At 32.7% G+C, this 72,089-nt stretch overlaps 2 protein-coding genes across 2 annotated transcripts; both read left to right on the top strand.

Annotated features, from left to right (window-relative positions):
- Positions 1 to 9,576: 9,576 nt before the first annotated feature.
- On the top strand, positions 9,577 to 30,087 carry LOC124359281. Its single transcript, XM_046811897.1, has 9 exons — positions 9,577 to 9,713; positions 12,004 to 12,253; positions 13,867 to 13,992; positions 14,310 to 14,463; positions 14,971 to 15,085; positions 18,090 to 18,223; positions 23,467 to 23,620; positions 26,948 to 27,459; positions 28,527 to 30,087. The coding sequence occupies exons 2-8, from the start codon at positions 12,028 to 12,030 to the stop codon at positions 27,128 to 27,130; spliced, it is 1,092 nt and encodes a 363-aa protein (XP_046667853.1). The 5' UTR covers positions 9,577 to 9,713; positions 12,004 to 12,027; the 3' UTR covers positions 27,131 to 27,459; positions 28,527 to 30,087.
- A 3,242-nt stretch (positions 30,088 to 33,329) lies between these two features.
- Positions 33,330 to 58,874, top strand: LOC124359280 (cytochrome P450 4C1-like). The gene is made up of 13 exons (XM_046811896.1): positions 33,330 to 34,571; positions 35,990 to 36,168; positions 43,696 to 43,808; positions 45,980 to 46,070; positions 46,695 to 46,880; positions 49,865 to 49,937; positions 50,117 to 50,243; positions 50,540 to 50,612; positions 53,365 to 53,474; positions 53,834 to 53,902; positions 55,481 to 55,649; positions 57,165 to 57,347; positions 58,515 to 58,874. The coding sequence occupies exons 2-13, from the start codon at positions 35,997 to 35,999 to the stop codon at positions 58,670 to 58,672; spliced, it is 1,524 nt and encodes a 507-aa protein (XP_046667852.1). The 5' UTR covers positions 33,330 to 34,571; positions 35,990 to 35,996; the 3' UTR covers positions 58,673 to 58,874.
- The last annotated feature ends 13,215 nt before the right edge of the window (positions 58,875 to 72,089 follow it).

Here is a 72,089-nt window from a genome sequence, read left to right as displayed (position 1 = left end):
CTGCTTGGAAAAAACTATTATACAACTAGATTATAGGTCAGGTTTAATATAGGGTATTGTTTCTACTCCTTGTGCAAAAGAATGCTTAAATTGTCCACACATTCTATAATTCTGACAAAAATTATTATTCCCAACAAGGAAGTCCTTGATTGGAATGTAGTTTCAATAATCCCGTTCAGCACAGGTTAACCATTTAATAACTAATCCACAATGATACACAACAATTAGGCTACATATTAAATTTCTCCCTGAAAATAGCAAAACAAATTATGTTGGCAGTAGGTCCAATTCATGTATTGTGATTTTAATATTGCAATTTCTTCCTCATTTTGATTATTACAAACATTGAATTTACAAAATATTAAAATATAAAATGTATTTTTCCCAGGGGTTCTGAATAGCTAGCAAAGTTTCAAATATGTGGTTGGACTAAACAACAAAAACTTAATATTTCAAAAACAAACAAAATGTATTATAAACGCTAAAATTACAGTTATATGCCTGTTATTAATCTTTATTTAATCACTAATTTTTATTTTTCAAACTATACATTTTAAATTTTAAGGACCATAACCAATAGGGTAAATTTTAAAATCCCTACAGAAACTTTGATATTTTTGTTGAAATAAGTCATTTACTCCAGTAACAAAAAAGTATCTCTTTTTACTGAAACTCTCCAGGATTTTATTACATTAGCATTATGTCAAGATTTAATAAATGTATACTTTGGAGGCCATATTTTGTTTTCATCCCTAACTGCTCTATTTTACAGAACAAGGGATTCTCCTTATTGGCTAATTAATATCTACTATAATATCATTACTATTATAATAACAAAACTTATTTGATTTTAATTGCATTGTTATAATTTATAGTCAGTCTTTTACTGAATTTTCTAAAATGAACATCAATGAACAAGTTTTGTTTCAGAATAAAATTGTCTACAAACGTCCCTCAACAAATTCTACTTAATTTCAAATTTGTTTCAAATGTTTGAACAATTTTAAATACAAAAGTTCTTTTTACTGTCCAATTTTATTGGAAATCTAATACATTTTATTCCCCCAAGTTTAAGAATATAACATACGATCTTAAAACTAACTACTCTTTTACAATTGGGAGGGCACCAGAAAATATTCACTATAATTTAAAACAACAATTCTAACTCTAGCAAGAAAGTATTATGGTAATTAAAACAATATTTGTAGAATTGATATTAACATAATGTAACTTCAATAGAATATTACAAAAATGGTTTCGATATTTCCTCCAAAATCCTTTCCTTTCATATAGGTTGCTTTTTATCCCTCAATGAAGTTTCTATTACTTCTCAATAAGAAGAAGAAAGAGTTATGGTTTCTACCTAGAAATCTTTTCAGTGGAAATATTTCTATACGAGTCGAAAAATGGGTTTTGAAAAGAATGTTCTCTTTTTTGTGTTAGAATCATTCACAGACAAATGAATGAACGACGTTTTCACGAATTTTGACATGCAGGTTTAGTTTGTTAATTGGCTGTTTTTCATATTTTGTAAATTTTTATTTACTTATACTTTGTCACCTTAAAACAAAACTGTAAAACTTTTTTAATTTTCCTTTAATTACTTTTTTGGCAAAACATTTAAACCAGTTTCGTTATGGTACTGCCTGAAATTGTTGTGTCACACAAATTAGCATTCAAATCCGCATACACACTATACAGTAATTCCTTTTGATTTAAGAAACTTATGTTCAAGAATTACTATATTCTCGGGGCCGTAATAATCATAATAATGCCTATTAATATTACTGTTTCTACAGAAAAGGCTCATATAAGAACAATCTATGCCAACCATTACAATACTGATGAAACTCAATAATGTTGAATAGACGGTATTTAACTTTTCTGTTCAGATATATTTTAGTAGATTATAGACAAGGAGGCTTTAGTAAAACTAAATTTTATTTATCTTAAAAATTCTCTGTGCTGAAGATATGGGAATTATTGTTTAGAATTCTACCTTTCTCATTAACGACTGTGTGCAAGACACGTAATTATGAGTAGAGTAATGAAATTTATACAGGTTATTTATTGTCATGTAATGAAATCAATAGATAATGGACAAACTTTTTTATTTACGAGAACATACTCTTTGAGAACAGCAATTGCATCAAAAGTTTTACTTAAATAGTTTTATAAAGTTCAAATATAATTTGAGTCTTGATTTGTAAAAATGTAAAAAAAGTTATAACTAAGTAAGAAAGGACGTAGCAAAAAAGGGGTCTAAGGGGGCCTGGACTCTAAAAATTTCCAGTAAATTACTTTCCTAGTAAATAATTAGTATTATTTAAATAATTCAGTATTACTGACATGTACCACTGGAAGATCATTCCCTACAAAGAAACGGGTCAAGATTTTTTTAGGAACAAAATGGGGACTTACTCTCTGTCCACTATGGGAAAATGTCAGTTGTCTGGACCCCCCAAACTTCTTTCATGGCTACGTTCTTAAAAGTAAGGTTAGTCTGGTTGTTCCTTCAGTTGGCAAATTCTTCCAAGGTGAAGAAAATGTGTTCCAGCAACCACTCCATGAGATGCTTGTTGAAGGTTTTGTCTTCACATATTCTAATTTAAATGTTCAGGTAAAAGTTTGAATAGCCTGACTCCTGCGGTTTATTTTTGTAAAGGGATTTGTGGTGAATCAGCATGGTACAGTTTGTATTGTTCGTAGTGCTGTATTAGTGAGCATTTCCTAGTCCCTGGTGATTCCTATCTACTGCATGTGTGACCACTTCAAGAATGTAAAGTGATGTTACAGTCAGCAGTTTAATATCAATGGTAAATAAATACACATTTTCCAATATTAATGTTATTCTTTCTATTAATATTGGAAAATACATATTCATTTACCAGTGGTATTGAATTAAACTTTTTCCAACGCCCCAAGATTCTTCATTACAGTCAGTAATTTAAGTTCTTGGAATGCACTTTGACAAGAGCCATATTGGTATAGGCCTATTAAAGTTCACACTTCTTTTTTCCGTAGTATCAAGACTCAGCTTACATTCCTGCCAAAGGAGTTTCCCTATACTATAAACCCATGCCGAATATGCGACTCAAATAGCGAATGGTATACTACTTTTGCTGTTTCAAGGTCACAGGAGTGTTTTAATCTTTTGCGCGCATACAGACTGGTATTTATTTTTCCACAGAGGTTGTTTATATATGATGCCCAAGTGAGTATGCTGGCTGTCAATTATAACTGAGATACTTTGCTTCACTTTCTACTTCATGTCTAGTTTTGCCCTGGCAGGTCAGTGGTTCTGTTTCCGAAATTTAACTGTTGATTTTCTTCTCATTAAGTACAAGATGATTTTTATGACAATACTGCTTAGCCATGTTGTATGTAATAAAGGATACAATTTATAATGTTTTTCCTGTTTGTCAGCAATTGTGAATGCAGTGTCGTCCACGTTCATCATTGCTTGCCCACATTGAAGGTATCTTGGCAGGTCGTGGTCAGGATCTTTGGCAGGATGAAAAGGTTATGAGCCTAATTAATTATGAGCCTTGCGGTATATCGTTATTGGTTGGGAGTAAAGGTGACCTTGCTATATGGATAGTGTGGTTTTTGTTGTCTGTTAGTTCAACTATTTTTTGTTCTTGCCAAATAGCTTGAGACCAATTTACAGCTTTGCCTTTTATTACCATGCTCTTCATTTTATTTAGCAGTAGACAGTGGTCTAAAGTTCCAAATGCTTTACTGAAATCTATGACAAACCCAGTAACAGATGCTCCTTCCTCCATCTGATTCATAATGTATTCAACAAAGCTAGTCAGAGCTGTGGTGGTTGACGTTCCCTTTAGGAAACCATGTTGTTGACTACTGAGGATATTGTTATTAATAGGATGACTCATTAATCGATCAAGCAATGCTTTTTCAATTACTTTGGATATTGCAGATAAGAGCAACTTTGGGTCTGAAGTTTTTTATTGAGGTTGTGGATCCATTTATAAATTTTCAAATTATTTTGGATGATTTCAGGCCTTTAAGGGAAATACCTTGCTTAAAGGGTAGGTTGATGATGTGTAATAACGGAGGTGTGATCTCCTCTTTGAAATGTTAAAGCAGTTTTGAGGAGATCTCATCCAATCCAGAAGATGGTTTTGATTTTAGGCTAGAGATAATTTTTGATATTTCAGTTCTTGTGGTTGGGTTTATTATAATTTCAGGCAAATTTTAAAGTTAAAATGGTTCTATTACTAAATTAGGTACTGTATAGTGACTTATAGGATACTGTATAGGATCTTTCTTCAACCTCCTCGTATTATCAACTCTATGAGGGTTGAATGCTCCTTTTTTTCTGCATCACTCATGGTTAATTACATTCCAGACTGATTTTTGTTTGTTTTCTGAATTTTGAATACCGTACAGTATGATATGATTTCCTTCCTTGAATGCTTCAGTCTAAGATTATAATCCTTCATTGCTTAGGCTGTAATCAGCTTGTCAGCCAACTTCTCACTTTGGACCTCGTTTTCCAATGCCTGAAGGTAAATATTTGTAAGCCAACATGTTTCTTGATTGGTCGTATTTATGAAACTAAATGCTGTTTTTGGTCTAGAGCTCTTCCATTTATTTATGACGATGCTTTGGTTGAAGTTTGAATAATATATTTTTTTATCCTTTACTCTATGTTGATTAGCCTGAAAAACAATCTATTGTTTTAAACTAATTTTTATGGGCCAAATTTTAAAGGGGGGTAATACAAAAATAAGGATTGGCAGGCTCAGGAAAGTACAAGTAGGAGCCCCCGCCATACAGGGCCTTGTTGTGGTGGGGGAGAGGAGGTGAGCGGTAGACAGCGGAAGAGAGAATGGTGTCGGGTGAGTTGGTTAAGTGCAAATGGGCCTAGCAATCTGCGCGCTTAGGCCGACCGGTTGCTTGATGGGGAGAAGGCATATTTTCCAAGAACATCGGGCTCTCCCTTAGAGTCTATCCTTTCGATGGTGCCCATGGCGCAAGAGGCAAGAACTGGAATATTTACTGATTTATTCAGTTGTCTACTGTTCATCAGACAGTGCAGTCATGACATTTGTTAGTGATCTAATATTGGATTTACGTTTGCGACGTTATGTTAGTAGTATAGGTACATTACTTTTAGTTTGTTGGTCTTCAGCAATGGATAACGGACTTCAGTTAAAATTAAAATGGCGTATTATTCATAGCCAGAGTCGTGACATTATTTTGAATGTGTACTCATTTATGAAGCACCAAGTTCTTAATAAAGAAATGATCATCCCGATAACAAAAGTACGGAAAGGGACTGCGGAAGCTGTTGGTGTACTGGAACGTGAAACCTAGAAGTGTTATTGTAATAGACTTCAAACACCTCAAAAGGCTAAAAAACAAGACGTTAAAGATGGGCTTGGAAAAGTAACATCCCTTATAGTAATGACATGTTTGTCCCAGAACTTTATACATCAGTGTCCTAACATTAGCCTATATTATACAGCTACTTATTGGATGAGACTGCACAAAAAAGATGGCCATACTAGTTTCAGACTATCCCCTATCATACCGATCTTACTTCTATCGAGCTAATATGGGCTGATATTAAAATCATGTCGCCTTCAAAAACATAAATTACAGCTTTTCTTAAGTTTAGAATATTTTAGAGAAGGAAATATCCATTATGGCAATTCTTGATTGGGTAAACAAATGTGCACATGTTTCACACGATGAAGTTTGAAGACATATATCTTATAATCAACGATCTTATCGAATCATTTCTTATCTTCCTGGATAGTAACTCGGACCTCAATTACGAATCGAAATTGGAAGTGTTCGTTTTTTCATTAGTTCAAATGAAAAAAAAAAACATTTTGATTTGAATATTTCCGTGATTTTGCAGCTCATTACAATAATAGATTATTATCTATTTATGTATTGAGTTTGGTGATAATTTATAGTGTTTTAATTATTGTTAGGAGACAAAACTGGCAAGAAATAACAATAATAATAATAGTCTGTTATAATCAAGTAAAGTTGTGTTCAAACAAAAGGTGTTCAATTTGTGACAATCCAATATTTTTAAATCAATCATAGAATGACAGCACGTAGGTTAGGTCAATTTTTTGTGGATAGCTATAGTGCAGCTTTGGCCTCGCTCACATAAATTTTGACCTATTGGTTCGCACGATTTTGTATTGGGCGTATATTGGCCTCAGAAATTACGATAATAATTTTATCGTACCTTTTAACTTGCCTCTGAATATTAATAGTCGGTATTGCGACTTACATGAACCTTTAGTGAGTTGTCCAAACTTGCGAGACTGTATGAACTATGTATTGTGCTTTGTTTGGGCTTATAATTGCTAAACACGTAATTGTTAGTTTGGTCCGGGTAAAAACTCTATGGGAACTTTAATGGGTATTGGTGAATGTTGGGCAATTTGTATAGTTCTGCCGACCAAGTTTAAACCCCTACCAAAGTTCAAAGTTAAATCACTACCAGGCCATCCATCTTGTAACGTCAACACTGGTAAATTGTAAAAATATAATTAAATAACTTATTCGCATTTGCTTTGATGTCAAAATTCTAATTTGGTAATTACCATTAAGGTTGATTATTTTTATTCTACTTGAATCCAATTATTGCTTAGGCGATTTAAAACCGAGAATCAAAAAGGTAAAGCTAATTGAGTTCTTTTTGTAAATCAAAATTTCCTACCAAGATTTGCTTTGATTTTTTTGTTTTATATTGTACGGTACATTTTACATTAGTAGTTTTAATATAATTATATTTGCTCTTAGTATTTTATTGATGTCTTGCAACTTTTGTGCTATTCAGCTATAGGCGAATCTTCGTTTAGCGAGGCCATGAAAATATTAGGCCTGTTAATTTCAACAAGTGTTAATTTGCGATCCAAGAATATCAGGTCGTTGTAGCCGTAGTCCTAGTAAAACATCTTGTACAAGATTGTATCATGCGGGCCTAATAAAGATAAAAGAGGGCTAGATAACCTATATTACATATCAAAATGTAGTCCTTCTGCAGCCATGAGTTAACTAAGAATAGGTTCATAGCTCTTAAAAGGAAACGCAGATCAGAGACCAAAGAAGCTAAACTTAATTTTAATAACAGTTTTATTGAACAACCAACTAATAAAGTAAACCCAGCCTGCAGTGTAATAAATACAAATATTAGGAAAACTATTATTTGTATTTATTATGTGCTGGCAAAAATGTTTGCCAGTACAGTTACCAAACAACCTAAATGTTGATATTTTAATAATTATTTTGTAAATAGTGTAAATAATAATAATAATAATGCTACACCACGTAGCGTTAAGGGTAAATTTACTCATTATTTAAGTAAGTATGAGAATAGTGGTAAGCCTTATACAAAATTTTAAACTAGAGAGGTTGAAAAAATGAACTGATTGGATATCTTTAAATGAAGATTCTTGGAGCGGAAATATTTTCATTTAATACCACTAGTGAATTACAACACATTTTCCAATATTAATGTGTAAGTTAAATAAAATAACAGTAAGTTAAATAAAGTCTGTTATTTCTAATAATGTAGGTTTTAGGTCTTAGGCGAGAAAAGTTAAAAATAGTGGCCTCCGGATAATACCAAAGTACATATTCTTATTGGTAAATTGCCCTTGAGGAAGGCAATTTAGCCGAGGGGCTTTAGTAGCTAAGCAGTGCAATTTGTAGGTTATATTTAGATGAAAGGCTACAGTGTGTCTATCTGAATGGGTCTTTTTTCTGAACCCCTTAATGTTACACATTGCATACTCCAGGGTTCCATTTTGAACCCAATACTTTGTATTGTTTATATCAACGACCTTCAATGTAGTTTAAGAGCTGAAAGTGTAAAGGCTTATTTATTCGCTGATGATCTGAGTCGTTGAGTGCAAAACAGAACACTGTGAGATGAACGATACCCTTATTTTTCACACCAACATCATAAGTGACTGGTGTGCAGCTAACACACTTTCTCTTAACGCAGATACGTTTCTTAAATTTCCACTTAGTATCACGCAAAAAAAGAGGAACTAAGGTCTTTGAAATTTTGGGGATTGAATATCCAGTCAGATTTGAAGTGGTTAAGCCATTTTAACAGTGTTCCTGCAAGAATTTCAATGGGGTTGTTTACGACACGAACCTTAAAGGATAGTGTGACGATTGACATTCTTCTCGGCATATACTGTGCTTATGTGCATAGCCACCTCACATCTTGGCATCCTAATGTGAGGCAATTCTCATGCTACTAAAAAGCTCTTTGAGTTGCAGAAGAGTGTACTAAGAATAAAGTGGTTCAAATTGGAATACCTACTGTAGGCCATTATTCAAAAGGTTTAATACTGTCAATGCAGTGCCTTTTGTTAAACATAATCTTAGCAACTTTATTTATTTTGCCGATGTACATGATCACCATTTATGAGGAATAGGATTAAGGTAACAAATAATATATAGATGTATTACAATACAACAAATAGTTTGAAATGTCAGGGAGTGAGTCTATTAAATAAAATAACAGTAGATATAAAGCGTGAGATTTACCTTTGCTTTTAAAGACGACAAAGAGAATTTTAATCAATGCATATTTGTATATAGTACAAGAATGTTATGACGTGCACTATGAACTTTTTTTCTTAATATTATATGTTAAACAATCTTGCTATGTCAGGCATGATATAAAATATAAACGACAGTAAATGATAGATTGATTGAAAACGAATTTGCCTACAGACTTAAAATTGAGCATAAAGCTTCATTTCTATAAGAGGAACACTGAGTTCGATAATGACGCATGTCATGCTATGGTGTTTGGCTGGGTGTTAGCGAATATTTTTACATTGGTTTTATGGATAAACATAATGGCAATGAGAACATAGCAGAATAAGTGAATTTGTAAACTGAATACAATTATGTGAGATTTTAAAATGTAAGGTATTTGCATATGTTTCTAACTACTCTAATACGTACAACATAATCTTTTGCTGCCTTTTTGTGTGGCATAGAGTCGAGATAAAAGGGGTTTTAATTTTATTATTCAAATACTGCTTTGTAATCCAACATAATGAACAAAAATGTAAATGTATCATTCGACAAGATATATCAAGAAATATTTCACGTTAAATTTTGCATGCAACCTCAGTGAATCTCATATAATATATTATGCGCACGTTGAGTGGCGTAACCCTACCTTGTATTACTTACACAGGAGATAAAACCATCATAAGAACAAGGTGTGCTGAGATCCGAGTGATTATTTCAGTTAGTCCTGAGGTCCAACGTTAGGGCTGTGCCAAGTATCTTTGGTTATTACCTTTAAAATATTTACAAGTTGGGCCTCTCACTCCTCAGACGATAGTCCGAGCGCTTAATTTTTTCCTTTTTTCCACTTTTATTATTGAATGATTTATCTCTTATGTAACTATTGTATAATAAAAAGTAAAGTAAATAATACAATATATTGTTAGTTGCATCCGGACTCATAGGTTTTCTTTTTTACTCTATGATCAAAACTTTGTTACTAGCTGGATAGAGCAGGTATTTTTCAATAGCCCAGCTGCGAATGACGTGTGACGTCGTTGCGCTCGTTGTCATAGTGAAATTCAATGTTGTTTATGTTTATAGAATTAATTATTTGAATGGTTGAGGTTTGTTAAAATGAAGATGCTGGAACAGTGTCAATAATTGTATACTGAGCCAAGGTAAGTTACCCGTATTCTATTGTATGCTTTTTGGTATATGTACTAAAAAGTTCAGTATAAATAGATCAGAATTCTATGTATATTTAAAAAAATATCTATTTATCTATAGTGCCTCTCAGAGACACTAACATAGGCCTAGTGCACTACATTGTGATATGATCATATATAGAGTCATAATAATATGTGGCAATCTACTTCATGAAGACAATCATATTATAATAATCATATAATCAATTATAATGATAAAATGGCCTATAATTAAGAGAACCCCCCCCCCCCCCCCGTTTATGAATTTTGTTTCCAAACATTACAGCCACATTTGAGAAACAAATGTAACAGAGTTTGAAAGAACTTCAGTTTTAATTTTAGGATCATCATACAAATACTGTCACATACAATAAAGGGCAGAGTACGATAAACAGACCCGGTTTTTATATTGATTAGTATAATCATCTATACTTTTCATGTATCCAATATGCGTCTATCAATTATATCAACATATCTATAGTAAGAAGAACAATCATATTTGAAATTTGAATGATTAATATAATACAAATAGTGGCAATATCATGAATAATAAAGGAGCTATAACAATCAAACAAACAATAGAACTTGAAGTAGAAAAAACTCATAAATTAAAATGAAATAATAACAAAAATCTATAATATGAAATATGCGTAACTCTTTATGTTTTCTCCTGGCAATGATTAAGACAAGAAGTTGTTCAAAGCATTACCTCTAGAAAACTGAACTTCTCTTCTGTACAAATACTCATATATAAATGGTCTTCAAACAGATCGGCTGATATGCTATTTTTTAAACTTTGTTTTACGATCTTCCATGAGCATTCGACTGCGTTATTGTTTATAACAGACAATACGTTTTTTATATGAAAAGTGTTTGAAGTTGACACAAGTTAGTTATTATTAAAAAAATCAGTATCAGTTCATTATATCAAAAGTTATAACTAAGTAATATCGTTTGTTAATATTTATATAAAAATCGGGTCTGTTTATCGTACTCTACCCACAATGAACAGAAGAAAGAAAGCTGAGATTACCAATGTCATTAGTAATTGGTCTCTAACAAATTTCGAGTGAATTGGCGGGTTAGTTTCGAGTGAATTCTTTGAATTAGCTATTCCAAAAATGTACTGTATTCCCCACCCCTCTACCATAGTGTCTGCCTTTGAACCTAGTGTCTCCTTGTTGTCTGCACTGTGTTCAGGTGCCTTAATTTAACTTAGTCATTATGTAAATGAAGTGAAATTAAAAAATGCCTTTATTATAGAGGCAGAGTTAGAACTATCAAGCCCTTTCTACCACTCAACCTCATATCAACATAACAAAATTGCTTAACCTATACAAAATTAAATGAACTTAAAGTAAAAATCTATGTATTGAAATGGATTTCAAACTTAAAGTAAAAAAGAAAAAGCTTTTATATGTATATAAGCAAGAAAAATTTAAAATTAAGAACAAGAAAACACATTCAATTACTCTTAACACACATACTGACCACATGACCGCAACAAATAACACCACCCGTCACCATATTATGTGAGTGTTATTTTAGTAATTTTTACAGCATACTTGTAGTTTACGTTGTGCATCAATTGATCAGTACTTTTAATTTAGGAGTTAGGGCCTACCGAAATTTATGGATTTAATTATTGTATATTTATCATTTGTGCAGTGCCTATTTAAATATATATATTTAGTATTTCACTAAATTTCCTAATTTATGATTACTATTACATGGCGTCCAATTGTTTTGCATTTATGTTTACAATTTCTTTTATTCAAGAAGTTTAAACATGTGAAATAGATTGATAACTACAAAAGTAGCAATACAATTAATAATAATAAACAGTGTTACAGTCGTATTAAAATAATTACAAAAACTAGAACTACTAAGCAATGAAAACTTTTCAGAAGCTGTTTTACTAAGAATATAAGGCTCAATGGTAATCTGCTAGGTTTGAGTCCTTGCTGTTTTCTTTCTGTTCTTATATTTCTTCTTAATTCTTTTTCCCTTAAGAATTGAATTGTATAATTGTCCATTCTGGAATATATTTCCCTACATTCTTAACATTCCCTTCATTATTCTTAAAATGTCTCTTTGATCACCTTCTCCTAATCCTTCAGTGTATTTATCTTTCTTCTACAAGTACAATATTCTCAATGTTACAATATATTTCCTATCCCTTTATATTCCTTCAGTTCATTCTCTACAAAGATCCTTCCATCCTCCTATATAGCTCACTATGTATCTGTTTAATTAATTTTAGGAGACAGATCTTTTGGAATGCAAAATGTCTTCTGATTCTTCTGCACCGTCAAAAAGTGATGGAATTAAAAAAACAAAATTACACTTGAAAAGAAAAACACATGAGAGCTCAGAAGAAAGTGATGATAGACAAGCAAGTCAGGGTTCAAGAGAGTCACAGAAGAGCTTCAGAAGTGTTTCTCGGACAAAACTAACAACATTGGAACAACTTAGCTGCAAGACCTCAGCAGTTGTTGACTTGTTTCAGAATGGTAATTAAAAAACATTTTCATTTCATAAATTACCTTATAAAGTAAAGTAATATGTATGTATTACTTTATATTACTGTGTTTATTTAGATAAGTCTCAGACAAGAATAATGTTAAAGAGAGCATGCTAGTTACCTACCGACCATATATTAGAGATTCCATTTATAACATGGGGCTAAAGTTTAAAGATTTGTTATAAGTAGAAACCCACTTCAAAACCAACAATTTCGCAGGTATAAATTATAAACCAATTACTAAATATTGACAAATAATTATTCGGTTGTCAGAGTATGTTGTAAACTAAATGACTAGTTAAATCAAATATGTGATATATGAAATAATAATAAAATACGGATCGTCTTTTATGTAGTTGCTGGCAATTTATGCATATTTCACATCAGATACTATGTAAATACTGCAGCACTGAAAGGGTTAAGCGAAGAAGGAATATTTAAACTATTAATAATTCATCAGTTACACTTTGTTCAGACATTATCATGGAAATTATCCATAATTATTAAGCCTACATTATAAACGTGCTCATAAAAAAATGATTATCATTTATATTAAATACATTTTCTGTTGATAATTTATTAACAGCCTATAATTATTTTAAATGTTTCAACTACTGTACAATTTTAATGGAATAACAATCATAATAAGTAACAGTAAACAGTAAATGCACTGGAATTATAAAAAAATAGTATAAAAGTAATAAACTTATAAAAGTAAAAACGACAACAATAAACCTAAAACAAATATAAAACCACTTGTTCTACATCTTGAGGCCATATAGATCCTCCACGCTTAAAGTTTCTAAATAGGTACTGTCCAATCTACAGATGTGTTTATAGTGAATCTATTACCAGACATGACAATGTTAGGCATAAGAAGACTTACATTGTAAAACTAAACATATCAGTAAATTAGTTTATTAACTTTACATTTTTGTATGGTACTAAACAAAAAAATAATAATTTGATGGAGTGTGATGGATTTTTTAAATCATACATTTAAAACCCCCTTCAAACTTTGTATTTAAATTATATTCATAAATGTTAGCATGAATTGAAAAGGCATAGAAAATATATAAATTCGTTCTTTTTGTAGGCACTCTATAAACATTAATGCTTCTGATGTAAGGTAAGCTTTCTGAGGAATTTTGGTCCAGGTAGTAAGTTACAGGTTTGATTTCACCTGGGTTACCTTAGTATATGACTTTGAACCTGGAATACATTGAATTCAAGTCACCATATTTATGATGGGGTATAAACAAATATAAAATGAATGGAGCTTTCATTCTAAAGGTTAAAAATTTGAACTGGGTGCATAGACAAATCAGTTAGAATTCACTTAGAGACAAGTAGGATGCTAACAAAAAGGTGCAACTGTGAGGCCAGCCAAACTGTCTCCTTGTTGGAAGGTTCCTTTCCAGAAAAACAGTAGAAAACAGAAGTTTCACTGGAACACTGCTCACAGCCCAATCTGACAGCCAGACCTAGTGAATCAGTAACTTATTAAGGTCATTGAAATATCTAGATTTGCTGCCTGTGCTCCCATCTTTAAAAGTGATATGATAATGTTATGTATGTAATTAATATGTAAATGTGATGTAGATGAATCCCAAAAGAAATCAGCAACCACCGGGAGCAATCACAACACTACAGCGCCAACTGTAATAACAGCTGTATTGAGAGATCTGCGAGATGACATAATCCGCTCACCGAACTATAGACAGTCAGGTGAGGGTCATTACTGCTTAACCATTGCTAGCAATGAATTTAACATTGTCTTTTTCAATATTTTTTTATGCACTGTAGCAGTGTGCATCCATCGCAGTCAGTGCGTTAAATTAAATTTTTAAAGGATAACCTTACAAAACCTATAATTCCTTTTCTGAATATTCATAGAGGATAATTAAATTTCAGTGTTTTTGTATGTATTAAAAAAAAATTGAAGTATATAGCCTAAGTGTGTGTGTGTGTGTGTGTGTGCGCGCGTGTGCGCACGCGCGTGTGTGTGTGTGTGACAATAATTATATTTTGTTCTTTTTTTACAGAACCAGTATCATTAGTAAATGGAGACAGAGCAATTGCAGTTATTGGTGGAGATAACATATATGTTCAAAACAAAACCAAATTTATTCCGATACCTCGTGACAAGGCACTTTCTACTCATAATGACCACAACTTTTGGGCTCATCAAGCAACCAGGTAAATTTTATTTTATTTACAGCATAATATTCATTTAAAACATACAACATCCAGAAGAAAAACAGTCACAATTTATTCTATTCCAAAGTCAAATTTATTAAAAATTCTTAGTTCTTTTCTCTTTGCTAGATGATAATTTTGAAAATAGGATTATTTTTTATAAGTGTGTGTGTGCACACAGTGCGTTTTAGGCTTCAGGACAAATTTAGCACGTTGAATGTGAGAATAACTGCAGTGTGCTACATGAAATTTATTGGTTTTATCATGGGAATATGAAAAAAATAAATGATAATTCATGTTTACTTCGGCAAAAACAAAACCTAACATGATCATACCTTTATAAAATTTAATTTCAAAAACTAAAGATGGTAATTACATATTATTTTTATTTTAAAACACTTAATTTTATATTGTTTTATAATATTGTAGGCATGATTTTAATAGAACAAGAAAGTTGATTAGTAAAAATATCAATATTTAAAATGTTCTAATTTTCCTTGGTTTCAGACTGGAGGAACATTCTCCACTAGATGTTGCCATTATGGTTCAAAAGATTTTCATCCCTATCAGTTCCATGTGCTTTGGACTTTTGGGTGGTGTAGCACTTCTTCAGCTTGTTCTGGTATGTCAATTATTAAGGTCCTAATTCTGTTTCATATAATTGAATTTCTCTTGTAAATATTTTCACATTGAAATAAATTACATTGGGTTACATAGTATACAAATAGTGTACTGGTAATAGTATAGTATAATTTAAAACCTTCGCTGCGGGCCACAGTCCAGACAGTGATGCTTTCCCCACCAAAACTATGAGGTACTGTCTGACGAGTAGTGTTACCAGCATTACAGCGCTCTTGCTGCACTTATAGAACACCTGTGAAACTTTTCAAACTTGTTCTTGATTGAATAAACTTCCTTATCAACACTTCAGTTTGGCTTAGAAATGTGGGCCAACTGTCCACATAGTTATCTAGGAAACAACTTATTTGTTTATTTATTCACGACAAACACCATAAATACAATAATAACTCAAGTTTAAGACCGGATTGTACAAGTAAATAAAACTAAACTAGCTACAAGTACAATGTAATATCAAGTATACTCAATAATTGCTACAGCATGCGGAATTGAGTGAATAAATGGAATAGAATACAATACAAATAATTAAGTTAAACGTAGTCTATAGAATACAATTTAATACAGTACAAGTAATATAGTGCAGTGACTTGTATACAAAGAGATTCTTGAAAATGAATGTTAAACAATTGCAAGAAAAGACTGACTAAGTGATGCAAAATATTGAAAGATTTGGAATCGGCACTGTATATTTGAACACTTTTCAAAATGGTAAACAAGTGTAAACAAAATGAAAGAACTAGTACTAACCCAATCGCATAGTAATTACAATATCATGAAAAATACTTTAACAGCATTACTTTATGCATACAACATATATTTATTGATGCAACCTAGAGGTGGAAGATTTAGTTATGACTCTAATTCCTCAATCCCTTTGTTATTGTTCTGTGAACAGACGTATTATCAGTATTTGTATGTGTGTTTTTACTGTGTGGACTAACCACGCAACGGCATGACACAGAGCAGTTTGGGGCGTTAGTCGCTGTGTGCAAGACTGTTGTCCTGTCCGGACAGTTGCGTTGCGTAGAGACATAACTGTATATATATATCATATTCCTTCCCAAAAATGCAGGACAATGTCTGGACAGTCCTGTCAATTGCTAACACGTATAAATGTATAATATCCACTAATGATTTTTATAACCTAGTGAACCAAAATAGAATACAACTGAATAAAAATTGTAAGTATGAATTTTGCCGCGTATCAGGTACATCATTGACCCATTTTTATACATATTAAGGATATTTGCTGTAAGGTTCTACAACACAGTGATACATTTTACAAAAGACAACTTCTTGGGTCTCTAGAAACCTACAGTTATATTAGTACTGTGCTCTGTGGCGGGTACAACTATTTATGAGACAGGACCTATGACATCATGAGAAGTTCTGGAAGAGCCAGTTGAATTTTACCCTATAGGAACAATGTTAAACTTCATACAGCAGTGAAGAAACAAAAAATTTGAAGGACACTGACGGGAAAAGAAGCAGATAAAGCTGAAATGAACAAAGTCAAGAAAGACTACGACATCAAACTGAAAATCTCAGGTGTAAATTATCTGCAGATCATGTGGCAAAAGCTGAAAATAAGTCTAAAGCGCTGTGGCAAGTTATTAACAGTGAGAGGAAAAGTCATAATAAAGAGCCAGCTCAACTCCTGCTTAACATAGAAGGACAAATAACCACCGATCCATATAAAGTTTCCAACCATTTGAACCATTACTTTACTAAAATAGCAGAAAATACTCTCAACTCACAACCAAGACCCCCAAAACGAACTACCCCTCACCTACCTGTCTCAAACTATGACAACACAACTATATCTCACTAACGAACAAGACATTGAAGCCATAATAAAAAGCATTAAGCCTAAAATATCAGCCGGACTCGACAAAATTTCAGCAAAACTATTAAAACACTGTAGAAAAGCTTTAATACCACCTCTAGTCAGCATAACAAATCTATCCCTAAGCCAAGGACATTTTCCTTCAGACCTAAAACAAAGCAAGGTATACCCCAAGCTAAAAGGTGGATCCCATGCTGAGGCAGGCAACTACAGACCAATATCGTTAGTTCCAACAGTCTCAAAGGTGATCGAAAGAGTAGTCTTGAAAAGACTGATGGACCACTGCTAATTCCATCATCAACAAGGCTTTGTCAAAGGAAAGTCAACAACATCAGCTATGATCAAACTGGCAGAATTCATCATCGACGCCATGGAGGAAGGTAATATGGTTGCTGGTATCATGTTGGATTTCAGTAAAGCCTTTGATTGCTTGGCACACAAACTGATTCTTAATAAACTCGAACAACTTGGAGTTAAAGGACAGGCAAGAAGAAATCAAATTGTTGAGATACAAACCACACAAAATGGCATAACTCAAGTAACAAGATCAAAGCCTCTTCTAATCAGTAGGGGAGTACCACAGGGCTCTGTATTGGAGCCAGTCCTGTTCATCCTTCTGACGAACGACATGCCAAAATACCTAGGCACACACTGTACCCCTCTAATGTATGCCGATGACACAACACTGTTGGTGTCTGAATCATCCTCAAACAACCTAGCTGTCAATTCATACATTGCACTGATGCATCTTAACACTGTTTAGTTTTTGTAAAATGCATATTTTCAAGATATAAAAACAATAAAATACTAAAAAGTTTGAGATTGAAATAATAACCAATAAAAATATTTTTTTTAACTGAAAAGCTCATTACTTTTAAATGAGCTCATTATTATTTAATTTTATGATTGAAGATAAGCCAATAAATGTGTTTTACGTTTTAACATATTTCATATGGAGCTACAATCAAGATTACCACCATTACTAAAATGGGCGGCTCTTAAGAATAATTAGGAGTAAAAACACCAATGCTACCTTAAGATATTACTATGTGTTGTATTTACTTACAGTTATAATTACTAAAGAGCACTCAACCAGACAATTAGTTCAAAATTTCTACTAATAAGTTTTGATTGCTTTAAGGTGAATAGCCTTGTTGGGGGAGGCACAGATATTGACAGGAAATTCTTCCTTCAGTCCTATTCGAGATTTGCAGAACTCACTCCTCTTCTGTTTTACATTCTTTTGGCTGTTTGTATTATATCTGTGTTAGACAGGTAAGTATTATGTTTGTACTTAGTTCAAATTTTAAATGATTCTCTATCAATTCATACTTACCACATTAATTCTGGTTCCAATACTATCTATTATATAAAAATGAAACTGTTCTTGTGTAACAGCATCACTCACAAACGGCTGGACGGATTCGCCTAATTTTTTTTTTAATTTGTTCGTCTTGATCTGTAGAAGGTTATAGGATACTTTTTATCCCTTTCCCGATTCAGGATTCCGCCCCACTGGTTACAGAAATACCCGTAAGAAATGCATTGCAGCAAACATATGTTATTAAGTGAAAGAGTCTTTTCAAATTTTTAATCAGCTGTTCTTTGTAAACATATATAATGCGACAAAAAATATATTTATATATAATTTAATTACTACACTTATAGTTTTAAAGCATAGAGTAAGCTTAAGAGAAACGACAAATTTTGTTTAAACTGTTTCTGCAATCACTGTTAAACATAGACTTTACTATCCAGATAATACAATTCAAATTTGACGTAAAAATTCACCTTTAACTGCAATATTTATTTAATATAAACCATGCTCATGCTTGATCAGAAGAGCAATGCAGATATCATAATTACTATCTTACGTTGGCTACAAATATAAAGAATGTTATAAAATCAACCTTAGTTGTTTTTTTTTTGACAGAAGTATCAGGAATGTGGTACATACCTTCATAATGCGCCCAAGAAGCTCACGAAGGAACGACTATCAATTATCTCAGCAATGTTTAGAATGTGATAGAAAATGAATAAGTGAATATAGTGTACTGTTTTCAACGGGAAATTGCGTGCGAAGCCGCGGGAAACTTATTGAAATGCGCAGCGAAGCGCGCCGGGTCCGCTAGTTTCATACTATTCAGTAGATAGAATTAGTTAAACCATTAGAATTTTTTGTCAATCAAATTTAAAATGTTATACATTTTGTGGAAAAGAATTCTTCCAGCAATTAAAAAGGGTTGTCTAAAAGCCATACATAATGTTTTTTAAGAAATATGTTTGGTAATATATTTTAACTGATTATAACAAAGGATTTTACATTTTTAGCGAAATTACAGAGTAACTATTTTGTGTTTTGCTAAACTGGTAAAATTTGTTAATACCGATAGGTTATGCATTGTGTTGTGTAACTGATAATCACTGTGGGATTTTAATAGTTTTCGGTTAAAAAAAATATATTTAATTAATTCAAAATATTTATGAAAGTTTGAACTTTTAGAATTTAGAAATGAAGTTTACTGTGTTTTAAATTATGTAAATTGTTAATTATTAATATGACCTTATTAATTTGAAGGAAAGTATATTATTAATCTAATTTGCATTTCCCTACATAATCAGCTCATATCTAAGAATGGGCTGATACAAGACAAAATAAGCAGTTTTTGTATGGACACATTGAGTCGCCTAAAGAGAAATATTACTTGCGAGAATATATTAGTTATTAATAATATTATGTCCCAATTTATAAAAGCAGTACAAAGCTGTTATATATTAATAATAGGCCAATTCCATTTCTTTCTTCCTTTTCAAAGGGGTTTGAAAAAATAATGAAGAAGCAATTAGTAAATTATTTAGAAAAAATCAAATTTCTTAGTAAAATTATATTTGGTTTTAGACAAGAACTGCACTACTAGAATTTATGGATAGGGTATCAAATGGATTGAATGAAGGAAAGCGAGTGAGTGGTTTATTTTTAGATATTCAAAAAGCTTTTGATACAGTGGATCATGAAATATTATTTAGTAAATTGTATCATTGTGGTGTGAGAGGTGATGTGCATACATGGTTCAGAAGTTATTTGTTGGAACGTAAACATTGTGTAAGAATAAATGTGACAGTGAATGATAGGGATTCATAAAATATGGTGTACCACAAGGGCCTGTCTTAGGGCCATTATTTTTTTTAATTTACATAAATGATCTATGTTGTGCAAACTTTTATGGGAAATTCACATCATTCGCAGATGATACTGCACTCTGTTATGGAGAAGAGCAGAGGATCGGCATTGAATCTAAAATGAATTTAGACTTGGAAGCACTTCAATGGTGGTTTTCAAAAAAATAATATGTTACTTAGCTCCACAGAAACACACTTTTTGAACTTTAGCTTAAGAAGAGAAGCTATTTTTGAAAACAAAATTCTCTTTAAATGGATAGACTATATAGTAATGGGGGGCTATGTGCTAATGACCGTTCTGAGGTGAAACCTCTTCACCTAGATTACACTCCATTTATGTACATGGTATATGGAACTAATTATGTACTAGAGGTGTGCCAGGCCAGAACTGGAACCGTTCTGACCGGAATGCTCCATGATGTAGTATTTTATTATAAATTTTTAACACATGTATACAATAATCAATAATACTCATCAGTGTATTTCTTTTTTTCTTTTAATATTTTTATATTAAATCTGAACCAGGTGAAATAAGTTGTATATAACTTGTACATTTTAATTGTAAAAGCACTACTATGTTATACTAACTTTTATTAGATGTAGAATATCTAACATTGACACCATTCTTTGTATATGAATATGCAATGTATGAATAAAGATTTTTTTCATCCCGTCATATCTATTTGAAGATGCTGCTTTAACCATTAACAAGTTCAAATGATGAATATGACAATAATGAGCATCAGGTTATTCTTTTTTTATCTTGGCTTACATATTTTGTGTTGATATGGGTTTCTCACTAATACAGCAAGCCAAGTGACTTGATTTCTCCAGAAATGTTTTTTGCAGTAGATCAGTTTGTATTGTTTTGGATATACCCTTAAATACAGTAAGTATTTTCCCCTCAAATAGAAAGAAGGAAAGCAAAGCAATGCTTCTGGAACATCACAGATGCACAGCCAACTAGACATATAATAAAACTAATTTTACAATTCCCTAATAAATATTCTATAACCTGACTTAACCTATTGGGTTAATGTTTGGAACTTGGCCACCCTGAAACACAATTAATTGTATTCATGTTACACTTAAAAAGAAACCTATAAATAATTAAAGACACTTAGCATTAAAAAGTTTGAAAACACGTTATTCCAGTTTTTCAAATAAAACATTCATCCCAAATTTGGAATTGCCAACAACCCCTATAATGTAGTACAATTTGATTTTGAACTGCTCATAAACAAACATAACCTAATCAAATGTTAAAACTGAAGCTCAAGTCACTTGTTCCATTTTTAACTCAACCCGGTTGTTATATCCTATAGCTTTTGCTATTCATTCTAGAGTGTCCCACACTCCGGGTGGTCGGTGCCAGTACTTAAGTGCACCTTCGTTCCTATGGTTGTCATTTTAGATTGTTATGGCAACAGAAATAATTGTGGCTCCCACCATTTCAGTGCTATTTCTTAAAAAGTTATTATGCATCATAGGGAGCTGTAGGACCATGCATTTGGCATGCTTTCCCAACTTAGAATTTCATGTGTTTCACAGAATCAGTGATTAATACAAAGGGTAAACGGTTTCACATTTCATATTCATATTCATATAATCTTTATTTACATTTTTATCAAGAAAAGTACATGCGTCAATAATAGAAAACAATGTGTTTATTAACATTGTTCCATTAGATATCTTGGAAATTCGCCCAAACTGTAGAAGGGTCAGTTGATAAGTTATTTTTTAAGCTTTTTTAGGGCTTGTAAATTGTTTGGAAGCAGATTCCCCAGCTTCTGGCCAGCATAGGATGCTTCTTTTCCAGGAGGGTGGTCCGATGTATAGGAAGAGCAAATCTTGAGCGATATCAAGTGTTGTATGAGTAATGATCTCAGCCTCTTTGTGTATTCAACTTATCAGCAAGTAAAATGACCTCTTGAAAGTATAGAGATATTGCTGTCATTATGCCTAGATTTATGAAGGCTTCTCTGCATGACTGGCGAAGTTAAGGCTTGCCATAGCTCTTGCTGCCTTTTTTGCAGGAGTGATTCTGTTTATTGAGGTGGCTGATGTTCCTCCCCATATTCCTATACCATATCTTATGTGCAACTCGGTAAAGGCAAAATATGCTGTCTTGGTTGTGGGTAGGCCAGCGATATGCATCATTTGACGGACAACATAAACTCCTGAGGCAAGTTATTTGCACAAACAGTTCACATGGTCATTCCACGATAGCTTGCTGTCCAGAGTTATTCCAAGGAATCTTACATTGGTTTCTTTGGTTATATCTGGTATTTCTTGTACATCACTTCTTCTGGTACTGAAGTTCACTTGGATTATTTTTTGGGGTTTTATTGCCAAGTCGTTGGTTTTACAGTACTTTAATGTTTTATTCAAGGCTGTTATTGTATTTTGGATCAAATCCCTCTGCAGGACAGTTCCTTACAAGTAGGGTAGTGTCATCAGTGTACATAACAGTTGCCGTATTTTTGTCTTGAATATACCCTGGAAAGATATTTGTCAGTAATATAAATAAGACGGGCCCCAGAATAGCCCCTTGAGGTATCCCTCTGAACATTGGTAGTGGATTAGACCTCACTGTACATGACACACTATTTGTGTAATCTGTCAGTTCTATGACTTGTGTCCGATCCTCAAAGTAACTTTTTAACCACGCACTCACAAGGTCTCTGACTCCCAAGCACTCTAGTTTTTTGGATATTCATTTTTGTTCATTATCATAAATTGTCCTTCACACCATTAATATCTAAAATCTACATTTTTCTTGAAACAGTAGTTGTGCAATCTTTTAACATGAGCCGCTGCAGGAGATATTGCCTACATTCTCTTTTATTTCTGTAACAGATTCAATGAAATACTGATTAATAATGCCTGGGCTGATGCTAGATGTACTGTGTTTCTAATTAAATGTTATAGTGTTACTGATTATTTTCCAAGTTATCAATTTTCAAAAAAAAACTTTATAACATTATTGATGAGTTAGTTGTTTTAAAAAAATGTATTGTGAGAGATTTTTTGTTAAATTAATTAAAATACTATTATAGTCTGAATAGGGAATGATATATAGTGTTGTTTGGAATATTTCTATTTTGTAAAGACATTGCCTAAGTAGTAGCATGTATTATTCTAATAAATCAAACAACCTATGTGATAATTATCTAAGGGATTTTGTACATACTGTCCATATTTTTGGTTCGCCCATTATTTGTATAATTTACCAAACTTATAAACAATACTATTACTATTCTTAACTAAAAATAAGAATACATGAAGTAAAATATGTTGTTTATTAGTTGTGTAATGTTCATTGTTACATATTGTAGGATTTCAGTTGACCATGACACTATCATTTATCAACCATCATGGATTGTCGTGGGGGTCTACATTCTGACACTCATACTGACTCTCAGTTGCGCTTCTTATGATGACATGATCGTGCTCTACCCGCAAAATAAAACACTGTTCCAAGATCATATGGTAAGTGAAATAAGAATTTGTATTTGGGATATATACTGGGTGTCTTAAAAGTACCCCCCCCTCATTAACTTTCTTATGAATAGAGATGGAGTGGTTTACTTTGGGGGATGTTTATATGACCAACAGAGGAGTTTTTTGACATATGAATATTTTTTACTCCCTCCCCTTTAAATGGGGTATTTTAAGGTTAACATTTTAAAATAGGAACCCCTAGCAAGTGACACCTCATTTTAAAGGTATTGTAAAAAGAAGAATGACACAAACTAGAGGTCTTTAGTGTTAATCTATCACATTTTGTGGCCAATTAAAGTTTGATTTTTTTATAGAACCCTCACTATTTAAATTACATTTACAGTTATCATAAGGCAGATAAAACATTCACTCACTAGTTATTTTGAGAATTTAGGACATAAGATCATAAAACAAGTTATTACAAGAATCAACAAATATCAACAACCGTGATTAAAATAGCATTTATTAAGTTTTCTTTTGTCTTGACTGAAGCCCGTTAGGAAGTCCTGGGAGTAGCAATAGCTGGTTTTATCATGTCATATCTTATTGTTTACACATTCAGTCCAGTTACTAGTGGTGTGAATTGTAAATTGTCCCAATCTTCAAAAAGGGAGATCCCGTGTCTGACTAGCAATTATAAACCATTTTCAACCTTACCTGCATTCAGTAAACTTTTTGATAAACTGTTTCTGAACAGATTGTTAAATTTTGTGGAACAGTTCAATATGTTTTCACTTTGCCAGTTTGGCTTTTAAAAAAATGATTTCTCAATAGATGCAAAAAACAAGCTTGTGGATCTGATGGTTGAGGGGTTTGTTAGTATTCACTCTATCTGTAGAGATAGTCACTTCTTAGACCTGTCCAACGTCTTCGACTGCATTCATCATGCTACGATCATGCATGAGCTTGAATATTACGGTGTTAGGGGACTACCACACATGTGGATTAATTCTTTTCTTGAATACAGGTATTAGTGTGTCCAAATAGAGACTCAATCTCATATAAAAGTAAGAATGAACTGTCGGGTTCCTCAGGGATCCATTCTTGGCCTCATTCCATTTTTTTATTTAAGTTAAAAATTTGAAAAATACTATTCATAAGTGAAAATCTTATTCAATACGCAGATGACATGACTGCGTATTGAAGATGTAAGTCAAAAAATGACTTGCAAATAGAAACCAACATAGAAATTAATTTATGAATTCAATTCTTTGTCGAAAAAAACCCTTTGATCAACAATAAAAATGAAACTTTATTTCAAATTTCTTTATTTCAAAATCAACTTTTAACAGCAAGAAAATGAAAATTTACCACTGGTCATAGTGAACGATTCTCTTATATAGAAAGTCAATTCTACAATGTTCCTAGGAATACACTTCAATAGAGGGCTGACTTGGAGTGATCACATCGACGTGCTATATTCCAGAGTTGCCAGTAGTATCTTTGATCTGTAGAACTAGCAAAATTTTTTACTGCAAAGTTTTAAAAATAGCCTACTATGGGTTAGTATACCCACATTTTTCTTATGGAATAAGATTATGGGGTGGCTGTAGAAAATACAAATTTGAAAGAGCCTCTTAGCTCCAAAGGAAGGCAATCAGAATCATTGCAATTTAAAATTTAGAGAGTTGTGCTTTTTCCAATACAAAACTTGACACTTGCAAATTTAAGTACAAAAGTAACAAAAAAAACTCAACCAATTCCAAAAGTTCCTGCTATTTGGACAAGACTTGAGACATTTTCAAAAATTGTGTACCAAATTGATCATCATTTAAAGATCTTAAGCATTAAAATGGTGTGCACATGTCTTATCTTGCTATTTTAAATTTTCGAGATTTGAACCTGTGACAGCCATTTTCGGACACACCCTATATTTTATCTGCAACAAAAACAATTTTGCAATATTTGCCATATAAGATTTGTTAAGGGATTTATTTCATTACTCTATGTCAAACAGTTCAACCAGAAGAGATTGCGGCCGGGTGGTTTACACAGGGTGTTCACAAAGTGTGTCACAAACTTCTGTTGCTGATAGCACTCGTCATTTCAAACAAAAAGTGTCCCATAAATATAGTTTGGGAAATGTCTATTTTAGCTGCAAGCCACAGCACTTTGTGTTTTTTATAAAAAAATTAATATCTCTACAAATAGTAAAGCTACATATAAAAAATGTTTTAACAAATCCATCAACACATAAGCGAGCACGACCATTTTAAATATACGCTTACACAAGACAGGAGTAACAAACAACTAATACCTCTCAACTGTGACATGTTTGGTTCCCAGCTTGGGGAAGCATATCTTTAAAGTGGTTATGCTCGCTTATATGTAGACAGATTTCGTTGGTAAAAGTACCGTTAGAATTGCTATACAAATTTCAAAATAGTCGGTGTCTTGTAAAATTTGTATAACCCATGTAAAACAGCTGATGCCCATCAAAAGACAAAATGTTTGCTGCTTCCGGCTTGTGCAAGCGTACTTTAAAATGGTCATGCTCGCTTATACATTGACAAATGTTTTAGGAACAAATACTGTTGGATTTGTAATAAAAATGTCCAAATAGTTGGATCTAGTGAATCTTTTATAACTATACTGGTCTTTTTGGTATTTTACTTTACAAAATTTCAATAGGTGCCATTTTGTAAATATTAAAGAAAATAACACCATTTTTTCCAGTCTTATTTATTCAAACCTGTGTGCCAAATTGGGTTTCTTTAGCTTAACTAGTTTCAGAAAAAAATACAAAATGGTGGCTAGCGGCTAAACAAGACATTTCTTGACCTATATTTATATGACATTAAAAAAAAGATGAATACTATCATCCACAGAAGTTTGTGACACCCTTTCGTTTATTTTGTGCATGTGTGCACGTACACACACACTCATGCGTGTAGAACTAAGATGCTACTTTGATCAAAAAGCATGTACTTTAGGTATAAGGGAAAAATCCTTTTTAAATTCATGCAAAATTTCAAAATAATTATTTGTAGTAGATTTTACCTAATAGAAGTCTTGTTTTAGAACTGTAATCCAGGAAAGATTGTCTATTTGTGGCATGTTAGAGTTCATTCCTTAGTTTTTCCTTAAGCCACTGTAAAAATGCCATATTACTATGTCCCAGAAGCAAAGCTGTTTCAGATAACTTGGGGCAAATATTTACAGTTTTCTTCACTAGGATTAAATATTTTATATCTCAATTAAATATTAAGTATATTTTTCCATACAATAAAATTAATCCTATCTCAAAATCTTGTACATTGTAAGGTATATTATTACAGTTATGACAAAGTTGTGTCATTTTTTTAAATTTTCCAGAAAACTCAAGAGCTGTTGTCTGACTGGCAGCTGCTCAACACCTTGAGATGTCTGTTTGCCATTCTTGGTTGGATCCTGTTCTCATTAACTTCACCTCCAGATCTTCTACTCCAACACCTCGTTCAGGTCAAACAGTTTGAGCATAAAAAACAGCGGATACCATTACAAAGCTCTCTGACTTAGTTACATCTGTCGATTTTTTGTCTAAGGATTATAACTTTTAAAACTAATTTAACTACACCTCTGTATATATTTTTTTACTTTTGTAGACTTTAGAATGATTGAATACAGTAAATGATTGAATACTATTATTCAACATTTATAGAATGAGATTATCACTATTGTACACTTTGTCATACAACATTTTTGTATCCAGTTAATGTTTACAGGCAAATGACAAAAATAATATGAAACTATTGTAAAGTAGATAAATATATAGAATATCAAATTATGTATTTAGAGTCAGTTGTTCAAAATTTGTCAAATTCGTTGTTAAAGAGGTGTTGTTTTGTGTTTAACCCTTTTACTGCCGACGTCCGACATATCGGACGTCGGCATTTTTGCCGAAAACGCCAACGTCCGATATGTCGGACGTCTGTTTTTTTTTATTGTTACTGGCTACTGTTATGTTCAAATGCCGAAATATTCGGTATTTTGGTTGTTTAGGAGGAAAGGATAATGAAAAAAGCCATTTGAAGAACTTTGGATTTCTATTTTCGTCGTCTTTGACTAGAATTGACGAACTACCTAGACAGCTGTCAAAACCAGATGATCGGGTTAGATTACTGAAATTTTCGTTCATTGTTGTTGTTTACAATGTTATCGAAAGTTTTTTGAAGTGTTACTTTTGTTGATCAAGGATAAAATGAGTAAAAGAGTTACATCTAACTCTCCTGTGAGTGAGGGAACAATAATTTAACAGTCTAATCGATGGTGGTGTACAAGTGCAAGACGAACTGAGTGACAATTTCCTTCAGAATTTGTCAGATTCAGATGCCGAGAACGATTCTGATATTAGTGTTAGGGCTATTGATGACAATCAAAGTGATGTGGATGACACTGATGACGATCCTGACTTTATCTTACCATCAGATAATGAGGAGTTATTAGATAGAGAGGGGGATGTGGCACAGATAAGTTTACCTTCAACTTCCACTGGTAGGCCTAGAGGAGGCCTACCAGTTTTGGGAAAATCCTCATAGTGCAGCTATGTTTCAAGGTAGCACCTTCAAATTTGGTATATGTTCTAAGCAATTGCTCTAGTTTATAATGATATCATGCTCAAAATTTTAGTATAATTTTAAAAATAAATTATCAGATGCCAAACACAATTTTTATTTTTTTATTTATTTTTTATTTACATAATTTTTAAAATTAAATAACGAGTTTGTTTCAAATTAAAATTTCTTTTTATTATTTAAAAAACAGCATTTAAATACGAGTAAATAAAGTAAAAATTCATGCAAATCTAATGAAAAATAAAAAAGATACAGCATTTTTTGTAAATGAATGCACAACAGCGATTTTCCCCCTTGGCAATTTTGACTGGTACGATAAAAAAAATGGCCGGCAGTAAAAGGGTTAATGAAAAATGAATTTTATGTTGATTTTATAATAACATTTGTTTATTTAGTTATGTGCCTTACATAGCAGCATACCTATAAAGTAAGTAAGAAGATGCGTTAGTTTTAATTTATTCTTATTCTATCAGAACATATGTTTATTTTATACATTTGTACACTAGTTTAAGCGTCTATATTCTAGCGTATTTAAAAAATAGTTCATTGTAATTGAATAAATTATATGCAGCTTTATTTTAACATGGCCATTGGGAATTTTTAAGAATTATATAAATCTCGTCCAGGGCAGATTACTGTTGCACTCTTCCAGCACTTAAGGGCTAAATTAATTCAGATGCTTTGCTATGGGAAAGTATGTATACACATTTTTAAATCTAAGCAGTTCTATTCAAATAAAAATATTAAAAGTTATATATCACTGTAAATCTTATAAGGGTTAAGAAAATTACATAAAAATAGATTGTGAACATGGACCGTATTACTGAGAATAGTTTAGTTAATTATATGTTCAAAATGATGCCTCAGCACAAAGCAGAGAGATATGATAAAGCTGATCACGGTGCTTCCTGGCGATTAAACTTTACTTGGAGATTGTTAACATAACATTATAATATTTAATTCACTTTTCATAGCGCATTTATTTATGATATATATATATATATATATATATATATATGAAGACAATTTTTATATGCAAATCTAACTGTTGTATGAACTATAGGTTCTTTGATAGAAGTAATCTGTGCATAGATATATCAAGGCATATACAGTCATTCAAATATATAGCACTGCATTTCTTGTATTGATTCAAGATAACACCTGCTCTGGATTGATAAGAATTCTTAGCTCAGATAAAAAATGTAGAAAATAAAATCTACTTATCCTTGTGTTAACGTTTAGTAAGAACCAAGCTTAACAAAGTCAAACACTCGCCAGGTCAGTGAGGTAGGCTTCATATTCTATTCTATATCGATATAGACATAGTAAGTAGAGTTATAAACCAAATTTAAACCCTAGGTTAACTTATTTGACAGTTATTTTGTGTACAGACTGACAGAAATCAGATTTAATCGTCAACTGGCAGAAGCTTCATTACACCCTCCATCAATAATTCCAGTCATTATTGATACATGCATATTCGTGTAATGGGAAGTCCAAGGTAGTGGCTTCACATAAAATGTTCCTTGGTTCTTTCTCTACGGGAGCCAAATATCAATTTGTTATCGTAACTTGCATAGTAATTCCTCACTATAAATATGTTTATATGGTTTATTCCATGTTTTATCAAGTTAGGTAGGAGGTCTAAGTTATTACATAACTAGCAGTTACCCGTGTCTTTGTACATAATTTCGTATGCTTTGCACGTGTGTGAGCACTTCTGGTTCGAGTGAATTATATTTCCAATGCCAGTTTTGAGTTTGATTTATTGGCACAATCAAGAAAATAATATGTCAAAAAGTGCATAATTATGACCATTTAATGTACTCTTGTCTTAGTAATTTTTGATCCATAGTTGATTTTGCCTTGTTTTCCGATTAATAAAATATATATACATACATAGATCTGAGAAACCTACTTTTGTCTAAAGATAACTAAGATAGGTTATATAAATAGTAACTAAGCTAGTAACTGATTTTATATCTAATGCTTAATATTTGTTAAAGATCCAGTTAAAAGTATATTTTTACTAAAACTTTTTGTATCTGGGTATTTTCTACCTCTGTTGCAGAAAAAGGTTAAAATAAGAAGTATTGTTACTATCAAGTTTACTCTATGCTTTCACACTATAAATATAAATAAATTAAACTAGTGGTTAAATTAATCAAACATGTGGTTGTGCCATCATAAAAAAATGTTTACACAGAACTGTTGATTACATTTAACAGGCTCTCAGGCTTTTTCAATTAATTATTCACAACTTTAAAGACCTTGATGGGATCTTTTTCTACTTTAGAGAGCAATAGAGCGTACCTTGGAGGTATCTTCAAAATGCAAATAGGCCTATATTCATACCGGGGGCAGAAAGAATGTCCATGTAAAATTTCAGTACAATCGGTTGAAGAGTTTCCGCAGGAAAGAAAAACAAACAAACAAAGGCACTTTTTAATTTATAATATTAGGATCAAGATTAGGATGTTACTTTTGTTTTTTACTTGTAATGACAAATAAATAATATTGCCAGGTAATTCCTCTGCACAAAAAGGGGGATAAACAATTATGTTCTAATTATAGAGGAATATCTCTTTTGAACACCGTCTACAAGATATTTTCAAAAATATTACTATCAAGATTAAGTCCTTATACTGAAGCAATAATTGATGAACAGCAATCAGGATTTATGAAAGGCAGGTCCACAATAGATCAAATTTTCCTACTTAAACAGGCAATCTCAAAATATTATGAGTTCAACAAAGGCTTCTATGGAATTTTTATAGACTTCAAGAAAGCTTATGACAGCATAGATAGGAATGCTCTATTCAGGAAGATGGAAAAACATGGAATCCCGCAAAAACTGATAAGACTGTCAAAAATGTGTATAAGTGACTCAAAGGCCAAAATAAGAATAGATGGAGAAATGTCGGAAAACTTCCTTATCAACACTGGAGTAAGACAGGGAGATGGGATTTCTCCCACTCTCTTCAACCTGGCTGTGGAAGAGGCATTACAAAAAGTTAAAAGACTACAAAGAGGGGTTAAATTAGGAGTGGACCTGAACGTAATGGCATTTGCGGATGATGTAGTGATCTTGTCAGAAAGTTTGGATGACCTCTCCACACTAACAAAAAGTCTTATTAAAGAATGTCAAACAGTAGGCTTAGAGCTAAATGAAGATAAAACTAAAATTATTCATTTTGGAAGACATGCTGGAAATGTGAGAACAAACTTAAGCATTGACAACTACTCGATTGGCTGTGTAGAAAGTTTTAAATATTTGGGTGTAACAATAAACAGCAAAAACGTGGAGGATATAGAGATACAAAGCAAATTAGCTAATGCAAATAGGTGTCTTGGGGCGTGTACAAAACTCTTTACGTCAAGATTGTTGTCACAATGCTCCAAAATAAGAATTTATAAAACAATCATTCAACCAGTCCTAATGTATGGAAGTGAAACATGGACATTAACGAAGAAAAATGAGGGGCGGTTGATTGTTTTTGAGAATAAAGTTCTCCGAAAAATATTTGGACCAATATGTGATGAAGGGGTGTGGCGAATAAGAAAAAATAGAGAGTTACGCAATGTATACCAAGATCCTGATATTGTGGCTTTGGTGAAGGCAAAGAGAATTAGCTGGCTAGGACATGTACATCGGAGACAGGAGGGCACAAGGTTAAAAGAGGTCTACCAGGCGGTACCGGCGGGAAGGCGCCCTTTGGGTAGGCCAAAGATAAGATGGTGCGATCAAGTGGTCGAAGATGTGACCCGGTGTGGAGGGTCTGTGGATCTGGCGGAAGACAGGGTGGCGTGGAAGAGGCTCATAGACGAGGCAAAGAATCGACTAAGATTTGTTGCGCCCCGGCAGTAAGTAAGTAAGTAATGACAAATAAATAATTTCCTTTGCTCAAATGCTCTAGTCATATTTAATTATACATAGTTTTACAACACATAATCTAGTGTTTTAAATCATTTAAGTTTATGATTATTTTCTAGTCACTTGTATTTTAGTTAATTTGTGTAACAAACGTAATTGTAAATGTAATGTAATTGTACACTAAAATAATAAATATACTTCATCAGTAATGACTTAATTTTCCTGGATTATATTTTTATAAGATAGCATTAAGTTATTTGGCATAATGTATATCAAAATATATTTTAACAAAGTTCAACTTCCCTTTTTAAATTAAAATATTTGTACTCTTTCATGGTTCCTGTATTAATATTTGCTCATTATACTCAAAATGAAAGAACAGGTAGAAAACCTATGGGATTCCTAATTTTAAAGGTCTTAGTGAGAAAACCCACATAAGCAAGTAAATTGCAATAATTTTGTTGTAAACAATTTGTCAAAAATGATTTTCCAATCAAAGTAGGGTAATTAGAGCTAAAGAAATAGCGTCATAAATAAAAATGATTGTCTTTAAAATATGCTTGCAAGTTTTTTTAAATATGGTTTTACTTAAAAATGAAGCAAATATATTTAAAATGAGACATTGTTAATTTTCACTGCGGGTACAAGAAAAATTCATGACAAATACAAAAACAAGCCTCATGTTTTGTATTAACTGATGACAAGACAAAATTCAAAATGCATGAAAAAATCCAATTTCTCTTAATAAATAAAATAACAAATTAAATTTATGAAGAACTACTTAACACCTTTAGTTTGACATACAGTACTAATAGTTGGGTTTTCATTTTGTTTTTAGTAATATGCGTTACATGCATTTTTTTAAATTGTAAGCTCAAAATAAGTGTACCACCTCGTCTTTATATAAGCTCAAAATTAGACATATTGTAAGACTTGTTTTGAATTTAGCACATACTTAATAAAAATAAAAATAAGTTTTAACTAATCCTTGAAATCTTTATACATTAAATTGACAGTACAATAGACATAGCATAGCTTGAAAGTCTTCTGAAAATAATAGATTAAATTATTCTTAGCTGCCAAAGTTTTTGTCCAGTTTTTTCATTCCATGGAATTCATAACTAAACAAGAACAACATTATTAATTTTTTTTTTAATTGAATCGTCAACCCCTTAAAACACAGACAGCACAGGACGGTTACGTAACAGGTGGAAAAAATCAAACTTATTGTTTGATCAATGGTCTAGAACCTGATCCTAGGAACTGCTGAGCATTATTGTGTGTGTTTTTTTTTTTTTAATTTCATAATGCCTATCCAACAAATTAAGGCCCTTTTTTATTAGGGGAGATAAACTACAGATTGGAGGTTAGTGAAGAAACTAATGGAGATATAATAAGTCAAATTAAAATGACAAGAATGAGCTCTCATCTATTGATACTTATACTTGAGCTAGTAGCTTGCTACAATAGCACTACAAGAAAGAATTCTTTTGTTTCTGTGTGTCTGTCTTCTGCTGCAAACCTTTAGTATCTTTATTCACCTCATGCCATGTATTTGACTTAGCTTACTACCAGAACAGAACTGTTGACTTATCATTACATGACATAACTGTGTTGACCCCGCTGATAAACCCAAATTCCAAATTAGAGGCAATTAAAAATAAGTCACATCTTTTTAATCTGTATTACTTTGTTTTGGTAATACAATTTCAAAAAAGGTTCTCAGCAATGAGTCAAAATATGTTTGCGCTTTTTGAATAGGTTTTGACATCAAACTCAAATAAACATATTTTTGGCATATCCTCTTTGTGAAATATTGTTAATTCTTACTATAGGCACAAGAACAACTATAAATTGTGGTATAATTGTAATTTTATACTTAAAAATTGTGATTTCCTCTATCATAGCCAAGTTTTGTTTAAGGCAACATTATCATGATAGTGGGTATATGAAGTTGTAAACAAATTACAGCAAACTCCAAACCTAGAAACACTTTTCCTGTGTATTAGAAAAAGACTGCAGGAACATCTGTGAATAACTTTATTAGAAGATGCTATGGGCTTAACATGCAACGTCTTCTGTGTTTTTTTTTAATTTTATTAAAAGTTGTATGAATAACACTTTTTTCAGTAGACACAAGAGAATTTATTTTTTTCATTATATGATGAGCCACTCACTGTTAATTTGTCAAACTGAAAGAAAGATTTGTTATCAAAGTATTTTATACATAAGATGCAAGTAAACATTGAAAGAATGCAGAATTACAATTTACTATCAAATAGTTTTTGATAAATGTATTTTAGCCAAATAATATGTTCAGTTGGTAAGTGTAATAAAACTTTAAAATAGTTTAAAATGTGCATTAGAAGTTGAACAAAATGCATTATTGTAGAAAACCAAATGTCTCTTCAAGGTCAACAAGTTCAATAACAACTCCACTTCACTGTTCAGTTCAGTTGTGACAGGAATGTCAACAGGGATCTTTGCTGTATGCTTTCTTGAATCTATATTGGTATGTATGAATTTCTTCAAAATACTTCATGAAATCATTATTTAGTCCTCAAATAACAGTTTCTCAACAGACCACTGGTCTGATGACATTCTTAATTAATACTTGTGTAAATAAATAAAAAATTAGTGTTTTTAAATCTAAGAAATTCATTGTTTAGTTCATAAAGCTAAGTTGTAGCTTGATAATTCTTGTTTGATTGAATTATTCATGAAAACGTTATTTCAGTAACTATTTTATTGCTTTTATTAGCTTTTGAAATGTATTTTTTACTAGTTTAATTCTTGCTTGAAATCCAGTTTTTAACAATGTGAGAATGTATCAGGCTAGTTCTTTCTCATACAAGCTATACAAAATATACCGTAATGTAATTTTATTAAACCTTAAACTACAAAATCAATCAATTATTTATGTTTACTAACTGAGCCTTAGTGAAACCTCTCAAACCAGGGGCTGGAAAAAATTTCATTTCTGTCCATCTGTTGGTCTGTCCGCACAATATTTCAAAAGCAAACTGACCTATGGATTCAAAATTGTACGTGAAGCTTCATTTTTAAATGAACAACACTGAATTCAGTGATGATACATGTCATTGCATGGAATTTGCCTTAAAATTGAAGAATATTTCTACGTTGGTCTTATGGATAACCATGAGGAAATGGAACAAATAAATTTTTGGAATTGTTATAAGTTCTCTAATTAGTTGGTGAACTTTAATAAAGTATTTAATCAGCATTGTTTTTTTTAATTATTGCAGGAATGATTTTATTTTTGCTTTGTTTGTATTCAATAACAAATACAGAGAGATAAGGCTGAGGGCTGTAATAAATTTAGCACCTATGCTACAAGTTTTATCTAATATAATATATCTAAATATGTCTAAATGGAGTAAAGTTATGACACCTTTTATTTTGAAATCTTATATTAGCCAAATAGTTTTATCCTAAAACTATAATAGGTCCTTTTTTCATGAATTATAACATAGATTACACACTATAGTAAAAAACCACTTATTATTAAAATAGGCTACATTTTAAAACAATCATTAAGCAAAGGCTTCAAAAATGCAGTCATACTAAATCTTGCCACTTGCTGTTATTGTTTATTATTACTGTGATCATTTTTTAAATATTTTTTTTGTTGTTTTGATGACGTGTTAATATTATAAATTTAAGAATTGTATCTGTCTTAATTCTGTTCTTTATATAAAAAAAGCCATAAAAGTTTTGCTATTTAAAAAATAAGTTTGAGTTTCAATTATATATGGTGACTGCTGATAATTTTAAAGACAGGCTGTTTGTCAGGCCTGGTTACACTAAGTTAAATTCATCAAAAACCAGACTTAGCACTAATAGAGTTAGTTGTGTACTTAAGTTTCATAATTTTTATATTGTAATCATTCGGTACATGAAATGTTACAGAAACCAAATGGAGTGGCTTACCCAGATCTTGTCTGCTTTACTACTCATGATCACTGCGAGTTACATACTGAAAATATTTCGTTCTTCAGTGAAGTTCAAAAATCTCCTAAATAAATTTCCTGGTCCTGAACCACTGCCTTTGATTGGTTCTATAACAGATTATATGGTCCCTAGGGAACGTGAGTATTTGATTTGATGTTATATTTTATAATAGCTGTTGTGATTTAATACATTTTCAAAATGCCATTCTAATTGTAGTATGTAGGTAGATGGTAACTGGATTTTTAAAGAAATTTCTTTGATGCATCAATAGCTTGTTTTTGGCAATCTCATTACACTGTTTCAATTAAGGTAAGATTCAAATTAACTGCTGCATTATAAAAAAATTAAGTACAAAATACATGCAACATATTAAATTATTGGCTGAGTGTTAACAAAACTCCAGGGACTGAAAAATTTCATTTCTGTCTGTGTGTCCACGTGATATTGGACTTGAAATTGCGCATGAAGATTTCTGTATAGGCAACACTGAGTTCAATGATGGTTCTTGTCATTCCATGAGATTTGGATAAGTCTTTGCAAACATTTTCGGATTGGTCTTATAAGTAATCATGATGGCATGGGAAAATCACTGTATACATACATTTTTTAACAAATCATATGACATTTTAACATGTGACTGGGTATGTAGATTTTTATTTTTTAAACGCTGCTATGAAACCCATCTTCTATATATATATAAATGCGAATGTTTGTTTGTATGTTCCGTTATAACTCTGGAACCAATGCACGAAACATCGTGATACTTTGTACAGTGATTCTACATGTTCCTGGAAGTAACATAGGCATACATACTAGAGTAAATTTGGTCCAATTCAAATAGTTTATTTAATTAATTTTTTAATTATAAATCGTTGTTGATGTTAGAGTGTTTTATATTGGATCCGACAGACTGCGCTACGACACATAATACAAAGCGAACTGATACTTAACAGCTGTTAATACTTTCAGTTGAAGTTCACCAAAGAGGCAAAAACATTTGTTTACATTTAAAATTTAGAAAATTTTTATTGTAAAGTGCTTGATCAGTAGTGTAATGCAGGTTGCATAGAAGACGTCATTGCCTAATTTTAAATTCAGATTGCACCAATGATCAATAAACTATCTAATGCAATGAAAATACTATTAAACGCTATTATGAAAACAACCTCATTGTAAAAATCCGTGAATGTTTGCACATAAGGTAATCGAATTTGGTTACATGGAAGGTAAATGAAAAGAGCCGAAAGAAGACACTTTATGATCGAAATTGGGTTTCTTTGATACATTTTCTTGAAAAACATCCCTCGAGATAGTACTTATCAGTAAAATATCAAATTCTACGGAGGGCAAACTTTGGTGCGTTGCAAAACGCCCTGCTCGTACATAAAACGTTTTAACTTTTCCTGATCTTCACTTGACCGTGAAACTAAGTAACGTGTTCTCACAACCGTCAACCAAGCCAAAGCGAAGCGTGGCCGGTTCAGCTACTAATGAATAAAAATGTTAATGTGTCATGTTGTGAGACATTTTGAGAAAGATTTCATCTGCAGATGTAAAATTTTAAATTCCACATAAAAACAATGAGCATGTCCTTCATGGATTTTGGTTGAGGGTCATTGAAGTGTATCATTCAGTAGACTGGCACAATTTCTCTTTTATCTGTCAAACTTTGTAAACATTTCTTGTCTATGTGATGTCTGTCTGTTTGTAAGCTGGATGAAATAAGCTGTAGCACTTCAGTGGTCTTTTATGTGACATGTGGTGTGGCTTAAACCTACCACTTTGTTAGACGATACTTAATATAATTTTAACACTACAATCATTTGTAAAGTAGGTTATGCATTGGGGTAGATATTTAGACTATAAAAGTATGATTATCATAAACTGTATTATATACATGGTGTCTTTTTTTTAGTAGGCCACCATTGTTATCTTTTAAACTATATGCCTTACAGCAAACTTTCTTTGAAGATATTTATAATTGTGTACATAAGAAAGGATATTTATTCGTGTGAGCTTCTTTGTTTGTTCTGAATAGGAAATAATAATGAGGAAAAATTTACAAATTTAAGATTTTAGATTTACAGTTAAAATATTTTTAAAATGCCTATTTAAAACATTGTTTTCTTGATGTTAAACTTCATAAGGAATCTCCCCATTTTGAGCTCACATATCTCCGTTATGAAAGCAAATATGATAAAAGTACAAAGAATAAAAGAGTCTTAAAGATATATACATTTTTTTCAGAACAGCTGTTGTCATAAATTCTGATCAGTATATATTTTAACATAATTGGGAATTTAATTATTTAACATTAACTTTAAAGGTACTGTATGACAATGTTTTGATGTCATTGTAAAGTTAGGAACCAAAGTATGAAAAACTCTTCCTCCCCAATTCCAAGCTTACCATTTTTTTTTTTTTTTTTTCATTGGGGCGGCCTACTGCCATGCACTTAAGCCTCAAGGGCCTTTTGCGCACCCCGGAAACACCATGAGGCCTACCAGTCTACAACTTCAGCAGTTCAACAAACCGCCGAAAACAACCTATCAGGTCCTCCTGGGAAAACTCACCACCCCTGTTCAAGCTACCAAAGATGGCATACCGCTCTCTTGCTATTGCAGGGCAATCAAAGAGCAGGTGCTCAGCAGTCTCCTCCTGCTCATTACACCTTCCACAGAGCGGATCCTCCTGAAGGATGCCAACTCTGTGTAGATGCTTCTTCAGGTGACCATGCCCCGTAATGAGACCAATCACCTTAGAAGACATTGATCTGTTTAATGAGAGAAGGTCCGAAGCCACCTTGGAGGAAGGTGACTGTAATACCATTCTACTCACTCTCAAACCCGGATGCAACCTCCACCTTCTCCCATGCTCCGCGCGAATCCATTTCGAGACAACCCTAGAGGATTCACACCTTGGAACACCGCAGAACGGTTGAGGGCCCGTCATAATTGTTGCTGAGCCCTGGTTGGCCAGGGCATCAGCTCTTTCGTTCCCAGGAATCCCCTCATGACCAGGAACCCAACAAACGGTTACATTGTTGATTCTGGCAAGGGAGGAAACGGTCTGATAGCAATCCCAAACCAGTTTGGATTTGATTGCGCAAGAATCCAGCGCCATCAGCGCTGCCTGACTGTCCGTGAAAATGTTAATCGTCTTGCCCCTATATCGCAGACGAAGATTCTCACGAGCACATTCCATAACGGCTGCGACCTCCGCTTGAAAGACTGTCGGATACGGACCCATAGGAACCACCAGCTCCCTACATGGTCTCACTCCCAGAATTCCAGCGCCTGTGCCGCTTTTTGTTTTGGAGCGGTCTGTGTACCATTCGAGCTCCGCTGGTGGAAGAGGTTTCTTCCCCTCTGACCAATCATCCCTTGAGGGTAAAATAATCCTAAAGGGTTTGTCATAGGAAAACTTTTGTGGCATCTGATCAGAGATCATGTGCAAAACATCCTCCTGTATCAGAGTGCCAATTCTGGAGTGCCCACCGCTGCAGCCCGACCAGAGTCCCGTCTGCTGAAGACAGTAGGCACTCTTCCTGGCCATAGCTCGAATGACAATGTCCAGGGGGGCGAGATTAAGACAACAGTCCAGAGCCGCACCTGGCGCACTAGGAAAAGCCCCTGTGATAGCGAGGCAGGCCATCCTTTGGATACCCGCCAGACGTGCTACCACCGTCTTGGCTTCCGTTTTTGGCCACCATACGACAGCTCCGTACATTAGTGAAGGTCTGACCACGGAAACATAAAGCCAGTACAAGAGCCTCGGCTTCAGTCCCCAGGGCCCACCTATCACACGTCTGCATTGCATTAGAGACCACTTACCCCTGGCAATGACCCTTTCTAGATGAGGTCCCCAGTTTAGAACCCTATCTAGGATCACGCCTAGGTACTTGACCTCAGGCTTTAGCTCAACGGGTGAGCCTTTAAATAGAAAGGGACCAATGCCCTCCACCTGTCGCCTCCTGATAAAGGCAACCACGGCAGCCTTGGTGGGGTTGACGGTGAGGCCAACCTTATCACACCAGTCTCCCACCATGTTCAGAGCAGCATTGGTCAGTTCCGTGATTGTTGTGTTGAACTTGCCACTCACAAGAATCACAATATCATCTGCGTACCCTTGTGCAAAGACACCGCTGCTATTCAAAGAATTTAGCAGGTCATCCACAACCAGGTTCCACAGAAGAGGAGAGAGGACGCCGCCCTGCGGACAGCCCTTGTAGATTGTCAAAACACTATGTTTCATGTAGCAAGTTAACATCCTGTATACAACATCTATGGGCAGCATATTAACTGTTTCCCGGTATGGAGATACATGGCCGAACCTTCTCAAGCAAAAAATAAAGTGAATGACTGAGTTTTGGAGCCTCTGGATATGATTCATGTCCTCCCTAGAATTGCTGATAAAAATAAAGTAATACTGAAAATATCAGTGACTGAACTAAATGAAGTTTAGTGGTCTCTGGAAGCAAACGTATACAGTTCTCTCAGTCTCCCTAAAGCAAACTGGGAGGCATATGTGATAATGTTCAGTGAAGGTGAGTCCATGGTTGATCACGACGCTGAGAGTCTTAGCGTTATCTGAGACAGCCAGACCCAACCCTGCCTTCAAGTGAGACACTCACCTCACTCTTTTTTAAGGATGTGCACTTGTCTGAGCTGTGTTTTAGTCCATTAATTTCTGACCACTATGCTGTGTTCTTCAGGTCATCGTTAATCTGACCAAAAGCTTCTGTCATGTGGCTTGGTTCATACGAAAAGTGAAACTGTGAATCATCTGCATAAAAATTAGGTGTACAGTTTTGCACAGAGTTAGGGAAGTTGGCTGTGTAGAGCATATAAAGAACTGCCCCCAGGTAACTGCACTGACAAATGCCACACAGCTTTGCAAGGGGCGTGGATGCCTCACTCTTAAGTGTGGTAATCTACAGCCTGTCTCCAAGGTACAATCCTATCCAGGAAGTAACATCACTACCAATTGCATAATAATGCATCTTTGCAATCAGCATACTGTGAGCCATAGAATTAAAAGCTTTAGAGTAGTAAAGCATTAAAAGGGAGCTATATTTTCTACTGTTTCATTCAGGATCAATAATGTCACTAAACAATTTTGTAAAGGCAAATATCTCATCATGAATATATTATTAGCTCCTAACTGATATGTTCTTTCCTTCTGTCAGATGTCTGTCCTGGGTGACGCAGATAAAATTTACATGTTTTAGCACAAAAATGCCATCATCAGGATTGTAGATAAAAAATTATTATATAAATTTCATTATTTATTTTTATTTTTTAGAAATATTGTCAAATCATTTTTAAGCTACACAAACAAAACTCACATATCATGGCCAAAATACACGTGTTTCTGAATGTTTTGTAGTATTTATCTAATGATTTTTAAACAGTCGGAATCAAAATTCAAACAGATAAAATCAAAATTAGTAGTGATCAGAATATATAGGTCTCTCAGTGGAAACAAATAAATTTCTTTTACAAAATTCGAACAATTAATGACACACCTGACTGATCTACGTCAGAAATATGTCGTGATGAGGGATTTCAACATTGACACATTGGACAACACACACCATTCCACAGTTTGATTAGTTGATTTTCTTAGGTCATTCGACCTGGAGTTGCTAGTCAAAACTCTGATGAGAGTGATGGCTACAACTCAATCGGCTATTGACAACATCATCACCAATCATCCAAGTGCAGTGGTGTTTGTGGTAAACAAAGCTATATCTCACCACTACGGGCAAGAAGCTATCGTCAGTGGAATGAAGCTTGAAAGGGAGCCCAAACCTAATCAAACAGTAAAAGACACAAGGCCAGAAAACATAGCTCACCTCAATACTTCCCTGTCAACAGAAAAGTGAAATTTTCTTCACTCTTCTCAATCCGTAGAGCAGCAGTTCAATGAAGTCCTAAATTTCCACATTAACACATGCTGCCCCACAAAAACTATTAATATTTGCGAACAAACATAAAAGAACAAATGGATCACAAAAGGTATTTAGGTTACACGAGAGAAAGTGAAATTTTTCCCCGAAAGTAACAAACGTACTTGTAATAAAAATTTTTTTAATTCTTCAAAAAATATACAAAAATTTACAGGAGCGTGATCAAAGCTGCGTAAGCATACAATGTCTCCAAACCTGTTTTTTCTTCTAAAAATATTTTTTTTTCAAACTTGGGACATCATTAACAATAAAACAAAAACTGAGGTTGCTAATCAGTTTAACGAGTTTTTCGTATCCGTTACTGTTGGGCAAGGTCCTCGGCCATCTGAACTGCAAATAAGTCCCTCACAAAGACAGAGTCCAGCAGCCTCAATGTTGTTGATGCCTTTCATTGAGGATGAGCTTCACCGAATTATACAGCAACTCCCAGCCAGAAAATCAAACGATCTTAATCTAATGTCCACATGGCTCATCAAACAGTGCTGCAAGCATTTGGTGAGACCCTCAACTCAATTGATAAATTCTTCATTCCAAACGGGAGTTTTCCCCTCCCTCCTGAAAATTGCAAAAGTTGTTCCAATTTTCAAAAAAAACAACCAATTTTCAATCAGTAACTATCGACCTGTCTCAATTTTACCAGTATTGAGCAACATTTTTGAAAAGCTTTTTCTGATAAGAATGCTTCACTTTTTGCACAAATACAGTCAGCTCTCAAATGAAAAATTTGGATTCAGAAAGAGCAAATCGACGACAAACGCAGTTTGAGTCTTGTTGATATGATTGTAGAGGGAATAAAATGTCGGAACCACACAATGAGTGTGTTCTTAGACTTATCTAAAGCATTCAACTGCGTTGACAATAGCATACTGCTCGACAGACTTGGATCCCATGGTGTTAGAAGTGTGCCCCTTAAATGGTGTAGCTCATTTCCAAGTCATGATCCCAAGTTGTCCAAATATCAAATCAATCGTCAAAACCAATAGATTGTGGACCTGCCATCTTGTTAGCTAACTCCACACTGGAAGAAGTCCTGTCTTCAAAATTCCTAGGAATACACCTTGATCGAGAGTTGACTTGGAATGAGCACATCAATCATGTTTGCGCTAAAATTTCCTCAGGCATTTATGTTTTGAGATCCTTAGCAAAATACTGCCCAAGTCAGGTTCTGATAACGGCGTATTATGGCTTAATTTACCCCCATTTGTCCTATGGAGTGGTCCTGTGGGGAGCATGTGCCAACTCTCAGTTTCAGAGAGCATTCAAACTCCAAAAAAAAGCTATTTGAATAATCACTAAAGTAAAATTCAGAGAGTCGTGCAAGGCAAGCTTTCAGGGAATTACAGCTGTTAACTCTCTCGTGTCTGTACATTTTGGAAACCACTTTGTTTTGTATGTATAAGTATGCCTTAACCAGAGGCCGTGACATACATATGCATGAGACACGAGGTAGAGAACTACTACAAAATGCGAGACACTGAACAGTGGGTTTTTGGTGGATTTTATTAACAGACTGCCAAATTCAATAAAAAATTCCCTAACGACAAAGGCATTCAAAATGCGCCTTAAACACCTTTTGGTGTGTGTGTTTTATAATGCAGGGGAATTTTTAGCATATATAAGAAATTGGTATTGTTGCATATGAACTAGTTATTTACATTATAATATGATTAATTATCTTTTTAATTATTTTCAGAAATGGCAACTGTGTTTGATAAAAGATTTAAAGAATATGGCCCAGTTGTTCGTGTCTGGAATCCTGTGTGTATGGATCCTGATCTTTTTATTACAAAACCTGAATATTTAGAGGTATTTTGATTATAACTAATGCATATTAATTAGTTTAATATTATTATCAGCAGTTAATAGTCCACTAACTATGTCTCATCCTGATCACTTTTTTAGTCCAAATTTACCCACATCAAACTCAGTGGTAGACCAAATGGCATGTAGTCATCTTATCAGTCCAGCATTATTAGATCTGTATCTATTTTGGGCTCTCAATTGAAACAGTACATGCTAAGACACAGTTAAATAATATTAATAAATTGTTTACAAATTGGTTAGACATTGTTTTTATTCTAATATTTTAGAGCTTTTAGAGCAATTGATAAACTAGATAGTTTAACACCCTCACTGTGACACGATTCATGTAGCGACTTTAGGACAGTTGAAGTAGTCAAGGGATGTGCCCACCACAGTCAGTGTATTAAACAATTGATATACAAGCGATTTTAAAATTAAGACTAAATTAATTGTAGAGTCACAATATAAGAACAAGTACGATAAAAATGTTTAATTTATGCTCATCAATTTTATAAAAGACTCCTTGAATAAATTAATGTACAAGTTTTACATTCCTCCTCTACATGTTTATCATAATATTTTAATTTTACTTGAAGCTGGATTATCAAACAATTGTTTAGTTTATCATACTTAAGTTTTTGGTAAAAGTGGCTGTTACACCAGCTCTTTTCTATGTCTTTCTTTGATCTCCAAGATCTCTAGAGATACAATGTTTAAAGGCAACCAGCCTAATTCTGTTATTTCTAGTGTGAGACTTTAGTAGGGCATGACTAGCTAGTTTGATGGCATTAGTATTAATATACAAGAAGTATTTGTTGCCTCATACTGTCCTGAATGTCTGACAGAAAACCAGTCAATGAAAGATTTTTTTTCAGATTATTTTTAAAGCATACAGCTTCTACCATGGCAGAAAAGAAGTCATTTATGATGTTGTTGTCCACCTACTTTTCTATGTTCCAAAATGTATTATATTCAGGCTGTTGAATTTATTTGTACTCATCTTTAAGTTATGTTTTAAATTAGCAATGTATTTTAGTGTTATTTTGTTCCTTTCAAGTTTCTTTATGGAATTTTACATTAATTTTCTGTTGCCTTTCAGGTGTTAATTTATGTAATTAGCAACTGGTAGTTGTGTTAAGTTTTCATTTATAGTGTGTCACATTTATTTGATGATGCACATACTAGGCTGTGGTCAGTATAACAGCTAATTTTTAAATTTTTAATTTTAGGTCAATATAATTGTAATTTTTTAATTCCTGCGTTTATTTTATGAAAATGGAGTCCAAACATGAAATTCCTACGCCATTCCTGACGTATATTAGAAATAAATTATCAACTCAATATCAGTTGTTTATTTAGACTTTTTAATAAACAATGTTATTGTTGTTCATGATAAAAAACAATGATACATTTCAAATTTTATCATTCATTTTAATATAAATCAGAGAGATTAATCATTCTTGTTATTAGATTAATAGCACACACACACATAATATATACAATGTTTTATTATGTTATGTTTTCAATAAGCTGTGTGGTGTAACCATTGAAGATAGAAGTACTTTTTATGTATTTTAGTCAGTTATTGTAGTTTTCAGTTGAGAGAGGTGTATTAGAAGTATGTAAATCATTAAAGTTGCTCTTTTTGTACAGATGGATTAATGATAAATCTATTTGTATGAGTTGGTTTCCTTTAGGTATCAAATTCAAATTTAGTTTCTTTTCTAATTACAAATATGTCTAAAAATGGTACACTATTGTTTTGTTGAATGTCATATGTAAATTTAATACTAAATGCAAACATGAAGAAGGGTTCTGCATTTGACAGAATGAACCCTTGGTTGGGCACTGGCTTGATAAACAGCATAGGTTTGTTTACAGTGATATAACTAAGGGGGTTGAGAGAGATAGAATTATTCCTACCCTGGAAAGCCCTAACAAATGTTTAAATTATATGTATAATAGCAATCCAACTTGTTTGAAATACACCAGTTGAATGTTTTACTGTGAAATAGGCCTATCTAGTTTATTTATATTTATTCAGATTTATTCCATAACATCCGGGATGGTGTGCTCTTCAATCAGATTCATCTTCCTTCCTCTAAAAAATACACATCCTAGTTACACCACTGGGTTTATATGTGATGAAGTCATTTAAATAATCAATGTTTCAGGTGATACTAACAAGCACAAAGCACATAAAGAAGAGCACTGCATATGATGGATTAAAACCTTGGCTGGGTACTGGCTTGCTAACTAGCACAGGTTTGTATGTAATGATTTAAATCTAACGTTCAAATTATTACTTGTTCACCACAGTAATAATACATGAAATAGAACTTGTATAATATCATAATACCTAGATTTTACAATAATGCTATGTAATTTATAAACTGCCCTGTAATTTGTGCAATGATTATTAGAATCCATAGAGAACTTAGTTAATAGCGGCATGTATGTATAATCTCTCACAATTCAGACCGACATAAAAATGATTGTGAAGTAATTTTGAATTTATAGATTACTTAATTTAATATGTGAATGCATGTTGTGAAGTATAACAAAGACAACAGAGAGTATGTGTTATTGGGATAAACTATGTGATTCTGTAATTTATTTTTTTACAAAAAATCTCTCTCTCCCTCTCTCCCTCCCTCCCTCCCTCTCCCCACTGTTCACTTAATAGGTTGCTTTCATAAAAGGTCTTCTATAGTATTAGTTATACGTTTTACAGCTACATTCTACGTCCTGTAGATGTTACAAATTGTTACTCGAAGGCCTCTTACAGACTGGAAAATGCCCATTCAACCAATTAGGTCTTAAAATAACATTTGGAACTGTGCTCATTTATTGTTATTACTATCAGTATAATTATTGTTTTGTTTTTAGGAAAGAAATGGCAACTTCATCGTAAACTGATCACTCCAGCTTTCCACTTCAACATTTTAGAAGATTTCTTTCAAGTTTTTGTAGAGAAATCTAAGAGTTTGATAAATACCATGACAAAATTACCTGTGGGCACTACAATTGACCTTATGCCCATTATTTCAAAATGTACATTGGACATTATTTGTGGTTAGTTTTATTATATATATTTCTCGCTTTTAAGCTAGTTTAACTATTACATTTGGTTAAAATTGCAAAATTTTATTTGATAAATTTGTTATGAAATTTTAATTTTTTAGCAAACTATACATTGTTTGAGAAATATTCTTAGTCCTTATCTGTATCTTGTGTATATATATATTTATTGTGTACATGTGTATGTCACTGAACTCCTCCTAAACGACTGGACCGATTTTGTCAACATTTTGTTTGTGTGTTGAAGAGGATTCGAGAATGGTTTAGATTTACATCTCTATCCAAATTAAGTTGTTTATTTAATTAATGTTTTATGTATAAATTGTTGATTTTGGAATGTTTGACCTTCGATCCGACAGACTGCGCTACAACACGTAATACAACGTGAACTGATACTTAATAGCTATTAATACTTTCAGCTGAAGTTCATCAAAGAGGCAGAAATATTTGTTTACATTTAAAATTTAGAAAATTTTTATTGTAAAGTGCTTGATCAGTAGTGTAATGCAGATTTCATAGAAGAAGTTATTGCCTAATTTTAAATTTATATTGCACCAATGATCAATAAACTATCTAATGCAATGAAAATAATTTTATTCCCTGTTATAAAAACCACCTCATTGTACACAGCTGTGAATGTTTGCACATAAGGTAATTGAATTTGGTTAGATCGAAGGTAAATGAAAAGAGCCAAAATAAGACGCTTTATGATCGAAATTGGTTTTCGTTGATACATTTTCTTGATCGCAGCACAAGGTAAACTCCACAATAATACTGGAAATATCTTTGACAGAAAATTAATTTTAACAGACCGAATTTGATTGTTTATAACCTTATTATTTTATCGAGATTCATCCATATAAATTAATTGTACTGAAAAACTTATCAACACCTAGCAAAATCCACGAAAGAAATATGGTACATAACTTCATAATGCGCCCAAGAGGTTCACGAAGGAATGACTATCAATTATCTCAGGAATGTTTAGAATGTGATAGAAAAAGAATACGTGAATATAGTGTCCTGTTTTTCAACAGAAAATTGTGTGTGAAGCCACGGGCGACTGCTAATATTACTATAGTTACTATTTTTTTCGAATCAGTCATAATATTCAATTATTTGTCTTATGGTTACATGTAGTCTGTACTGTGCTGTTTAATCTGCAAATCTTAATAGAATATGTGTATAAAAATCAGTTGGTAATCTATGTTTGGAAATAGCATCCTGTTTGTCTCTTGCTCCTGATACATATCCAAGATAAATTTCATCCTGATATATAAACAGAACTTTTACCTTTTAAAATTCAAATAAATATCTAATAGTGAAAAAGTATCAGATACAAAAGTAGTATAGAAAGAATGATTACATTCGCCCACTTTTTCTATTTATCAACCTTTTGATCCTATTCCTATGTATAATATATACCCATAGCATTTCTTCATATTGTCACGGGTTTGTATAAATGAAACACTTAGCGAATATTTAATCCAGTAAATATTTATTAATCTTACAAATAAATCTAAATATATCTACGTAAAACTAGACTGGCTTTAAATAAACTACTTGTTCACAACATTCACTAACTGTCACTAATTTATTCTGTCATTATTCACTGTTAACTTAATTGACTATTTAAGACTACCATTAATTGACTATTTAAGACTGATATTGTCAATAATTATTATCACTCTGCCCAAACCACCAGTCTGTGAGACCTGGGGTAAATTTTGATTTGCTATATTGACAATGTTATGAAGTACTGATCGCTCCCCTCCATGGTACCTTCCCCCTACCTATCCCTCCACATATCGGACCGGATTCCATTCAGTTGACGCATGAAGCACGTGTGAACTTCGTCTATTTTTAAAAACGTGCCAGTCTCTCATACCGGATAGTTCGGTTAGCGCCCGAGTTTGTGACGGTCTTACTGACCGGTGGTTCATTATACGCCACAACAGACGTATATATTTTTATCTTACTGTACCTAATTTGTTTCTTGTAATTAGTTTAGAGTGTAAAAAATGGATCCACGCACGAGTAGTGGTGTACAAACAAATAAACTCTGATTTTAGTTGACCCTGATTTCCTCAGCTATTCTGGTAGTCTAGTGATTACAAGATTCAATTTTACCAAGGTTTTGGGAGAGAATTTTATCAAGCCTCATTTTGAAAGAAGACTGCGGATCCCTAATATGAGACACCATTCAGAAGATTCTGGGGAACAACGAGGCAGCAGTAAGACCACAAGTTCCTGATGACAAAATGGAGAAGAGAAAGACTTGTGCATCTTGTCCATCAGTAAAAGAGAGGAAAACTGCCTACAAGTGCACAAGGTGCTCAAAACCAGTGTGTCTTGTATGCAGTCAGAAGGTGTGTAAGGACTGTGCGATTGAATGTGTCCAGTAGGGAATGCTGCAGACTACAGACAATTATGTTTGTGTCCATATACTGTTTTCTATTCAACAACATTCTCGCAACAATATGTAGCTATAAGAAACCACTCTATCGGTTACTAGCTGTTATCTTCAAAGCCAACTGTAGTGGTGGTCACTTTGATTTTAATGCTATAAGAACTACAATAAATCTCAAACACTTAGAGCTTTAATTCGCAGACTATTAGCGTAGCTTATCAATTGGGCCTTCACTAATTTGGTTAGGAGAAAAGAACCTAATATTGTTCAACTACTGAGGCATAATGTTACATTGATAGTTATATTGTTCAACTTCTTACCCCAACCTTTTCTTTTTTGTCCAAGTTGACAAAAATCGCATAAAAGCATCTAACCATTATTCTTACACTGTCATTAAATAAACAAATTAAATTAATATATTAATTAATTTAATTATTGAATCTGATCTCCCACCATGATCAAAAGGCAGTGTATGAGTAACTAATTTACTACAACAGGCAAATAGTGTATATCAAATATACTGTAAATTATTCTATAAACTGTTACTACAGTTATATTATCATTTCAGAAACTGCAATGGGGACTTGTATGAATATCCAAGAAGATAAAGAACATGAACAATATGTTTCTGCAGTCCTTGAGTATGTTTTTTTTCATAACAGTTTAGTTTAATTATTTTGATTAGTAAAAAATTGACAATCTCACAACTACGGTTCTGTGGAATTATTTAGGAAATATTAAATATTCTAAGGAAGTTACTAAGAGTAAATGTTACTGTGCTTGTTTATTGTTGTTAAATATTTATTGTGTTTGTCTCTAGACTCAGTGAAATAACAATGTACCGAGAGTTTCGACCTTGGTTGTACTCGGACCTTGTTTTCTACAGGACTCAATACGGAAAGCAATATGCAAAATGTCTTCAAATCCTACATGGTTTTACTGAAAACGTATGTTTCAAGTTAAGATATTAAGTTAATAGTTTATTTATATACTTAAACTTACCTTACTATAAAGTCCTCTCGCTTATTTAGTCTACAATTTAATGATAAGCCTCATCATTAAATTGTTTCTTTGCTTGAACCAAAATACCTTCTGAAATTTTATTTTCATTTTATTAATTTTAAACTATACTAGTTCATGTTTACATCTGAATTTTAAACAATTAAAACTATAAATCATTAGTTATCCCTTTTAGCTATCACCAAATACTCTTGCCTCTTAATTTTTTGCAACTTTGTTTCAGGTAATTCAAAAAAGAAAGCTCCATACTAATAAAAAGCCTTCAGCAGAAGAAAATTCAGAAGATACATCAACTGGTGTGTAACTTTGAAAAAGTTTTATGATTTCCGTTATCAGCAATATTAAAACTACTAATTTTGGCAATTTTTGTACCTAAACAATATACATAATATTTCTTTTGTACAGACGTTTTCTTTGGAAAATATGTTACTCTTGTAGTTCTCTCTAGAGAAGGTTTCAGGACTAAGAACTAAATGCTAATTTTTAGCTTTTCCTCAAAATGTGAGTGGGTGTATTAACCTATGTACTTAGTCCATAGTGGTTGTTCATTAATCCATCTGTAATAGTCCAGATAATGGGTGCCAATGTTTATTGTATAAGAATGAAACCAATAGTTTCCTAACATGAGTAGATGAATTTTGGCTAAGAAAATAATCATTAGCCACACTAGTTTTTATGGAGGTTTGCAAAAAGGTTAAAAATACCAAATTGAAAGATTGTTTACCTTTCATATTTTTTATCTTGAAAAACTCATAACTAAATGTCAGACATGCAAATATAATAATCTTATCAGCATAAGGAAAAGAAAAGCATGAGATTGAAAATGGTGAAATATTGTAATGTACAGAATAAGAATAATTAGAAATTATAATAATGTATCCACACAATAGAATACAAAGGTTTTCTATGCAAGTCAAAACACCAGTATAAAAAGTAATTTTACGAGGGTAAATCAAATATAAATGATGATTTTGCTGTTGCTCTTATAATACAGGTCCTAACTAGATAATGCTATGTGGAGTAGATGTTTGGTTTATGAGGAGTGGGGAACCATTCTGGTTAGTGTTCAGATTCGCATTGCCGCCAGTAAAGCCATGACTGAGCTAGAAGTCCCTTTGACTGTTGCGTAACAGATTATCATAAAGTTTTTAATCAATGAAGGTGTTAAACCATCTAAAATTGTAACTCATTTGTGGGTGCAGATTAGGGGCAGTATACTGTCTCAAAATTGTCTGTTTACATGGACAAGAGAATTTAGGGCTGGACGAGAACGGATTGAAAACGAAAATTAAGTTCGACCCCAAGGACAAGACTTACAGATGACAATATTCGTGCCATTTGAGAGCTTATTAAATGTGATCGTCGGTTAACTGTGGACGAAATTTCTTCAGAAGTCAATATTATATTGCATTATAGGAAATATTAGTCTGCAACAAGTCTGTAATAGTAACAATAGTTAAAAACAAATTTAACATGTGTCAATAAAATAACAATATAACATGAACATATTATGAATAAAGTAAGTAAAAAAACAATGTAATAAAAAAACATATATCACTACTATCATAGCTAAATATTTATGTACAGAAGAAAATACTTCTAATACGTTCAACAAGTTTTCATTACTAATTTAAATCCATGTAAAAGTGCAGACCAAGCTTCTCAGGTAACTTATTAAAAAGTTTAATTCCCATGTAAATTTTACTGCTTTTACATTAATTTGACCTAGAAAATGTCAAATCATATATTTTTTCCTAGTTTGATAATTATGAATATCTTGTCTGCTTGTAAAGTTAAATAGTGATACTTTAACAATATATACATGTGGAATGGTAACTATATTTTATCATAAACAGACATGAAATGATTGTAAATTGACGCTATATATTTCTCAAGGATATTGTAATAAAGAGTTTCTGATTTCTCTGAAAAGAGGCAAATATGTATCTCTTTCATGAACATTCGTAATAGTTTCGCAAAGCCCTTTTTGCATTGAAAAAAACCGTTTTTGTGCTATTTAGGTTGCCTTAAAAAAGTTATTCCATAATTAAGATGAAAGAGAAAAAATAAAAATAAGCTGGAACAAGCATAATTGTAACAGATTTTCTTAGTTTGCATGAAAGATAAATTACTCTAGATACATGTTTACATAACTGTTCAATTTAAAAGCTCCGGCTTAATCCACTATAAAGGTATATCCCCAACATCTTTTATGTGTAGCCTGATTTAAAAAAAATATTTTTTCATTTTGTCTATCATTTAGGAGTAAAAAGTTGATTTCAAACATTCTAACGCTCTTTTTAGTGCACACAATGCATTTTCATCTTGGATAAGTTAATCTAGGCTTTTAATTTATAAAGTATCATCTGCATACAATACTTATGAACATGGCATATTAAATGCAAAATCAATTACAAATAGAAAAGGTCCAAAAACAGATCCATGTGGCACACCAATTACATTATTTTCTAAATCAGACTTACGTGTGTGCTGGACAACCATTTGTTTCCCATCCTTTAATTATGATGTTTGAACTGATGTTCAAACAGTTCATTGCATCTATAAGCTATAGGTTTTTTTTTATTAGTAACTTATGGCATATACAGTTATATCCCTTAGTCAAATCAACTATTATTGCAGATAAAGTCAATTTTTTTCAAAGTTCAACATTGTGTAGTATATGTCTGAAGAATATAAGAATATGCTTTGCTTAAGAACAAAACTTCCATTCTATTATTTGATTAGCACTTTGGTTTTAAGAAAAAAAAAACATTAAAACAGCCACACAGGAACATTTTTAGGTTGTGGAGGCTGGGTAAAATTTGATCCATAAACAGACAAAGTAAGTACTTATCATTGGCTGGTACACCACAGTTATGGTATCATGCCTTGGATTTGTATTTTTGTATTTTGTAATGGTACTGGCATGTTTCTTTTTTTTAAATAATATTGACAATAATTCAATAAGTAAGGTACAAATACTTATAAGTAACTTGTACCAAACATGGTATGGAACTATTTGCTGTCAGAATATCTCGATTATCCTAGGAGCGAGAAGGAGATTGGCTCTTCTGGATCTGTTGTTGGACACATGTGACTCTCCTCACCCACTGACGGATCTGGAGATCAGGGAAGAAGTGGATACTTTCATGTTTGAGGTAAACATAAATACACTTGAATTCACCATCAACAATAATTAAATTTAAACCAAGAATGCATACTCAAATGGAGTATTAAGTAGATAGTAAGTTTAAAAATACACCAAAATATAAAAATATACCATCAAAATTATTGAACAAGGCAAGATTTATAATTGCATGACAAGTATAAAAAATTATTTTTATTTACGAAAAAACTTTGTTCTAGCAGTGAAAGTATTTAAACATTTTGAAAAATAAATCAAAACATACTGTGGTATTATTTTTTGAATGTATTATTTTTAAATGTTTTATTTTATTACTTGCGTTTATTATTTACTGTCTAATCTAAATAATTTTAATGCCTCCGTGTTTACCAGGGTCATGACACAACTGCAATGGCCATCACATGGGCTTTGTATCTTCTAGGGACTCATCCACATATACAGGTAAGTCGCCATTGTTCTATATTATATTTATAGGCAGAGGCAGTTTTTTATGCTAACTGAATATTTTACTCTTACCAATACCTTAAAAAAGTACAAAATTGTGGATTTTGTTGTGTATCCAAAAAACACACACAAACTATGTTATTATACTTAGACAATAAACCATTAATGCTAGGAAACAATTTGTTACCATTGCATGATACAAGGAATCAGTAACACTACGTTTCGGGATCTGCAATCGTATCTTCCCTTGGGTAGCTTACTAACCTAACACAATATGTACAATCTAGTTTAAAATACACAAATCATACTAAAGCGTTGTGACATGCATACGACAGGAATAATAACAAACACATTGTGTACCCATTTCTTCTACAGTATTTCTAAATAATGCACTTTGACACACTTAATAAAGTAAATTATGATTGATTAATAAAAACTAAACTAAACAATACAGGTCACAACAGGTATGCATGTTATAACCAACCACTGACAACTGTCCAATGATGAATAATAGTAGCGATCATAATGGCAGAAACAAGATGGTGGAAAATCAAGGAACAGTGATGAGCCTTTTTTTATTGATTCATTTGAGATGAACCCCTCAAAAACATACTGTCACTTTTTATTGAATTATTAGAAATCTCTATTACGTGTAATTCTTTAGGATTGTTTTTTATTTTGCTTTTTTGAATTGACAATGTGGCCCAATTTCAGCTGACAGTTGCCATAGCAGTTGGTCCATTAATTTAATGTTGTTTTAAATCAGCTTCATACGATTACCAGTGGAAGAGCATTCATGAGCAAATATTTTTAAATCATCATTTATCACCAGTTGTCAGTGATTTTCTATTGCTTGCATATAGTTTTTTTTAATAATTATTAGTGTGTTTTATTAATTTTTGTGCAATGTGAAATTAGTTGATACTCAACATGTTTGTTGTAATTTCTAATGTATGTAACAACGTTTTAGTATGAATTGTTTATTTTAACCTAAAATGTAATTTTGTTTTAGTTTAGTTATTCACTCAAGACAGAGTTCAGATTGCAGATATTGAAACATAATATTACTGATATCATGCATCGCTGAGTAATGTCCACAAAGAATCCTGTTATTTTTATTATTGTTCCATTTCTAAAAATAAACTTTAACCTAAGAATTGAATAATTCCTATTGGCCAAACAATAACAGTTGACCAAAGTGTGTAATGGCTCTGCTTCCACTTGACTCTAACTTTCCGCTTATTGTAACGTTCAGTTAAAAGATTTATATTCATTAATTTATCTTCTTAATGAATGAATTATAAATCTATCTCTTCTAAATATAAAGCATTAAACAGCTACTTATTATGAGGCAGCATAAGACTTGTAGCATGATTTTTCACTATAAAAATTTTCACGTGTAATGTCTCTACATACTAATCATTAAATATAGTAATGTGCAATAAATTAACTGTCTTCTAAAAACCAACATGTCTTTTGTTGATGTGAAAGTTAATATTCAGTTGTATTCCTAGAAGATATTTTTAAGAATTAACAGAGAAATTTTATCTAAGTCATATAATAATCTAATTCAAGGAAAGAGTTGTGGTAGAACTTGAGGAGATATTCTCTACATCTCAACGCAGCCCATATTTTGAGGATCTAGTTGCCATGAAATATTTGGAGAGAGTGATAAAAGAGGCTCTAAGATTGTATCCTAGTGTACCATTCATTGCCAGGAAAATCGAAGAAGATCTGCCCCTAGGTATGTAAATGAAAGTAATATAGTACATTTTCATTGTAATAACATCCTATTCAGTTTTTTTCCTTACCTCATTTCGTAATTACAGGGAATCTCTCTTTTAGGATCCGAGAATGGAAAACCCCATTCTTGATCCACTCCAGAAAAGTTATTTTCTGCACTTCTATTGATTAAAAGAGAATTCGAGCACCAATTAAGAGTTCCTTTAGAGAAGCAAACTTGAGTTTTATCCTTAATACTATGCTCTTATTTTTTGTCTTAGAAACATCAGATATCTCATTTTATAGGTATTATGAATACACATCTAAACACTATTTGGGTTTTCTATGCTATTTGAATATTTTAATTATTAAAAAAAGTGTTATACTTTTTCTAATAAAAAAATAAAAATGCCAAAATATTTTCAAACATTAAAATTTGAAATGTCAGCATTGTCAGAAGTTATATTCTTAATGTAATCAGGCAAAACTACTAACTAATTAATTGCTAACTAATTAATTCTCTTTATAAAGCCAACCTGCATTCATTGAAATTCGGGTGTTGCTTCGAGAAAATGTGCCTATACCTTATCCAGAACATTATTGTTGATCCTAGTGATTTTTTCCCAATTCTTTTCAGTAATATATAAGTTAAAAACTGTTGCAGGGAAATATTAAAATTTATAAAATCTAATAATACATTTTCACTACCTCTTCTTTACTAGATATGTGCCTGACTTTTTTGCCTCTGATCATTACATATTTTATATTACTTATCACTGGGTTATTTGATTTATCATTTAAGCAATGGTTCAATTTCACTTGGCTGTAATCTTAATACCTTTTGGATCCTTTCTGGTTTTCCTTTGTAGATCCTTGAGATTCTGACAAAACTCTGGCTACTGTTCATAGTAGTACTGATTGGATAATCGTATTAGTGTATCAAGTATAATCAATTTAATCTGGTATATTATACTTATCAAATGAAACATATAAAACAATAATTTTTTTATTTTATTTGGAGTAATACATGAAATATTTCTTTTTTTACTACATAATTAATATACATGCTTATATACCTAACATTAGTATCCCATATTAATTACATTCACAGACAAACAAATATTTAATATTCTTGCCACTTTATATGGTCTATGTTGTGTGTCCATTTATGGTTTATTGTAAAAGGTGCAGTTGTTACAACTAGATAAAAGTAACAGGAAGACTTACTCTAAATAAATTTGTGGAACAAAGTATATCTGAATGTTGAAAAACATAACCTTACTCTCTATAAATCTCTTATACAAAATGTAAAAATTATGTTAAGAACAGTGGATTTTTCTCTATGCTTTGTATAGAATTACTTACAAACCAGACTAACTAGTTGTAAAACTTCTCTGTGGTTTTGATTTTCTTATTTCTCCTTCTTAAAAAGACATTGACTATAAAGTTTTTATAATTTTAAGTCAGCACCAGTATAGTTTATATGCCCCATCTTGAAAAAGCAAGTTAATGTATGTACTTTACTGGAATGATCCAGGTGATGGCTACATTATCCCAGCTGGTACAGGTGTTACACTGGATATATTCCATACACATCGAGATCCCACCCAGTTTCCAGACCCTTATGTCTTCAATCCTGACAACTTTCTGCTAGAGAGGACTAGGAAGAGACATCCATTCGCTTACATACCCTTCAGTGCTGGGCCACGTAACTGTATTGGTACGTTATAGTATACATTTATTTGTTATGTTGCTTGTTAGCCCTATAAAGAGGTTGAAGAATGTGCAATTTTTGTGCTTTCCTCAAGTGAGCTTCATATTTATAAACCTATTATAACTATAGGGACCCATGATGGCATATTATTTTCTTCTTCTGCATGTGTTTCTAGTCTGCCTTTCTTTTTTATGTTTTATTATTTTAAAAGGCCATTGTTATTTATTGCTTTTACGGATGTAGTTAACTTAAGCTATGTTATTATACAGGGTGTACATAAAGTCCTGCACGGGTATAATATTTTCTGAACGATAACAGATAAATAAACAAGATTTGGTATATCAATACTACACCTAAAAATCTACTTTTTGAAGGAACTATCAGTTTTCTATAATATCATGGGGACATCCCGCAAGGAGTCAGAAGGAAATCTTAAATAGGAGCATAGGTCAATATGGACATCATTTTAAAGGGCTTATCTAGCAGAGTTTAATGCCGCAAACCGCACTCAAAAAGATTGATCCAGTACAAAATGGCGGCTGTTCAAAGATTTTACTTGGTTACATTTTATTAGTAGCCATAACCCCAGTAAAGCAAAACTGCAACCAAACGAATACTGCAGCTAACTACTACATTATGCTTGTCAGTTGTACAGAAGTGAATTATGACATTAGTTATCCTCAAGGGTTACAAATTTGGTCCTAATATATTGATAACGGGGAAAACCTGATCAGCTCTTTGAACAGCCGCCATTTTGTACTGGATCAATCTTTTTGAGTGAGGTTTGCGGCATTAAACTCTGCTAGATAAGCCCTTTAAAATGATGTCCATATTGACCTATGCTCCATTTAAGATTTCCTTCTAACTCCTTGCGGGACGTCCCCATAATATTACAGAAAACTGATAGTTCCTTCAAAAAGTAGATTTTTAGGTGTAGTATTGATGTACCAAATCTTGTTTATTTATCTGTTATCGTTCAGAAAATATTATACCCGTGCAGGACTTTATGTACACCCTGTACATGTGTTGAAATAAACAGGATCTTTTAGCAAACCTTAATTATATTTTATGATTCTGAACCTTTTTATTTTTTACATGTTTAGATTACAAAATTCTTTATTTTTAGCACAACTATTTGGTTTTTAATGATTACCATTCTCTTCTGGTTTACAGGCCAAAAGTTTGCTATGATGGAAGAGAAAACCGTTCTCTCTGCCATTTTGCGAAATTTCAAGATAGAAGCAGTAGAAGAAAATGTGGTAATGCTTCAAGAACTCACCCTGAAACCAGTAAATGGCTTACTTGTTAAATTAACTCCACGGAAACATTGATTATTTTCTTATACCTGTACTTTGAATAATTAGGAACATGGCTCCATTTTGCACCTAAATTCAGTTACATTTGGTTAAAAAAATTTTATAATATTGAGATGACCGTAGTATATTACTTGCTGTGCAATTGTTGTAGGTCTTTATGGTATTACTAGTGTACAATGCAAATGTTTTACATGAATAAAATAAAAAGAGACTATTATTGGTTGTTTTATCCTTTAGCTCCCACAAAAACTTTGGTATTGTATACCAAATAGTGTGGAAACAATTTTTCATTAAGGTTTCTATGAGGCGATTCATCCAACCTGATTTTCAAAAACTCAGTTATGTTTTCATATTACTTTGCTTATAAAATGTTAAAATCATTTTTAGAACCTAGTTTAGATGAGTAGGCTTATAATAGTTAACATAAGTCGACTGGAAAGTATTTACAGATATTTGCATTAGGGACATCCTTAGGGGTCACTGCTGAGACTGATTCTATTTAACATCTGTAGCTGATATCCCTGATAAGAAAGTATATATATATAAAGTAAGTATATATAAAGTATATATATAAAGTATATATATATATATATATATATATATATACTAATCACTGTGTTGAATAGAAGAAAAGAAAAGAACTATTTTTCACTTCTATATTTCGGGGGATTTAATACCCCCGTCTTCAGGAAGTTTTAAATAAAAATGAATACAGAACTATAACATGTAAACAAAAATTAATAAAAGAATTATATATATATATACTTTCTTTCACTCTTTGGGGCTGTCTCGAAGTGGGTTCACACTACATGAGAGAAAGTGGAAGCTGTATCGGGGTCTGAGAATGAGAATAATGGGTTTACACTCGCTTTCCCCCAGGGTGGTGTCTGACCTCTCCTTAAGTAGATCAGTGTCTTCCCGGGTTGTGGGTCTAACTACGGGACTTGGTCAACTAAATCTCTTCAGAACATCTTCAGAGAGTTCAGTGGGTGGATATGCTCTGTAGAATGTGTGACGAGCAAGAGGAAAATGCTGAACATGTGCTATTTGGGTGTCCTACAATAGCAAGGTATTGCTACACCATCTTTGATAGTCTGGACAAAGATGTTGAATTTCCCCAGGAGGACCTGATCGGTTGTTCTCAGCAGTTGTAGAACTTGTTAAAATACCAATTAGCGGTTTTTAAAGCCAGCTCTATAAACTGCGGCGTCTGGTACTGTGTATTTTAGGTCTTGAAATATGGTGTTATTTAAGAGAATATGGGAAATTTATATCTGCACCACATTTGCCCATCATGCAAGACCACCCACCATAGTAGAACAGAGTCAGATCTCAAAAACCGTCTCAAAATATCACAATTTTATTCTTAGTTAACACTATTTATATTCTATAGTAATGAATGAAAGCTCAATTGAAAAATTAGCCATTTTAAGAGAAATGTCTAGAAATCAAAATCAGCTGAATTTATAATTCATAGCAATATTAATATAATGAGGTAGATGACACAAACTCGACTGTTTCCTGTGAGCTAAGAAGGTATCACAACAGTTGCATGTGTGATGATTAAATTTTAGTACTAACTTTTAACATAATTTTTCCACTCAGTTTAGTTTTTCATTCTTTGTTTACCGTAGCCGAATTAAAACCACCAAATGTGTGAGAACATAAAGATGATATGAGAAAGAGGTATTGGAAAAATCTAAACTATTACTAATCATTGTTAGTCTGAAAATCATCAAGTGAAGTGGGATGAAGCCAACAACATTACTGTGAAGAGAATTTTCTCGAACAAATTGAGGCTTTATATATTACTAGTAGATAATTAATAAGTCAACTTTCTGTTGAAGTTAAACCACTTGGCTACCAATATCAAAAAATAATTAAAATCTACACAAATTAGTAATAATAAAAGAAACCTCAGCCAATCACATTTGAACACTGAAAACGTGAAATCAAGAACAAAAACGTAATCCAAATGCGTGCCTTCACAACCAGAACCAACCCATTTTTTTTCAAATATGTCATATGTACAGAACGTGCAATTAGGGTTCCGATAGATATTGTTTCTCTCTGTCTCTCATTTTCTCTGTCTCAGATACATGCTTGAATTTATATTTACGTTGTAAGGTCTTTAAGTTTGGTTTAGTTTAGATTAAGGTTGTGACATATTTTGAGCAAGGGTTGCTGTGAGAGGATTTAATAATAGGTTAGATTGGCAGTACAAATACCCTCAAATGAACCAACACATTTATTTGTGACAACATTTCATTAAATTGATTAATTGATTGCGTCAACCGATATATTAAGCACAAATTTTAATGTCTTAATACTTTGAAGACATATTTAATATTAAATTATTCATTACAATTTATTCTAAATTATTTCATTATAACATTTACTAGTAATTTTGTAGTGTTGCAATAATTATGAGTTCATGGAATAACGTGAGAAACTTTCTTTTAAATAGCTAAACGTTTACATGAATTTACATTTTCGAAATTGTGAACAACTAAATGGATATGGAATTGAAAATGATTAATGAACCCTAAAATATACTAAGTTCTTAAAATTACTTACATTTTATTCCACTTCACACTTATTACACCTAGAGATATTTTTCCGCACACGAACACAAACACTCCCGAACTTCACTTTTCGAATTCCCCGCCTCGACTTTCACCTCTCCTCCTTGTTCTTCAGTTTTGATGTTCTTCTCCCGCCAGCTCATTGACCACGCCTCTGCCAAATCTCTCCATCATAATTGGTGAGTAACAATTTTCCATATCAGCATGGCTGTCCCTTACATTGTCGCACGGTTTTTACAAATAAGCATTTCCTGTTTGTTCACCATCGGCGTCTGGGCGGATGTGCGTATCTACTTACATCCGGAGGATGTTTGTCTCGAATTGCAATACGAGACTTCCTTTCCAGCAACTATCTGTACATCTATTCTATGAATTTTATTTTACTAATAATACATATGTCTTACAACGTACAACTTGTTTTGTTGTCAAATTTTTATTTTTGATGTGCTGATTCTCAAAATGTGGTGATCTGTTGTAATATATAACGATGATACTTAATGATCATTTCAAATATCCTAATCCAATGTTCATTTTATTGGTCAATTTTCCAAATGTTATTAAAAAAATGAAAACGTATTCAGAGAGACAGTATATTATAATGACAATGAAAAGCTCTCAACCTGAAAAACTCCCATCACTGAATAATTCCATTTATGTAAATTTATTTGGACACAGACTACGATAAAAAGTTCAAAATTTACTTGTCTAGTCTCCATAAATTGAATTTGTACACACAAAGGCCAAACAAGTGCACACAGAGTGTATAGCTTGTATGTTCAGTAAATTTGTATTATCCGGAGGCCACTATTTTGTAACAACTTTTGTTAACAAAGACTAGTGCAAAAACTAAATTATTAGAAAGAATATACGAACAGACTTTATGTGGCTTACTGTGAAACAACCCGGTCATTATGAAGATCGGTTCTTGTTTTCTGCCTAGCGTAAGGGCCACCGAAGATGGCTAGGTGTATTTCCGATTGGTTCTTTTCTGACTTCAGATCACGTACCGGAAAACTTGGACGATCTGGGACGTGATCTGAAGTAAAGAAAATACCGATCAGAAATACCCCTGGATCATCAGTGCAGGCTTCGGTAGCGACTACCCCGCACTTCTATCAAAAAACATCCCTCGAGATAGTACCTACATTCAAGTTCAGAATCTGTTGTGTCATGGAGACAGCAAATATAAAATTAGTATCTAAACTATTCTCCCGTGACGAATTTAAAACCACTAATGCACTTGAAATACTATTTAAACACTATTTTCTAAGGAATGAACACTCTCATGCTTCAACAAGCATTTTTTCATAGACTACAGTCCGAAAAAACAACAAGACTTATATAACGTAAACCCGTATAAACGATTAATTTAAATATTGCATGAACTTAGTAAGGACTTCCTCGTTATAAAGAAAGTATATGCTTTTTAATAGTAATAAGCTTCTCAGCAAGGACTGGATTTCCCGGTAGGCAAGCTCCCAAGGCACACGGCCGAGAGAAAAAATAAATTATATTTAGAAATAAAAATATGTATATTTTTTTTCTTTGGGACAAGGCAAACTCAACTGTGGCACGGCGATATGTTAAACCGAAAGCATATTACAAAAGCTGGGAGTAGATACTTTTTAGCCGTAGTAGTCTTTTCCGTGTATTTTTATGTGTATTTTTATTGGAACAACAAGGCAAGCTTGGCATAACTGGTAGCGCAACTGAATTTTAATGGCCGGAAGAAGACACTTATGACCTAATTAGGCTTATAGTACTACGTATGTATATAAAATTTCCTTCATCAGAACAAGATAAACCCTACCCATTATAGCACTTGAAATATTTTAGACTAGAACTACGTGATAAGTATTGGAAGAAATCGCTCTTCAATAGAATTAGGTTTCCGACATTTATGTATTATCTGGACAATAAGGCAATATAAGACGTGTTGTCGAAAATATAATTAATTCGGACAAGAAATACTCACACACGTGCAAAATGTGATGAAAGAGTTAGTAGCTTCAACTCTGATCCTCTTAACCATGAACATATTGAAATTTAAGTATGCCTGATGTGCATCTGAAAATTTTCATAGGGTTCCATTATAATGAAATATATTACATTATAAGTGTTTTTACTAAATAGGACTTCGATTTTAAAATTTGCGAGCGAAAACACAGGTAACAGCTAGTATATTATTACACATACACAATACACATGGATTTAAATTCATTCAATATAACGAAAGTTGATATCGTTTCATAGTTCCATAAGAAACTAATGTTTCCGGGCGGTTTCTGCGTTACGAATACCACTTTCCTCCCTAGGTCTTCTGAAAATTGAAAGTAAGTAATAAATCGCGACCTGCATGCTTCCTCCCCACTCATACCCATTCACTCAACTTCATAGGTTTTGAAGTTGAGTGAATTGAAATCCCAAAGATAAAATTAATCTAGCCATTGTTGTGTGACTGCAGCAGCGGATTCAGAGACCCTGGAAAAATGCTTTGCCCACACTGTTTGAAATATTAATACAATCTTCTGATAAGGGTATAGTTTTTATTTATAATCTTAGCATGAAATGAAAATAACCTTTATTGAAGTTTAAGTTTTAACAACCATAATATCTAAACTTGTATATGACTATCACTAAAGAAAATTTATAACATAAATCAGTCAGTGAAATTAGTGTGTGATAGGTCCTTATCATATAATGCGATTTCATAATTTATTTGTTTATTCGGTATTGTTTGAACATCAAACATGAAGATTCAAGATAATAAGCTATTTGACTAAAGTAGTCTTACTATTAATACTTCATACACCCAGAGCCAATCTGCATTGTATTAGCATACTGCCCAATTTTTCTCGAAGCGATAGATAGATTTCTCCTAAGATATAGATTTATCGTTACCCGCGCTATTTTTGGTGGATGTCGAAATGGAAGGGAATAAAAAGGGTAAAAAGTGTTTTCCTCCAATAAAAGTTTTCTTTGCTTGGCGTATTTAAAACCAACAGTCAGGCATATAAATAAATTTTACTTAATTCAGCGTCAGCTAATCTTATAAAATCATAACAAATCAAACTTTTGTACATCAAAATTTAAATAAATTAAACATATTAAACACTTTCCAAGAAAGCTACGAAGTGTTTGTATACATATAACCTACATTTTATAAACAAATATAGCGGTGGATTTCGTTTTGTAATTAATGATGTGTGTATATGTATATGATTTTTAATTACAGAAATAATACTATTATTAAGTTTGAAAGTAATAAGAACAGTGTTGTTATTAGTTCTTGGGTCGGCTACAAATTTAGACTAGAGCAATGAACCAACAAACAAAAGAACTAATGTGTTGACTGATTGCAGTTTTGTTTATTCTATCATTATGGCTGTCCTTTTAAAATATTCATAGGTAAAAATGTATTATTGATTCTTTTTAGTAGAATGCATGGGTAAACTGTAGCTTTATATAGGAACAAGTTGTGCCTGTAAATACAAAGGCAATAAACGTATGTACTGTCATGATCATATGTAATGTGCATCAGTTCTCACAAACTATCTTTGAAAACAGCACAAGCTTTAGATGCACAAAACTTTTCGTCTAATGCCAGCATTACATTTAATTTGGAAATCTTTTAGGAAATACCTTAGTGTATGATTCTATGATATTATTAGACAGAATGAATCTATCTTGTAAGAACCACCACGTATTACAGGAATCGGTCCATTCACCCGTCGTTAACTCCTCCACCCTCCTGGTGGTGGTAGCCCAGTCTGGGGCGCTAACCAGCATGATGTCCGGGATCCACAGTGTTAATGCATGAAGTGGCGTCGCAGACGTTGGAGCGCCATTATGACACTGAAAAAGATCTTTTGCTGGGACAGCAAGTTTCTTCGGCGCCGAACTCACAGTTGGACATCTGGGGCTCTTCACCACCGAATTTGGTGTTTCAAAAGCACGCTGGCACATCTTGGCAATGTCAGACATGTTCATCTTTGTTACTCTTTGATGTTACTTTCTTGAGATGTAGTAGTCGAATGAAATGGGATGATGAGATGACCCTAAATCTTAATACAAACACCTTGGGACTTAAAACTACCAAAGATCAATAGATGTAGGATAGGTAAACACTACGTGATGCCAAGAAAATCGCGCGCCTACGAGAAGATGGCGATGGCCGAACATGAGTGGCGAACTTCAGACCAGCCTTTTCTCGCGCTCAGATCTTCACTTCATTGATCCATTATTTCCAGACTAAAGTCTGAAAATCAACAATATTCCATAATTCAAAACCTTATAAACGATTATGTTGAAAAGTTGGATGAACTTAATATGAATTTCCCCCGTGGACTATAATAGGCATATTTTTCATATTTTTACGTATACATAGTGTTCAAAAAAAGGGTGCCACAAACTTCTGTGACTGATATCACTCCTCATTCCAAACCAAAAATATCCTATAAACATAATTCATGAGTGTACTTTAGCTGTTACCGCCATTTGGTAATTTTTTAATAAATAAAATGATATTCCTGGAATTAGTAAATCTACATATTCCAAATATTGCACATAGGTATAATAGATAAGAGGAAACTTAAAAACAATATTGGGTTGATTTAATTTAAAAGAATGGCACCTGTTGAAAATGTTTAAAGACAAAAATCAAACAAAAAACAGCATAGTTATAAAAAATGTACAAGTTACAAACTATTCTGTAATTTTTATAACAGTACTTTTCTCAACAAAATTCGTCAACGCATAAGCGAGCACACTTTAAAGATACGCTTTCACAAACCGGAAGCCACAAACATGTCACATTTGAGAGGTATCAGCTGATTGTTGCTGATAACTTTTATATATTTTATAACTATTGTTTATTGTTATTTTACTTTAAAAAATTTCAACAGACATCATTTTGTTAATATTAAAGCAATTCACACCAGTATTGTTTTAGTTTTCTCTTAATTACTAATACCTATATGCAAATTTGGAATATGTAAATTTTCTAACCCTAGTGATATATTTTTAATAAAAATTACAAAATGGCGGCTAGCGGCTAAAATACACATTTCTCGAAATTTGTTTGGATTGATAAGCACTATCAGCCACAGAAGTTTGTGATACCCTTTTGTGAAACTCTTTATATGAATATGTTTTTCACCTGGACAACAAAGCAAACTCAGATATGGCACTGTAAATACCTTAGATAACAAGTAGATCACAAGAGCCGGAACTTGTAGCTTTTTGCCCAAAGTAGATTTTTAAGAGCTACATACGTATATAGTATTTTGTTCGAGGAAATAGGGCAAATTGAACTGTGGCACCGTAAGTTACGTTGTACGGTCAGAAGTAGGCACCTTTTAAACGTAGTAGGCTTCTCAGACCTACGAATTAATATATTAATTTGTCTTTTGCTTTATTTATTTATTAACTCGTTCTTAGCCCTTGCTTAACTAGCTATTGTTATAAATAAATACACGTTTGATTTACAATTATTATTGAGTTTACTTGTCACATGTGATACAGGGTTTCGTGAATTATACTGCCATGGGCACATAAAAAATTATATCCAACATATAAAATGTTTTGGTGCATGTTAGGTTTGAATTTATACAAAAATAGTTTGAATTTTGAAAGATTTAGAATCTTAAATTGGGTAGATCTTACTTTAGTTCAAATCCAGTTTTATTTTGTATGTTCCATTGACACTTATTCATCTTCCAATCATCCTTGTCGGTTTAGCGTAGATTAATACTGGTAGTAGTAATCCTTGCAGATCTGAGAGTTCAGGTTGCCATCCAATATTCAAGTGTTCATCATCTAGTAAATGTCTTTTCTGTTCTTGGATTCAAAAATCGAGATTTACCAATTTAATACAAATAATAAAAAGTATTACTGTATTTAATAACTCAAATGTTGATTAAATTAACTTTGATGAAAAAAGGTTCTTCCCTTTCTTATATTAAGCCATCTTTCAAGACAATAAAATTCCATTATTGTAAAGTCACCAGCTGATCTAAATTCACTTTATAACTCCAGGTGTTGTAAACTTACTTTGCATAACAATCTCCTTGATATTAAGATTTCATGTATTTTGTGGTATTTGGTCAAAAGAAATTTCTTTATTTTATCTCATGATTCAATTTTACAATAGTTTATTTATTTATCTTATATGTATGGTAATTTGTTTTATGTTCTCTAAAATAGGTTGCTAGTTTATCTTAATTATCTCTATTGATTTATAATGTTTATTGTAAGTTATCAAAATTGTATGGGTGTATGTTCTTCTTCTTGTATGGATTCCTGTATGTGTGTACACATGTGGTATAAACTCCTATAGTTATTTATTAATCTTTTATTAACAAACATAAAATAATATAAACTATTAACTTTTCAAAACAAAACTGTAATAATGACAAGGATTGAAGTCAACGCTTTTTGATCGAAGTAGGTTTCCAAGACGTACGTATTTGTACTTTTGATCGGTGCAACTAAGTAGAATCTACTATAGCGTTGGAAATATAACCAAATCGAACCAGAAGTGTTCCTAAACATGCGAAATGTGATATATGAGTCAGGTTAAACTCTGATACTTTTAAGCATGAACACTGAAATAATACGTTTCTGATGTATGCCTAGTACGTTTCAAACATTTCATGGGACTTCATCATACTTCATTACAAGTGCTTTAACTAAGTATTATAAAGAGTTCGATTTTTATAATTGCATGTGAAACTGTTAATGATGAACATAACAGCGGGTTAATGACGAAAACAATGTAGGTACTAAGGTAAATTACCTCGAGGTTAAATTTATGAATACATTAGTTTAAAATTTTATTTTAATAACATACCTATGGGCCAAAAAGTATTACTACATTACTTATTACCAAGGTACTAATATTATTCAAGCGAATGAAATAAAGTTGTTTAATTCAATCTTTACAACCAACAAAACCATATAGTCTACTCGATTCCATATAGAATACAAGGTGTTTTTATACAAGCCGTAGGGTATGCATAGCAATAAAACAAATTGATATTCTTAATTATTTTAACTGAAATCGTATATTTTGTCTCTTAAAAATGTTTTTTATAATATTATTAATTCCCAACAATGCATCTCATTAGAACATCATAGGATTGTTTTTGTAACATTTTTGTTTGAAAACACTTATTGTTAGCATTGAAATTTTATTTAGATTTTTTTGTAGATGAAATTATATAATTAGTGAAAGTATGTGTTTGGTTTAATTAATAGAAAAACATTATTTACATGAATCAAACCCTACAGTTTAACTATGTATATGTTTAACAGTAAGATCACGCCATTTGGCATAGAAACAAGTATTACGCATTCATCAAAATAGGTTAACAATCAAGCCTATAGTGACTGTAACATTATTAGTTAAGTAAAAACCGTTGATAAAGTGTATAGGCTATTCATGTTTCATACTCACAATAGTTTTATTTAAAATTTTTGCAAGTTTTGTGAAATTGAAATAAAGAGAATTTTTATAGGACATAGATCCCAATCTAAATAGCTTAGTTGATTTTCCATAATCTCTAGAAATTGTTGATCTTTATATCATTTAGCTTACTGCAGTGTAAATATGAACAGATATGTTACTTTTGTTGGAAATAATAATAACGATATCTTCAAAGCCAGCGATAGGTGGCCCTCAATAGAACTATAGCGTACCATTATATCCAGAAACGGTATTTATTTACAATACCGTGACCATGAAAAATGGAGTTTTTTTCATGGGTTGGGCATTTATAGCCAAGTATTATTATCACAGGTGCATATAAACTGGGGGGAAAGTATATCATTGTATTATATTGATGCCTTTCGGCCATTATTGCATTAAGAATGGAAAATAACCGACAAAATTTTGTCGAACAACACTTGGAGGGTTAAGGATCAGGGGCATCACGTGATCTGGGATTCGACTTTTGCAAGCTCGAGTTAATTTTTTTTTCTAAAAGAGCAAGCAGTGCGCAGTGGGCAGGCATCGTTGACAGGATTAACGTCATCATTTCAGTAAAATTGCCAGAGGTACTGTCAAAAACAGAGTTTTCAGAGGATTTCAAAAAATCGTAACTCCCTTGATTTTCGTTGCCGACGAATTTTTTCTTCACTATTGTTTTCAGGAAAAATTGTAGTTTTCAGGAAAAAAAAAATTAACATACCTTTCCATGGTCACGATTTTGTAAATTGATACCCCAGAAACTCCCGACTCGCGACTTAAACCTCTCCCATTCAACCTAAAATATTTACCAAACTATGGTGGCTAAATTTTTCAAAATATATATTCAGTCTTTAGCCTACTAACTTTTTCATGTCACCTGTGAGAACGTATATAAAAGTTATTTCATTTGACTTTGAAATGTAAAGTAACTATTATTTAGCTTCTGAATGGTACCATTAGTGCCCTTGACTTATCAGCGTTACCGTGAAAAGTTTCAAAACTTTAGCTTTATTCTCAGTTGCTATATCATGAATTATTTGAAACGGGAACATTGACATTTTGCACTATTCTGAGAATACTTTTTGCGTTTATTGCATACGATACGACAAGATGGCGGACATGGTTTTATCTAGTCTATGGACTTAGTTCTCAAAATATCCATAACAACATATATTTATTCGGACCTCTTTACCTTCAAGGCACACTCGATGAACAAGAGATGTCTTACATGCCACTACTTCACAGTCGATCTCCGCCGCGGTTACAAAGTAACTCAAACTGACAAACGCTTACATATGCTTCGGGAAGTTATTAGTCTTTACAACAAAATACGAAGATATATAATCTCTATGGACCATAACAACATTGGCTCTATGAACAGCTAATGTACATGGTTTTAAGTGGTTTGTATACATGCCACTATACAAGGAACCACCAGAGAGTGCAGTTGGCGGCGACCAATAGAATGGACTGGCCTGCGCGACGTTGCCGCACAACTGCCGCTGCCGCCCGGCACGGCTGGCGCATTGTAGCTGATAAACCGCTGCGCTATCACAACTAACACTGATACTGAACATTTAAAACTTATCAATATAATTGAAAAACAATATTTAAAATGCGTTGACAGTTTGCTATATTATATTTAAATTACTTGTATAGTTTATTAATGTTATTACAAACTAACTATCGATTAAAACAAACAAATCGTCCGTCAGTTAGTCAGAGTAAAGTACTTGCTTATTTCCATACGATACAACAATCTTTTCAGTGATTTTAAACGATTACTAAACGCACAACAAAATTAATATACATGTTGCTTATATTGGACACTGCATGACGTGTTGCTTGATTAAAAATAATTAAAAAATATTAACAATATAATCAACTTTAAAATTATCGAACAATTATATTTTTAAATTATGAAATAATCAAATTTTCCACAAAATAACTTTTAGAGCCTACTATTTTTAAAATGAAATACGTTAAAAAGCATGATTGACTTAATAATATTCTTACCTTTGCACTTGTATATTATTTATTCGCTCTCAGGCGGCAATATCGTAGCCAAAACCTTGGAGTCTTCTTAATTTTCACTTTCTGGCCTCACTGCTACTCGTGTCAGAATTGTCTGCTAAGTTTATAATTATTTGCTCTACAACACTTGTGCGGATACATTCCTTTTCAAAAATCAGCTTGCTGCAAGGCTTCTGCGTGCTGAACTCTTGATTGCCAGTCTTCTTTAGTCACTTTGTCCAGAGCATCATGAACAAGTTTCTCAACGTCGGTTATTTTAAATGTCTTATTATTACGTGCTACCTCTCCCTTCATTTGAGCCCATACCATTTCAATGGGATTGTACTGGCAGTGATAAGGAGGGAGCCTGACAACTGTATGTCCCATTTCATTGGCTAATACGTCGAGTTCATAAGTTTTTTGTTGGGTTTTATATGGGTGAACCCCCATTTTAAGATTGGTTTCGTTTCTTTCATAGAGTATTGTATGTTTTTCGGAGACAGCCAATTTTTAATCCTTCCTTTCTCCACGATGAATTTGGAATTTTTCTCGGCGAGTACTGAATGGTATGGAGCATTGTCCATAACGATGATCGACAGTGGCGTAGCGAAGGGGGGGTCCAGGGGGTCCGGACCCCCCCCCCGAAATTTTAAGGACATATTAAAAAATAAAGCATGGAGCAGGAGAAAAAAAGGACAGTTATCATTACTCTTGTCTACAAACATTAAGTTGATTCATTTCACTGATTGAAGTGACCGTTGTTAAAAATATAATTGTCCTTTCGTTTAAATCATAAGTATCAAACGATACTTTTTGGGCTCGGTCTTTCGGATAGTGTAGTGTAATCACGGTATTTCTTTAGGGCGCGACCACGTGACGTCGCAAAGTAACCTGAACCGTAACACGGCGAACAGTTTAAATTAGCGACCACTTCGTTCAGATTCGTCGTGGGGACGTAAAGTGACTACATAGAATTAAGTTAAGACGTTGATTTTAGGTGTCATTAAACTGTAAACGTGTATATAATTATCGAAAAAATCACTTTCGGTCGGAAAATACACTTGAAAAACTCTACTGATTAGAACTTCAAACTAATTTGGACTTCAATGATTGAGGTAAAACGTGGGGTTTTCGATTGAGTTAGGCGACGATTTTTGTTATCATTAAACTGTACACCGTACTATATAATTATCGAGAAAAAAAAATCACGTCCGGTCGGTAAATACCGAAGAAAAGCTCTATACAGATTCAAGTTTTGCCGATTTTGGATTTCATTGGTTGAGTGATTGAGGTAAAAGTTGTACTTAGGATTATGTTAGGACGGTGATTTTAGGTATGAATTCAACGCCGACTAATACATATATAA

This window comes from Homalodisca vitripennis, chromosome 4 (assembly GCF_021130785.1).
Source record: "Homalodisca vitripennis isolate AUS2020 chromosome 4, UT_GWSS_2.1, whole genome shotgun sequence".
NCBI classification, from domain to species: domain Eukaryota; kingdom Metazoa; phylum Arthropoda; class Insecta; order Hemiptera; family Cicadellidae; genus Homalodisca; species Homalodisca vitripennis.
Note: the sequence above shows the minus strand (reverse complement) of the source record. Positions and strands in the feature narration are given on the sequence as shown.

Bases quoted from the DNA above. Each gene is read 5' to 3' on its own strand.
- LOC124359281 (XM_046811897.1), top strand. From the start codon at position 12,028: ATGTCTTCTGATTCTTCTGCACCGTCAAAAAGTGATGGAATTAAAAAA. The intron at 13,993-14,309 runs GTGAGGGTCATT...CTTTTTTTACAG, and splicing joins ACCGAACTATAGACAGTCAG to AACCAGTATCATTAGTAAAT. The intron at 18,224-23,466 runs GTAAGTATTATG...TACATATTGTAG, and splicing joins ATTATATCTGTGTTAGACAG to GATTTCAGTTGACCATGACA.
- LOC124359280 (XM_046811896.1), top strand. From the start codon at position 35,997: ATGGAGTGGCTTACCCAGATCTTGTCTGCTTTACTACTCATGATCACT. The intron at 50,244-50,539 runs GTATGTTTCAAG...ACTTTGTTTCAG, and splicing joins TACATGGTTTTACTGAAAAC to GTAATTCAAAAAAGAAAGCT. The intron at 53,475-53,833 runs GTAAACATAAAT...CGTGTTTACCAG, and splicing joins TGGATACTTTCATGTTTGAG to GGTCATGACACAACTGCAAT.